The 72,089-nt window shown below is 37.3% G+C and overlaps 1 protein-coding gene and 1 non-coding gene across 2 annotated transcripts; both read right to left on the bottom strand.

Annotated features, from left to right (window-relative positions):
• Positions 1-29,825: 29,825 nt before the first annotated feature.
• Positions 29,826-29,932, bottom strand: LOC128290831 (small nucleolar RNA R71). Its single transcript, XR_008280616.1, has one exon. It is a non-coding gene; the product is annotated as a small nucleolar RNA R71 (small nucleolar RNA).
• Positions 29,933-56,191: 26,259 nt separating this feature from the next.
• Positions 56,192-61,051, bottom strand: LOC108452829 (uncharacterized). Its single transcript, XM_017750612.2, has 4 exons — positions 60,877-61,051; positions 58,947-60,671; positions 57,446-58,461; positions 56,192-56,748 (listed from the first exon to the last, which is right to left on the bottom strand). The coding sequence occupies exons 2-4, from the start codon at positions 60,450-60,452 to the stop codon at positions 56,610-56,612; spliced, it is 2,661 nt and encodes an 886-aa protein (XP_017606101.1). The 5' UTR covers positions 60,453-60,671; positions 60,877-61,051; the 3' UTR covers positions 56,192-56,609.
• Positions 61,052-72,089: the final 11,038 nt, after the last annotated feature.

The following is a 72,089-nucleotide window of genomic DNA, read 5'->3' as shown; positions in this document are numbered from 1 at the left end:
TCAACTAATTCAAAGCACATACTGAAACATACCTCATTGCTGGAATTTTGTAAGCGTATTAACTGAAATTTTACAGCAATATTGCTCATTCCCGAATCACGTACCTTCGAATTTTATCCGGATATAGCAACTCGCTCAAAAGCCTTGGGACATAGCCCTGTTATAATAGCTCGCACAAATGCCTTGGGACTTAACCCGGATTTGGGAACTCTCACAAATGCCTTGGATCTTAGTCGGATATGGTCACTTAGCACAAAGCCTTCTGGACTTAGCGGGACATCATTCAATAATCATGCACATTTAACACTAAATCATGACACATTCAGATTTCATTTTCATTAGCAAAACTCAAACACAAGACACTTATCACACTTGCAATTTCGCTCAATATCCACACACAAAGAGAATGATTTCGATTTGCTTAAAACATGATCTAATCAAATCATAATTTAAGCTCTATTACTCAAGAACTTACCTCGGATGTTGTCGAATGATTCCGATGGCTATTCGACCACTTTTTCCTTCCCTTTATCGGATTTAGCTCCCCTTTGCTCTTGAGCTTAATTTAACAAATAAATTAATTTAATCATTTGAGCATCGAAAGAGGAATTCAAGGTACTTAGCCCACATATTTTCATTAGACATTAAAGTCACATATGTACGAAAATCATGAATCAAACTCAACACATTAGTTAGTACTCTCCTTAGCCGAATTTTCCAAGCCAAGAATAGGCATCAATATGCTTGCCTCTAACCGAATGCATGCACACCAATCCCCCTCATGTGGCCGAATATGCATGTCCATGTTGAGGCCAATTATACACTTAATACCACACATAAATGGCATACATTTTACTAACTAACGCATTCCATATTGTAACTCAATATGCATCAATCATTTACTTCATAACCAAAACATCATCATATGAAAATATATACCTTGAGATAGTTTACATGCCATACCAATACATCATGTGCAAACACATATATATATATATATATATGCTAGAGCCGAATCTCAAAGTTGATTATAACTAAACATGAACATAAATCCAAAACACAAATCTTACCTACCATGCAATAAGCATAAATTATACTTATGGATGTACCATGGCCGAATACATCACAACACCATACCATTTCAATTTTGGTCATGGTTAAACAAAGAACTTAATGTCTCACTTAAAAATGCTAAAAAGAAAGTCCAAGAGCCATCAATCCACCATCACATGTATCATTAGCAAGCTTCATATTTAACATGCAATGGCATTAACACAAAATCCACCTTGGCCGAATACCACCCCCATGACATAGCAAGGATTTGAACCATGGGCTAATTAGAACTCAAGCTAGCAACTAAAAACATGCATAAATCTCATGGCACAACCTCAACATACCTTAATCTAGATACAAGTATGGCCAAACCTCCTCCTAATCCTCTTCCAAACCAAGCATGAAGCAAAAACCCCTTCCTTCTTCCTTAGAATTTTCAGCTCAAAGAAATGAAAAAAAGGATGAACAACAATTTTTTTTCTCTTTTCTTCAATTCACTGCAATGGGGGTAACACACATTCTTTCTTTTTTTTTTCTTCCCTTTCATTATTCAATTCCCATGCTCATTATTTTATTTTTTTCTTACATACACCATTGTCACAACATGTTTCATGACATGTTTTGCCCATAATCCCTTGTCATGGCCGACCACTAGCTATTAGGGGGGGAAATTTGACATGCAAGTCCTCCCTTTTGATTACATGCACTATTAGGTCCTTATAGATTAGCCTATCACATTTCAAAAGTTTCACACAAGTCCTAATAACTGAATTCACATGCAATCGACTAAATCGAAGCTTGAAATTTTCACACATTCATAAATACATATTCTAGACAATAAATATTACGTTCAAACATTTCGGTGACTCGGTTTAGCAGTCCCGAAACCACTTCCCGACTAGGGTCAATTTTGGGCTGTCACAACTCTCCCCCACACAAGAAATTTTCGTCCCCGAAAATCTTACCGGTAAATAGGTTTGGGTATCGGTCTTTTATAGAGTTTTCGGGTTCCCAAGTAGCTTCTTCCATCCCGTGTTTGAGCCATAACACTTTTACTAACGGAACCCTTTTGTTTCGCAACTCCTTCACTTCACGAGCTAGGATACGAATCGGTTCTTCTTCATAACTCATATCGGCTTGAATTTCAACCTCTGATGGACTAATTACGTGCGGCGGATCAAATCTATAATGTCGAAGCATCGAAACATGAAAGACGTCGTGAATCTTTTCAAGTTCAGGGGGCAAATTCAAACGATACGCAACTGGACCGACTCGTTCGGATATCTCATATGGCCCGATGAATCTCGGACTCAATTTGCCTTACGGCCAAATCGAGTATCTTTTCCAAGGCGAAACTTTAAGAAACACTTTATCTCCCACGATACTCAATGTCTTTTCGTTTCAGATCCGCGTCGACTTCGACGATCGGAGGCTATCTTGATTTTCACGGATTACTTTTACTTTCTGTTCAGCATTTTTAATCAAATCCACTCCGAAAATTTTGCTTTCACCAAGCTCGGTCCAAAACAATGGTGTACGGCATTTACTCCCGTACAAGGCCTCGTAAGGCGCCATCTTAATACTTGATTGAAAACTATTGTTGTAAGTGAATTCAATCAAAGGTAAATACCGCTCCCATGAACCATCGAACTCTAGGATGCAACATCTCAACATATCCTCAAGTATCTAAATTATCCGCCGGATTGACCATCGGTTTGGGGGTGAAAGGCGATCTTTGAAATGCAACTTGGTACCCAAAGCTTCTTGCAATTTCTTCCAAAATCGCGAGGTGAATCTCGGATCTCTATCCGACACAATGTAAATCGGTACCGTGTAATCTCACAATCGAGAAACGCACAATTCAGCTAGTTTATCCAATGAAAATCCAGACGACGGGATAAAGTGAGTGACTTAGTCGGTCTATCAACAACAACCCAAATCGCATCCTTCTTACTTGTCGACAATGGCGGTCCGGACACAAAGTCCATTGTGACTCGATCCCATTTCCACTCGGGTATCGTGATCGGTCAAGTAACCTCAAGGCACTTGATGTTCCGCTTTCACTTGTTGACATATTAAACATCTCAAACAAAGTTGGAGATGTCTCGCTTCATACCATGCCACCAAAACCGACGTTTCAAATCGTTGTACATCTTCATTACTCCCGGGTGAATTGACATTCGGCTACAATGGGCTTCGTTCAGAATCATCGAAATGAGTTCCGAATTCCTTGGAACACACAGACGACTTCTGAACCTCAAACAATCATCATCATCAATTTGAAACTCCGATTCCTTGTTCGGAACACACTCAGCCCGTTTTGCAACCAACTCATCATCGACTTTCTGAGCTTCACGAATTTGATGAATCAATAATGGTTTGGCCTTTAATTCGGCTACTAACACATTGTCGGGTAGAATAGACAAGTGTACATTCATCGCTCGTAAAGCAAACAGTGATTTCCGGCTTAAGGCGTTCGCAACCACATTAGCCTTTCCCGAGTGATAATCAATGACAAGCTCATAATCTTTTAACAACTCGAGCCAACGTCTTTGTCGCAGATTCAAGTCTCTTTGAGTCATCAAATATTTGAGACTTTTGTGATCCGAAAATACATGGCATTTCTCCCCAAATAGGTAGTGTCGCCATATTTTCAAAGCGAATACGATGGCAGCTAGTTCGAGATCATGGGTCGGATAATTTTTCTCATGTGGCTTTAATTGTCTCGACGCATAGGCCACAACTCGACCTTCTTGCATCAATACGCAACCCAACCCAAGTAGGGAGGCGCCACTATAGATGACAAACTCTTTGCCCGATTCGGCCGCACTAAAATTAAAGCTTCCGTCAAATAAGTTTTCATTGCTCAAAACTTTTTCGACATTTTTCCGTCCATTCAACTTAACATCTTTTGAAGTAGCTTCGTCATGGGTGTGGTTATCATCAAGAAACCTTTCACAAACCGTCGGTAGTAAAGCAAGTCCCAAAAAGCTCGAACCTCAAGAATATTTCTGAGGCTTCCGTTAAGTATGGTTGAAATTTTGCTCGGGTCGACTCGAATACCCGATGCAGATACCACATGACCCAAGAAGCTAACCTCCTTAACCGTAACTCACACTTGCTGAACTTAGCATATAACCGCTATGCCGTAAAATTTGCAACACTAATCTCGGTGTTCAAGATGTTCGATCTCATCTCTTGAATAGACCAAGATGTCATCGATGAACACAACTACGAACCGGTCTAAATCTCGTCTCAAGATCCGATTCATCAAATCCATAAATACCGTAGGGCATTAGTGAGCCCAAGACGGCATCACTAAGAACTCGTAGTGACCGTACTCGCTCGAAAGCGTTTTGGGTATGTCCGAATCTCGAATCCAGAATCGATAATAACCCGATCTCAAATCTATCTTTGAAAACACCGAGGCTCCCTTTAGTTGATCAAACAAATCATCAATACGCTGAACGGATATTTATTCTTTATCGTCACTTTATTCACCGACGATAGTCAATACACAACCTCATGGTTCCGTCCTTCTTTTCACAAACAATACTTTGTGCACCCCAAGGTAAGAAACTTGGTCGAGCGAAACCTCTATCCGTCAATTCTTGCAACCGAGCTTTCAACTCCTTTAACTCGGTTGGTGCCATACGATCACGGCTATCGAAATTGGCGTAGTCCCGTGTACAAGCTCAATACCAAACTCTATCTCCCAAACAGTGGCAAACCGGTAATTCTTCGGGAAAAACATCCGGTATTCGCAAACCACCCAAGCCAGACTCGGGTTTTATTTCTAACTCCTTATCATCAAGTACATACGCAAGGTATGCTTCGCACCCTTTCTTACATATTTCGGGCCAACGTTGATGATATTACAAATGGCAACCTCTTTAAGTCCGTAGACTCAACTCGGATCATCTCGTTATTTGCACCTCAAATCCATAGTCTTGCTTTTGCAACTCACAACCGCATCATGCACGGTCAACCAATCCAAACCAAGAATAACATCAAATTCATCGAACGGCAAAAGCATCAAGTCCGCCGGAAAATAGGAACCTCGAATTACTAGGGGGCATTTCTTACACACTTTGTCAACAAGCACGTAACGACCCAAGGGATTTGACACCCGAATTACGAACTCAGTAGACTCAATAGGTAAAGTCTTACTGGATGCTAAGGTTTTGCATATATAAGAATGAGTAGAACCAGGGTCAATCAAAGCAATCACATTAGTATCAAAGAGAGTGAAAGTACCCGTAATAACATCTGGCGAGGAAGCATCCTCGCGTGCGTGTATTGCATAAGCCCTAGCAGGAGCGCGAGCCTCGGATCTGGTCGTAGCATCTCTAGATCCTCTCTGACCACCACTAGCATTGCCTATATTTCTAGATGGTCTACCCCAGCAAGTGGTAGCGCCTGGCTTCCCACTCGATTTACATTCTGCTCAAGCAACCTCGGGCAATCTTTAATGAAGTGGTCAACTGATCCGCACTTGTAACAGAGCGGTCATGGAATCTACAACTTCCGTAATGCCATTTCCACAATGTCGACACTTCGCTCGTCTTGACGTTCATTCCCAACTGGCGGCCAAAGTGCCTCGTGTACCCATTGTGGGGTCGGTCACGATCTCGCCTAAAAGGCCCGAAGTGCCTCTAGACTGGCCCACATCATCACGAAATTTCTTCGATGCTTGTTGAAGAGACTTTCCCGAGGATCTTTTACGAAACTCTCCAGTTCCCACATCAACTTTTTGTTTTTCTGTTCTAAGCTCTTCGGCTTTACAAGCTCGCTCGACAAGTACTACGAACTCTCGTATTTCAAGAATGCCAACGAACATTTTAATATCTTCATTCAGCCCATCCTCGAAGCATTTACACATGATAGCCTCGGACGAAATACATTCCCGAGCGTATATACTAAGTTTAACAAATTTTCGCTCGTAATTAGTGACTGACATAGAACCTTGCTTAAGCTCAAGAAATTCCTTCCGTTTTTTATCAACAAATCTCTGACTGATATACTTTTTCCAAACTCGGTTTGGAAAAAATCCCAAGTTACTTGCTCTCGGCACAATGAAGTCGAGTACTCCACCAATAGTAGGCGTAATCGCGTAGCAAGGAGATAGTACACTTTAGGCATTCATCGGTGTACAAGATAGCTCATCGAGTACCGGATAGTGTTGTCCAACCAAAATTCAGCTTGCTCGGTATCGCCGCTATCCGTAGCTTTAAATTCAAGAGCCCCATGTTTTGATTCTATCAACTGGGGCTTATTCGACCTTATTTGGTCGGATTACGGAGGCATTGTAGGTGCGAAATTTGTGTTTGTAGGGAATGGAGGTTGTGGAACAACAGATTAGTTCGAATGTATTGGTTGAACCAATCATTCATCACGCTATAGAAAGCTTGTCTAGCTTCATCATTTGGATTACTAGCATTAGGTTGAGAGTCCGCCGGGCTGTCCCTTGTGCGGAGCAGCGCTACACTCTCAAGATCATCACTACCGCTTCGGTCGGGATCGAATCCATTAATATAAATAAACACATTTGAAATTGTCGAAATCACCACACTATCAAATAATCACATAAAATGGCATGTATAGCTAGACCCAAACGCATTACGGTAGTCCTAGAATCGACTAAACCGTAGCTCGATACCAATAAAATTGTAACACCCGTGCACCGAGTCCGCTGCGGAATCGAACACAAGGTGCACAGACTTAACTTAATTATTTTCACAGTCCATTTAGAAATTTCGAGACAAGTTGTTAATGCATCACTGTCGCCTTAAAAATCATATCTTGAGTTTCAAAGCTCAAAAATCAGTTTTGTAATTTTTCCCTGAAACTATACTCATATGTCCATCTACATATTTTTTTCTAGAATTTTTGGTGGGGCCAATTAGTAAATTTTATTAGTTAAAGTCTCCCCTATTACAGGGATCGACTACACTGACCTTCACACATCACGACTTGAATATCTCCCTGTACAGGGCTTCAATACTGATACTGTTTGCTTATATAGAAACTAGACTCAAATAGGAATCTATAAATATATGGAATGACTCCAAATTATCTCTGGTTAATTTACAATGAATTTCCAAAGTCGGAACAGGGATTCCAGAAACCGTTCTGGCCCTGTTCCACGAAAACCTAAATATCTCTTAACATATAACTCATATGACCGTTTCGTTTCTTCCATATGAAATTATATTAATCAAGGTTCATTTACATAATTTATTCACTATTTAATTCCATCCCTACTATTTTTAGTGATTTTTCACATCCACATCACTACTGCTGTTAGCATCTTCCTTGGAGGTAGACTTTACCTATTTCATAATTTCCATGATTCAATTAGCCCTTTTTGCATACATGGCACAAAGAATGATCATGATTAACCATTCCAATGGCTAATCGTTTCCAAACATTTCCATACCTCTTAATGAACAACATACAAAATGATTATGATACCATGCCAAAGTGTATATAAGCCATTTTCGCATGGCTATCCAAATTTATACAAAATCAATGGGCTCTATGACCAACAAACAAAAGAGTAGTCCTATACATGCCATTTCAAAGTTCAACCAAAATTTGTACCAAAAGGGGGCTTTGATAGTGTAGGAGACTTCGACTTCCAAAAATCCCAAGTCCGATAGCTGACGAGCCAAAATCTATAAAACAGAGAGCAAAGAAACGGAGTAAGCAATTTATGCTTAGTAAGTTTTGAGCAAGGGATTCCAGCACAACAAAAGCATAGCATTCATATAGCTAACGGATAATTTCATATGCACACATTCTCAATATCATACTTACTTCACATTACCAACCCTTATGTTCATACACAAAGATCAACTTAGCTAAAGGCGGTAGCTCGCTTATCAACCGGCGAATACTTATTTGTAAGGGCTCAACTAATTCAAAGCACATACTGAAACATACCTCATTATCGAATTTTGCAAGCGTATTAACTGAAATTTTACAGCAATATTGCTCATTCCCGAATCACGTACCTTCGGATTTTATCCGGATATAGCGACTTCGCTCAAAAGCCTTGGGACATAGCCGGTTATAATAGCTCGCACAAATGCCTTCGGACTTAACCCGGATTTGGGAACTCGCACAAATGCCTTCGGATCTTAGTCCGGATATGGTCACTTAGCACAAAGCCTTCGGACTTAGCCCGAACATCATTCGAATAATCATGCACATTTAACACTAAATCATGACACATTCGTATTTCATTTTCATTAGCAAAACTCAAACACAAGACACTTATCACACTTGCAATTTCGCTCAATATCCACACACAAAGAGCATGATTTCGATTTGCTTAAAACATGATCTAATCAAATCATAATTTAAGCTCTATTACTCAAGAACTTACCTCGGATGTTGTCGAATGATTCCGATGGCTATTCGACCACTTTTTCCTTCCCTTTATCGGATTTAGCTCCCCTTTGCTCTTGAGCTTAATTTAACAAATAAATTGATTTAATCATTTGAGCATCGAAAGAGGAATTCAAGGTACTTAGCCCACATATTTTCATTAGACATTAAAGTCACATATGTACGAAATCATGAATCAAACTCAACACATTAGTTAGTACTCTCCTTAGCGAATTTTCCAAGCCAAGAATAGGCATCAATATGCTTGCCTCTAACCGAATGCATGCACACCAATCCCCCTCATGTGGCCGAATATGCATGTCCATGTTGAGGCCAATTATACACTTAATACCACACATAAACGGCATACATTTTACTAACTAACGCATTCCATATTGTAACTCAATATGCATCAATCATTTGCTTCATAACCAAAACATCATCATATGAAAATATATACCTTGAGATAGTTTATATGTCATACCAATACATCATGTGCAAACATATATATATATATATATATATGCTAGAGCCGAATCTCAAAGTTGATTATAACTAAACATGAACATAAATCCAAAACACAAATCTTACCTACCATGCAATAAGCATAAATTATACTTATGGATGTACCATGGCCGAATACATCACAACACCATACCATTTCAATTTTGGTCGTGGTTAAACAAAGAACTTAATGTCTCACTCAAAAATGCTAAAAAGAAAGTCCAAGAGCCATCAATCCACCATCACATGTATCATTAGCAAGCTTCATATTTAACATGAAATGGCATTAACACAAAATCCACCTTGGCCGAATACCACCCCTATGACATAGCAAGGATTTGAACCATGGGCTAATTAGAACTCAAGCTAGCAACTAAAAACATGCATAAATCTCATGGCACAACCTCAACATACCTTAATCTAGATACAAGTATGGCCAAACCTCCTCCTAATCCTCTTCCAAACCAAGCATGAAGCAAAAACCCCTTCCTTCTTCCTTAGAATTTTCAGCTCAAAGAAATGAAAAAAAAGGATGAACAACAATTTTTTTTTCTCTCTTTTCTTCAACTCACGGCAATGGGGGTAAACACACATTCTTTCTTTTTTTTTTCTTCCCTTTCATTATTCAATTCCCATGCTCATTATTTTATTTTTTTCTTACATACACCATTGTCACAACATGTTTCATGGCATGTTTTGCCCATAATCCCTTGTCATGGCCGGCCACTAGCTATTGGGGGGGGAAATTTGACATGCAAGTCCTCCCTTTTGATTACATGCACTATTAGGTCCTTATAGATTAGCCTATCACATTTCAAAAGTGTCACACAAGTCCTAATAACTGAATTCAAATGCAATCGACTAAATCGAAGCTTGAAATTTTCACACATTCATAAATACATATTCTAGACAATAAATATTACGTTCAAACATTTCGGTGACTCGGTTTAGCGCTCCCGAAACCACTTCCCGACTAGGGTCAATTTTGGGCTGTCACATAACTGTTTAAACTATTTTGTATATAGTAAATGTCTTCTAATCAAGCCCAAGATGAGTCCGAGGGAGCCGAGAGCCATGCTCCAGCTTCTGTACAATGAGCTATATCTAGTATTGGTAAAGGCTTATGTATAAAGGCTGGGAAGAGGCCCGAGTTGCCTTCTTTGATATGATGGATGAATGGTTTGGGGATTACCTGAGGAATTGCCCCAACATACCAAGGCCTCCCCCACCCCCTAACCAACCTAATAAAGATGTGCCATGAGGTATGTCACCGGTAAGAATCGGTAAGGCCCCCGTAGATAAACTTAGAAAGTATGGGGCTGAGGAATTTAGAGCCAAAATTGAGGATGATGTTGAAAGAGCCAAGTTCTGGCTTGAAAATACTGCACGGGTGTTAGATGAATTGTTGTGCACACCCGAGGAGTGCTTGAAGTGTGCTGTGTCCCTTCTGAAAGATATTGCATACTATTGATGGAAGACCGTATCCTCGGTAGTGCCAAAGGAAACTATCACTTGGGATTTCTTCCAAGCGGAGTTTAGGAAGAAATACATTAGCCAAAGATTTTTAGACTCGAAGTGAAAGGAGTTCCTGGAACTCAAACAAGGGAACAAGACCATAGTGGAATACAAGAGAGAATTCGTAAGGCTAAGTCAATATGCAACGGAATGGGTCTAAACTGAGTCAGAAATGTGTAAACGCTTTGAGAAATGTCTGAATGAGGAAATCAAGTTGTTGATTGAAATCCTTGAAATACGGGAGTTTGCTGCATTGACTGATCAAGTGAAGAAGGCCAAGGAGTTAATAATGAAAGAAAGCAAGCAAAGAGAGAGGCTCGAGTTACGAGCAAGAGGTCTAGCGGTAAAACACTCTCGTTTTCCACGAAGAAAGCAAGGAGCCAATATGAACGCTCCACTTCATCAGTAGGATATTGGGGTAAAGCGAGAGGCTCTAAACGACAAAGTCAGAAGTCTTCCTCCCCGATGGTAACTAGTGTGGGGAGTGTAGATGATCAAAAGCTGAAGTGTAAGAGTTGCAACAAATTTCACTTCGGAGAGTGCCAAATGAAAAGTGGTGCGTGTTTCAGATGTGGTTCTCTTGACTACTTTCTTAAAGACTGCTCAGAGCGAGCAAAAAAGGAAATGGAGGTAGCCCCAAAGTTGAGTGCTCTCATTCCATGAGGTAGACCTCTGAGATACCCTGAGAGTGCTAGTGGCAGTCGAGTTACGACTAAAGACACTAAAAAGCCAGAGGTTCGAGCCCCGGTGAGAACGTACACGATACGTGCTTGAGAGGAAGCCTCTACTCCTAATGTTATTATGGGTACTTTTTCTCTTTTTAATACAAGTATTATTGCTTTAATTGACCCGGGGTCGACACATTCCTATATGCAACACCCCGTACCCAAGTCCGTTACCGGAGTCGAACACAAGGTGCACACAGACTTAACTTAATTATTTTCACAGTCCATAAAAAAGTTTCCAGACAATTTCCAGACAAGCTGGTTACTGCATCACTGTCGCCTTAAAAATCATATCTTGAGTTTCAAAACTCGAAAATCAGTTTCGTAATTTTTCCCTGAAACTAGACTCATATTTCCATCTACATATTTTTTTCTAGAATTTTTGGTTGGTCCAATTAATACAGTTTATTAGTTAAAGTCTCCCATGTTACAGGGGTCGACTACACTGACCTTCGCGCGTTACAACTTGAATATCTCCCTGTACAGGGCTTCAATACTGATTTCGTTTGTTTCTATAGAAACTATACTCAAAGAGGAATCTATAAATATATGGCATGACTCCTAATTATCTCTGTTTAATTTACAATGAATTTCCAAAGTCGGAACAGGGAATCCAGAAACCGTTCTGGCCCTGTCCCACGAAAACCTAAATATCTCTTAACGTATAACTCATATGACCGTTTCGTTTCTTCCATATGAAAGTAGATTCATCAAGGTTCATTTACATAATTTAATCACTATTTAATTCCATTCCTACTATTTTTAGTGATTTTTCACATCCACACCACTGCTGCTGTCAGCATCTGTTTTCAAGGTAAACTTTACCTATTTCGTGGTTTCCATGGACCAACTAGAGTTTTGTCACACATAGGTCCACATATGATCATATTTAGCCATTCCAAGGGCTGATCATTTCCCAACACTTCCATTCCAATCCATAGTCACATCATGAAACCATATATATATACATAAACACAAATGGTCTAATGCCATACTCCACTTCTATGCGCCATTTTCGCATGGATGTACACACATACATCACAAAAAGTACTCGAAAAACAACAAAGGGTAGACCTATACATGCCATTTCAAAGTTCAACCAAAATTTGTACCAAAAGGGGGCTTTGATAGTGTGGGAGACTTTGACTTCCAAAAATCCCGAGTCCGATAGCTGACGAGCCAAAATCTATAAAACAAAGAACAAAGAAACGGAGTAAGCAATTTATGCTTAGTAAGTTTTGAGCAAGGGATTCCAGCACAACAAAAGCATAGCATTCATATAGCTAAACGGATAATTTCATATGCACACATTCTCAATATCATACTTACTTCACATTACCAACCCTTATGTTCATACACAAAAGATCAACTTAGCCAAAGGCCGGTAGCTCGTTTATCAACTGAGCGAATACTTACTTGTAAGGGTTCAACTAATTCAAGGACATACGAACATACCTCGTTGCTGGAATTTTTGCAAGCGTATTAACTGAAATTTTACAGCAAGATTGCTCATTCCCGAATCACGCACCTTGAATTTAACCGGATATAGCGACTCGCCGATTGTCTTCGGACATAGCCCGTTATAGTGATTCGCACAATTGCCTTTCGAATTAGCCCGGATTTAGTAACTCGCACAAATGCCTTCGGACTTAACCCGGTTTTGGTAACTCGCACAAATGCCTTCGGACTTAACCCGATTTTGGTAACTCGCACAAATGCCTTCGAATTGACCCGGATTTAGTCACTTAGCACAAAAGCCTTGGGACTTAGCCCGGATACCATTCAATAACCAAGCACATATATCAACAAATCAATACGCATTCTTATTACATTCTCATTACCAAAGCTCAAACACAAGACACTTATCATATTTACAATTTCGGCTCAATATCCACACACAAAGAGCATGATTTCGATTTGCTTAAAACATGATCTAATCAAATCATAATTTAAGCTCTATTACTCAAGAACTTACCTCGGATGTTGTCGAACGATTTCGAAGGCTATTCGACCACTTTTTCCTTCCCTTTATCGGATTTAGCTCCCCTTTGCTCTTGAGCTTAATTTAACAAATAAGTTGATTTAATCATTTGAGCATCGAAAGAGGAATTCAAGGTACTTAGCCCACATATTTTCATTAGACATTAAAGTCACATATGTACGTATATCATGAATCAAGCTCAACACATTAGTTAGTACTCTCCTTAGCCGAATTTTCTAAGTCAAGATAAAGCCTTCAACATGCTTACTTATGGCCGAACAACACATCAACCTATGTACTCAATCATGTGGCCCAATATGCATGTTGATGTTGAGGCCAATTACATGTTTAATACCACACATGAATGGCATAGATTTTACTAACTAATGCATTACATATTGTAGCTCAATACACATCTATCATTTACTCCATAACCGAAACATCATCATATGTAAATATATACCTTGAGATAGTATATATGTCATACCAATACATCATGTGCAAACATATATACATGTAGGTGCAAGGGCCGAATCTCAAGTTGCTTATAACCAAATATAAACATATATCCAAAGCTCAAATCTTACCTACCATGCAATATGCATAAATCATGCTTATGGATATACCATGGCCGAATACACCACAACACCATACCATTTCAATTTTGGTCATGGTTAAACAAAGAACTTAATGTCTCGCTCAAAAATGCTAAAAGAAAATCCAAGAGTCCTCAATCCACCATCACATGTATCATTATCAAGCTTCATATTTAACATGCAATGGCATTAACACAAAATCCACCTTGGCCGAATACCACCCCATGACATAGCAAGGATTTGAGCCATGGCTAATAAGAACATCAAGCTAGCAAGTAAAGACATGCATGAATCTCATGGCACAACTTCAAACATACCTTAATCTTGATACAAGTATGGCCAAACCTCCTCCTAATCCTCTTCCAAACCAAGCATGAAGCAAAAACCCCTCCTTCTTCCTTAGAATTTTCGGCCAAGAGAGAATGAAAAGGATGAACAAATTTTTTGGTTTTTCTTTCTTACCTTCACGGCAATGGGGAGGGGGAGAAGCCTTCACACACATTTTTTTTTTCATTTTTTTTTATTACCCATGCACCTTATTTTATTTATTCCAACATAATGCACCAACAAAACATGTCTCTGACATGTTTTGCCCATCCTTCTTTGTCATGGCCGGCCACCACTTATAAAAAGAGGGGTATTTGACATGCAAAACCATTGTTTTGCATGCATGATTCAATTAGTCATCACACATTTCCCCATCCTACTTTCAAAGTTTACTACTAGGTCCTTTTTAGTGAAATTCACATTTATAACCCTAAATCAAAACATCAAAAATGTCACACACAATTTAACACATCTTATAGACATCAAAATGAATATTAAATTATTTTTATGCCTCGGTTTTGTGGTCCCGAAACCACATTCCGACTAGGGTCATTTTAAGGCTGTCACAACTCTCCCCCACTTAAGAAATTTTCGTCCCCGAAAATCTTACCGGTAAATAGGTTTGGGTATCGCTCTTTCATAGAGTTCTCGGGTTCCCAAGTAGCTTCTTCTATCCCGTGTTTGAGCCATAACACTTTCACTAGCGGAACCCTCCTATTTCGTAACTCTTTCACTTCACGTGCTAGGATACGAATTGGTTCTTCCTCATAACTCATATTGGCTTGAATTTCAACCTCTGATGGACTAATTACGTGCGACGGATCAGATCTATAACGTCGAAGCATCGAAACATGAAAGACGTCGTGAATCTTTTCGAGTTCGGGGCAAAATTAAACGACACGAATCGACCAACTCGCTCAAGATTTCAGACGGCCCAATAAATCTGGCTCAACTTGCCCTTACGGCCAAATCGAGTATCTTTTTCCAAGGCGAAACTTTAAGAAACACTTTATCTCCCACCGATACTCAATGTCTTTTCGCTTCAGATCCGCATACGACTTTCGACGACCGGAGGCTATCTTCGATTTTCACGGATTACTTTTACTTTCTGCTCAAAGATCTTTAATCAAATCCACTCCAAAATTTTGCTTTCACCGAGCTCGGTCCAAAAAAATGGTGTACGGCATTTACGCCTCGCATAAGGCCTCGTAAGGCGCCATCTTAATGCTTGATTGAAAACTATTGTTGTAAGCGAATTCAATCAAAGGTAAATACCGTTCCCATAAACCACCGAACTCGAGGATGCAACATCTCAACATATCCTCAAGTATCTAAATTATCCGCTTGGATTGACCATCGGTTTGGGGGTGAAAAGCGGTCTTGAAATGCAACTTGGTACCCAAAGCTTCTTGCAATTTCTTCCAAAATCGCGAGGTGAATCTCGGATCTCTATCCGACACAATGTAAATCGGTACCCGTGTAATCTCACAACCGAGAAGCATACAATTCAGCTAGTTTATCCAATGAAAATCAGACGCGACGGGATAAAGTGAGCCGACTTAGTCACCTATCAACAACAACCCAAATCGCATCCTTCTTACTTGTCGACAATGGCGGTCCGGACACAAAGTCCATTGTGACTCGATCCCATTTCCACTCGGGTATCGTGATCGGTCAAGTAACCTCAAGGCACTTGATGTTCCGCTTTCACTTGTTGACATATTAAACATCTTGAAACAAAGTCGGAGATGTCTCGTTTCATACCATACCACCAAAATCGACGTTTCAAATCGTTGTACATCTTCGTACTCCCCGGGTGAATTGACATTCGGCTACAATGGGCTTCGCTCGTAATCATCGAAATGAGTTTCGAATTCCTTGGAACACACAGACGACTTCTGAACCTCAAACAATCATCATCATCAATTTGAAACTCCGATTCCTTGTTCGGAACACACTCAGCCCGTTTTGCAACCAACTCATCGTCAACTTTCTGAGCTTCACGAATTTGATGAGTCAATAATGGTTTGGCCTTTAATTCGGCTATTAACACATTGTCGGGTAGAATAGACAAGTGTACATTCATCACTCGTAAAGCAAAAAGTGATTTTCGCTTAAGGCGCCCGCAACCACATTAGCCTTTCCCGGTGATAATCAATGACAAGCTCATAATCTTTTAACAACTCGAGCCAACGCCTTTGTCGCAGATTCAAGTCTCTTTGAGTCATCAAATATTTGAGACTTTTGTGATCCGAAAATACATGGCACTTCTCCCCAAATAGGTAGTGTCGCCATATTTTCAAAGCGAATACGATGGCGCTAGTTCGAGATCATTGGTCGGATAATTTTTCTCATGTGGCTTTAATTGTCTCGACGATAGGCCACAACTCGACCTTCTTGCATCAATACGCAACCCAACCCAAGTAGGGAGGCGCCACTATAGATGACAAACTCTTTGCCCGATTCGGCCGCACTAAAATTAGAGCTTCCACAAATAAGTTTTCAGTTGATCAAAACTTTTCGACATTTTTCCGTCCATTCAACTTAACATCTTTTTGAAGTAGCCGTCATAGGTGTGGCTATCATCGAGAATCCTTTTACAAACCGTCGGTAGTAATCGGCAAGTCCCAAAAGCTCGAACCTCAAGAATATTTCTGAGGCTTCCAGCTAAGTATGGCTGAAATTTTGCTCGGTCAACTCGAATACCGTCGCAGATACCACATGACCCAAGAAGCTAACCTCTCTAACCGTAACTCACACTTCATCGAACTTAGCATATAACCGCTTATCCCGTAAAATTTGCAACACTAATCTCGGTGTTCAAGATGTTCGGTCACATCTCTTGAATAGACCAAGATGTCATCAATGAACACAACTACTAACTGGTCCAAAACATCGCTCAAGATCCAATTCATCAAATCCATAAATACCGCAGGGCATTAGTGAGCCCGAACGGCATCACTAAGAACTTGTAGTGACCGTACTCGCTCGAAAGCGGTTTGGGTACATCCGAATCTCGAATCCAAGAATCGATAATAACCCGAACAGTACAAGCTCAATACCAAACTCTATCTCCCAAACAGTGGCAAACCGGTAATTCTTGGGAAAAACATCCGGTATTCACAAACCACCGCATGATTCGGTTTTATTTCTAACTCCTTATCATCAAGTACATACGCAAGGTATGCTTCGCACCCTTTCTTACATGTTTCGGGCCAACATTGCGATATTACACCGGCAACCCCTTTAAGTCCGTAGACTCAACTCGGATTATCTCGTTATTTGCGCACCTCAAATCAATAGTCTTGCTTTTGCAATTCACAATCGCATCGTGCATGGTCAACCAATCCAGACCAAGGATAACATCAAATTCATCGAACGGCAAAAGCATCAAGTCCGCCGGAAAACAGGAACCTCGAATTACTAAGGGACTTTTGTTACACACTTTGTCTACAAGCACGTAACGACCCAAGGGATTTGACACCCGAATTACGAGCTCAGTAGACTCAATAGGTAAAGTCTTATTGGATGCTAGGGTTTCGCATATATAAGAATGAGTAGAACCAGGGTCAATCAAAGCAATCACATTAGTATCAAAGAGAGTGAAAGTACCCGTAATAACATCTGGCGAGGAAGCATCCTCGCGTGCGCGTATTGCATAAGCCCTAGCAGGAGCAAGAGCCTCGGATCTGGTCTTAGCATCTCTAGATCCTCTCTGACCACCACTAACATTGCCCATATTTCTAGATAGTCTACCTCGAGCAGTGGTAGCACCCGGTTTCCCACTCTGATCTACATTCTGTTCAGACAACCTCGGGCAATCTTTAATGAAGTGGTCAACTGATCCGCACTTGTAACAGGAGCGGTCACGGAATCTACAACTTCCAGAATGCCATTTGCCACAATGCTGACACTCCGTTCTGTCTCGACGTTCATTCCCAACACTGGTGACCGAAGTGCCTCGAGGATCTTTTACGAAACTCTCCAGTTCCCACATCAACTTTTTGTTTTTCTTTTCTAAGCTCTTCGGCTTTACAAGCTCGCTCGACAAGTACTACGAACTCTCGTATTTCAAGAATGCCAACGAACATTTTTATATCTTCATTCAGCCCATCCTCAAATCGTTTACACATGATAGCCTCGGACGAAATACATTCCCGAGCGTATCTACTAAGTCTAACAAATTTTCGCCAGAATCAAGAATCACATAGAACCTTGCTTAAGCTCAAGAAATTCCTTCGCTTTTTATCAACAAATCTCGATCGATATACTTTTTTCAAACTCGCTTGGAAAAACTCCCAAGTTACTTGCTCTCGGGCACAATGTAAGTCGAGTACTCCACCAATAGTAGGCGTAATCGCGTAGCAAGGAGATAGTACACTTTAGGCATTCATCGGTGTACAAGATAGCTCATCGAGGACCCGGATAGTGTTGTCCAACCAAAATTCAAAGCTTGCTCGGCATCGCCGCTATCCGTAGCTTTAAATTCAGAGCCCCATGTTTTCGGATTCATCAACTAGGGCTTATTTGACCTTATTTGGTCGGGCACGGAGGCATTGTAGGTGCGGGGGTTGTGTTTGTTGGGAATGGAGGTTGTGGAACAGCCGTATTAGTTTGAATGTATTGGTTGAACCAATCATTCATCACGCTATAGAAAGCTTGTCTAGCTTCATCATTTGGATTACTAGCATTAGGTTGAGAGTCCGCCGTGTTGTCCCTTGTAAAGGGAGCAAGCGCTACACTCTCAAGATCATCAGCTACCGCTCGGTCGGGATCGGAATCCATTACTATAAATAAACACATTTGAAATTGTCAAAAATCACCACACTATCAAATAATCACATAAAATGGCATGTATAGCTAGACCCAAACGCATTACGGTAGTCCTAGAATCGACTAAACCGTAGCTCGATACCAATAAAATTGTAACACCCGTGCACTCGAGTCCGCACGAGTCGAACACAAGGTGCACAGACTTAATTATTTTCACAATCCATAAAAAATTTCAGACAATTTCTGCATAAGTCGGTTATCGCATCACTGTCGCCTTAAAAATCATATCTTGAGTTTCAAAGCTTGAAAATAAGTTTCGTAATTTTTCCCTGAAACTAGACTCATATTTCCATCTAAATCTTTTTTTTTAGAATTTTTGGTCAGGCCAATTAATACAGTTTATTAGTTAAAGTCTCCCATGTTACAGGGGTCGACTACACTGATTCCGTTCGTTTCTATAGAAATAGACTCAAAGAGGAATCTATACATATATTGCATGACTCCTAATTATCTCCGGTTAATTAACAATGAATTTCAAAGTCGAACAGGAATCCGAAACCGCTCGCCCCTGTCCCACTAAAACCTAAATATCTCTTAACGATAACTCATATGACCGTTTTGTTTCTTCCATATGAAAGTAGATTCATCAAGGTTCATTTACATAATTTAATAACTATTTAATTCCATTCCTGCTATTTTTAGTGATTTTCACATCCACACCATTCTGTCTTGTCAAGATCTGTTTTCAAGGTAAACTTTACCTATTTCGTGGTTTCCATGGACCAACTAGAGTTTTGTCACACATAGGTCCACATATGATCATATTTAGCCATTCCAAGGGCTGATCATTGCCCAACACTTCCATTCCAATCCATAGTCACATCATGAAACCATATATATATACATAAACACAAATGGTCTAATGCCATACTCCACTTCTATGCGCCATTTTCGCATGGTCGTACACACATACATCACAAAAAGTACTCAAAAACAACAAAGGGTAGTCCTATACATGCCATTTCAAAGTTCAACCAAAATTTGTACCAAAAGGGACTTTGATAGTGTGGGAGACTTTGACTTCCAAAATCCCGAGTCCGATGGTGACGAGCCAAAATCTATAAAACAGAGAACAAACAAACGGAGTAAGCAATTTATGCTTAGTAAGTTTTGAGCAAGGATTCCAAGACAACAAAAGCATAGCATTCATATAGCTAAACGGATAATTTCATATGCACACATTCTCAATATCATACTTACTTCACATTACCAACCCTTATATTCACACACAAAAGATCAACTTAGCTAAAGGCCTAGTAGCTCGTTTATCAACTCGAGCGAATACTTACTTGTAAGGGTTCAACTAATTCAAGCACATACGAACATACCTCGTTCTGGAATTTTTGCAAGCGTATTAACGAAATTTTACAGAAGATTGCTCATTCCCGAATCACGTACCTTCGAAATTTAACCGGATATAGCGACTCGCTCGATTGTCTTCGGGACATAGCCCGGTTATAGTGATTCGCACAATTGCCTTCGGGAATTAGCCCGGATTTAGTAACTCGCACAAATGCCTTCGGGACTTAACCCGGTTTTGGTAACTCGCACAAATGCTTTCGGGACTTAACCCGCTTTTGGTAACTCGCACAAATGCCTTCGGGAATTGACCCGGATTTAGTCACTTAGCACAAAAGCCTTCGGGACTTAGCCCGGATACCATTCGAATAACCAAGCACATATATCAACAAATAAATACGCATTCTTATTACATTCTCATTACCAAAGCTCAAACACAAGACACTTATCATATTTACAATTTCGGCTCAATATCCACACACAAAGAGCATGATTTCGATGTGCTTAAAACATGATCTAATCAAATCATAATTTAAGCTCTATTACTCAAGAACTTACCTCGGATGTTGTCGAACGATTTCGACGGCTATTCGACCACTTTTTCCTTCCCTTTATCGGATTTAGCTCCCCTTTGCTCTTGAGCTTAATTTAACAAATAAGTTGATTTAATCATTTGAGCATCGAAAGAGGAATTCAAGGTACTTAGCCCACATATTTTCATTAGACATTAAAGTCACATATGTACGGATATCATGAATCAAGCTCAACACATTAGTTAGTACTCTCCTTAGTCAATTTTCTAAGTCAAGATAAAGCCTTCAACATGCTTACTTATGGCCGAACAACACATCAACCTATGTACTCAATCATGTGGCCCAATATGCATGTTGATGTTGAGGCCAATTACATGTTTAATACCACACATGAATGGCATAGATTTTACTAACTAATGCATTACATATTGTAGCTCAATACACATCTATCATTTACTCCATAACCGAAACATCATCATATGTAAATATATACCTTGAGATAGTATATATGTCATACCAATACATCATGTGCAAACATATATACATGTAGGTGCAAGGGCCGAATCTCAAGTTGCTTATAACCAAATATAAACATATATCCAAAGCTCAAATCTTACCTACCATGCAATATGCATAAATCATGCTTATGGATATACCATGGCCGAATACACCACAACACCATACCGTTTCAATTTTGGTCATGGTTAAACAAAGAACTTAATGTCTCGCTCAAAAATGCTAAAAGAAAATCCAAGAGTCCTCAATCCACCATCACATGTATCATTATCAAGCTTCATATTTAACATGCAATGGCATTAACACAAAATCCACCTTGGCCAAATACCACCCCATGACATAGCAAGGATTTGAACCATGGCTAATAAGAACATCAAGCTAGCAACTAAAAACATGCATGAATCTCATGGCACAACTTCAAACATACCTTAATCTTGATACAAGTATGGCCAAACCTCCTCCTAATCCTCTTCCAAACCAAGCATGAAGCAAAAACCCCTCCTTCTTCCTTAGAATTTTCGGCCAAGAGAGAATGAAAAGGATGAACAAATTTTTTTGTTTTTCTTTCTTACCTTCACGGCAATGGGGAGGGAGAGAAGCCTTCACACACATTTTTTTTTTCATTTTTTTATTACCCATGCACCTTATTTTATTTATTCCAACATATGCACCAACAAAACATGTCTATGACATGTTTTGCCCATCCTTCTTTGTCATGGCCGCCACCACTTATAAAAAGAGGGGTATTTGACATGCAAAACCATTGTTTTGCATGCATGATTCAATTAGTCATCACACATTTCCCCATCCTACTTTCAAAGTTTACTACTAGGTCCTTTTTAGTGAAATTCACATTTATAACCCTAAATCAAAACATCAAAAATGTCACACACAATTTAACACATATTATAGACATCAAAATGAATATTAAATTATTTTTATGCCTCGGTTTTGTGGTCTCGAAACCACATTTCGACTAGGGTCGTTTTAAGGCTATCACACTATATTTGCATGAGATTGGTGTCTAGTATGAGCATACCCTTTGAACCTACGGAATTTATTATTAGAGTGTCGAACCCACTAGGCAAATCAATTCTAGTTGATAAAGTCTGTAAGAATTATCCTCTGACGATTCAGGGTCATTGTTTTCTAGTTAACCTTATGTTATTACCATTTGATGTAATACTTGGTATGGATTGGTTAGCCCTTCATGGTGTAATTGTAAATTGTAGTAGTAAGTATATTAAATTAAAATGCCCGGATGGTGAGATTCTACAGGTTGATTCAAGAGAATTGGGTTCGCCACCGGTTGTAATCACGGCAATGGTTGCTCAGAGATATAAGAGGAAAGGGTATGAAGCCTACCTTGTATTTGTATTGAACACTAAGGAAACAGAATTGAAGATTGAGTCTGTGCCGATAGTATGTAAGTATCCAGATGTGTTCCCGGAAGAATTACCTGGATTACCACCTAAAAGGGAGATAGAGTTTGGTATTGATTTGGTGCCAGGGACAACTCCCATTTCTATTGCTCCGTACAGAATGGCACCAACTGAACTGAAGAAAAGGTTAAAGTGATACGTGACTATTTAAAGGCAACATGATAAGAAAGGAAATTGAATTTCAAGTTGGAGATAGAGTATTCTTGAAAGTATCTCTGTGGAAAAAGGTGTTGAGATTTGGTCGGAAAGGTAAACTGAGTCCGCGATTTATCGGACCGTACGAGATCACCAAAAGAGTTGAACCGCTAGCCTATCGTTTGGCATTGCCACCCGAACTGGAAAAGATTCATGATGTGTTCCATGCATCCATGCTAAGGCGATATCGATCAGACCCCTCTCATGTGATTTCGCCGACTGAGGTTTAAATTCGACCGGACATGACTTTGAAGAGGAACCGATTGAGATTTTAGCCTGTGAGATTAAACGGTTAAGGATTAAAGGTGTGGCTTTAGTAAAAGTTTTGTAACAGCCCGATTTAGGGCCTAGTCAGAGCAGTGGTTTCGGGACCACAAATTCAAAGTTTAGAAAATTATTTTATTATAATTATGAGATTATAGCATGATTATAATAGTGCATGAAAAATTTGATGCGTCAATTTTAACGTTTGTGAGCCCAATTGCGAAAAAGGACTAAATCGCATAAAAAGAAAAAGTTGCATTTTAGTGACCAAATGTGCTAAATAGCTAGATAAATAAATTTTAGGACCTTTAAAGGGAAATTAGACCCTTTTTAAGAGGGTTGGCTGGCCATGAGACATAGAGGGGACAAATTTTTAGAGTAGGTAGAATTTGGTAGCTATTTTGACCAAAAAAAGAAGTAAAATAGAAAAAGGTTGTCAATTTCTTTTCTTCTCATCTCTTTCCACTGAAATTTTTAGCCATGAAAGGGGGTTTGAAAGCTTAAATTTTTCATCAACTTATTCCTCTCACAAGTAAGTGATTTTAATAAGTTTTCTTCAAGATTTTTATATTTTTGAAACCCTTGAAGCATGAGCTTTCAAATGAGGGTAATATCTTGCAAAACGGTCAAGAGTTTAGGATTTTTCCATGGATGTGATTGTGATAGACGCTAAGTTTTCATGGAGGAATATAAGTCCTAGTTGTGTTATAAGCAACTTTTGAAAAATGTGTTAGCTTGAAAACACCTAAAGGAACTATTTTGCATAAATTGCAAAATAGGTAATAAGTGTATGAAATAGTGAGAATTTGGGGTTGCTATAAGAGTAAAAAGAGTTTATCTAGGCTTGAAATACGAAGAAATTTGATAAAAATTGATTTTCGAGCATAGGGGTAAAATGGTCATTTTGCCAAGGCCTAAGGGCAAAATGGTCATTTTACCAAAGATGTGAAATTATGAATGCCTAATTGCAATTAATGACTAGATGAGTACATTTTTGCTATTATAGATCAAGACTTACAAAAATCGAGCCTAGACCGAGGCAAAGCCAAGTAATCCGATTAAGCCGTCTAGTCAAGTACTTTTTGTAAATCGAGGTAAGTTGTATGTAGATAATACAACTCTATTGTTAAATGCATGTATTCGATTGTTATTGATTTTGATATAGTATAAATTTCTAGATTTTGAACTGAGTATGCATATTTATGATTGAGAAAGTAGAAAGATCCAGTGAGAACCCCAGGAAACAAACCGGATGTTCATGCCATAACATGGGGTTATGTGAGAGCCAGTGTAAGACCATGTCTGGGACATGGCATCGACATTGAGACGAGGGCTAGTGTAAGACGTGTCTGGGACATGCATCAGCGACATTACGATAGCATGTGTAAGACCATGTCCTGGACATGGCATCGATGTAGAGATGAGTGCCAGTGTAAGACGTGTCTGGGACATACATCGACCTCATTGATGGTAGCCAGTGTAAGACATGTCTGGGACATGCATCAGCACTTATACATTAGAGCTAGTGTAAGACCATGTCTGGGACATGGCATCGGCCTCGATGAAGATAGCTAGTGTAAGGCCATGCCTGGGACATGGCATCAGCAACTTAACCCATGTTTGAGGCTTATAAAATATCCGATAGTATTCCAAAAGGTTCAACTTTAAGAGTTAAGAAAGAGATTTAATAAGAAAAGTATGATAATGTTTTGAGTGTTACAAGTACCTATTTTGGTACACATGTGTAATGATCTCAATTAGAAAATGTGACTTAAGTGGACGGTAATGAGTAAGTCAAGTTATTCTTACCTTTGAGCTATGAGCATGATGATAAATGGTGAAACTGTTGTTGTATATTTATTTATATGCAACTTACTAAGCTTTAAGCTTACTTTCTTCCCTTTCTCTTTTCTTTCAGTACTGCCAAATTTCTCAAGGATCCCTTGAAGTCAGAGATATCGGTCACACTATCAGTCATAATACTCGGTATAGTTGGATTTATATTTTTTATTATGGCATATATAGGGCTAGACTAGGAAGTTGTATTATTGAGAAATTGTTTATGTATATTGACTTAAGATAAAAGCCCTTCATTTTGTATTAAGCCTAGATAATTGCTATTATTTATTTTGGTAAATGTATATGATGTTCCTTCCATGAATGAATTGATGTCTTTCGGGATGGAATTAGTATGTTTTAATGATCTTGTGTAGGTTGTGGAAAATGGCTTGGAATATAGCCTAGTTTGTCCACACAGGCAAAAGACACGGGCATGTGTCTAGGCCGTGTATGACAGACGGCTCACCCCCATGGGTGTGTGTTATGGTCGTGCATCCCCTGCACTTAAACTTTTAAGTCAGTATTGTCTACGGGTAGGCCACATGGGCGTATGCCATAGCCGTGTCTATAAGTTAGTTTTGTCCACGGGTAGGCCACACGGGCGTGTGTTATGGCCATGCCTTAAAGTCAGTGTTGCACACGGGCTAAGGGCATGGGCATGTCTCGAGTCACACGAGCATGTGGAACCCTAAGGCAGGAACTTTTCCAAGTTTTTCTTAAGTTCTCAATTTAAACTTAAATCATCATGAATGTATGTTTTGGGTCTCGTAAGTCCTATTAAGGGACAGATTGAGTATGAAATTAAAAGTTTTAAATTGATCAAAATTTTATGGCCCAATTTTATATGCGTATGCTTGAGTTAAGTCTGGTGACACCTCGAACCCTGTTCCGTCGTCGGATATGGGCAAAGAGTGTTACAAGTTTTATGGCATCGACATGGTGTAGAAGAGGCTACATGGGAGCCGGAAGAAACAATGAGAAGCTAGTATCCGAATTTGTTTTCTAGTAAGACTTTCGAGGACGAAAGTCCCTAAGGGGAGAGAAATGTAACATCCCGAAATAGGGCCTAGTGGGAATAGTGGTTTCGGGACCACAAATCTGACATCAAAATATTTATTTTATGATTATTGTGAGGCCTAGAATATGAGAATATGCATGTGTTAAAATTTCATGAAGAAATTCTTTGAGTAAGTTGTCCAATTGGAAATTAGGGACTAAATTGAATAAATTGCAAAACTTGGATTCTAGAAGCAATTTGTATGAAATTCCTTTATATTATAAATTAGAAGATCTTGGAGAGTAATTTTCCCAATTTTTAAGTTTTTGGACCAAAATGGCTTGCATGGATGAAATTTTAAAGAAAGGGCTTAAGGGTATTTTGGTCATTTGGCATTTTAATGAAATAAAATGGGAAAAAGAAAGCAAAAATTAGCCATCTTCTTCCCCATAGCTGCCGAAATTCCTAGAGCTCTATAAGCTAGGGTTTTCAACATTTCAAGCTCAATAGTAAGTGCTCCCAAACCCCGTTTTTAATGCTCTTTGTATTTTTGAGATTTCGATAGCTTGCTCTCTCCATTTCTACCCATATTTCATGCTAGGTTTTACGTTTAAAAATTTACCCATGCATGAGTTACTTTTATTTTGATGGATTATGGGAAAATATTAAGGTTGGATGTGTGTTAAACATCTTTTCTTAGGTGATTTTCATGAAAAACCCTTAAAGAGACCTTTTTGCAAAAAAATTGTAAAATGTGTGGTAGAAATATGAAAATAATGGAAAATTTGGACTGCCATAAGAGAGAAAAATGTTTCGCTAGGCTTGGGTAAGATAGAAATTAAATGTGTTTTAGTATACGAGCCTAAGGAGTAAATCGTAAAAATGTAAAATGTTTGGGGCAAAACAGTCATTTGGACTGAGGTTGGAGTTTAGGCTTGAAATGTACAATGTGGAGTGTTAATGATTTAATTTTGTTGTTATAGACTCCGAGGAACAAATTTCCGAGGTCGATCGAGAAAAACGAAGGGTTTCGGAATAGCCAAAACACAGAACCGAAACGATTACCAAGTAAGTTCGAATGACTTAAAGTAAACTTATAATATGCATAATTGAATGATTTATAAATGTATGATAGTTGCATTTATTGATGACATGAAATGCATCCTTATTAATGACATGTTGATAAATGTCCCGATTGAGGTTAAAAAGGGAATTCGATGTATAAACCGTAAGTGACATATGAATTGAGATCCTGCATGTGTTGCAGTAAGGATTTAGCCTGGACGGGCAATCCGTGATCTCAAGTATAGAAAGGATCTAGCCCGGACGGGTGTTCCTTGAATGATCAAGCCTCCCGAAGAATACATGTGCATTAAGGATTTAGCCCGACATCACCTTATGAGTTTGTAAAATGGGGGATTTAGCCTGGACTGGTAATCCCGCCATAAAATGTGAGGTTCGCGGGAGTGCATATCTGAAATGATCATTTGTATGAATTGACGGTTAATGGATACTCCATCGAGATTTCCTAGAAAATCAACGGGATTATAATGAGATATATGCGTAAAATGAGATACTGAATGATGAGCTTATCTATGGTAAGTTACACGATGCTTTGTTATGTGGCTAACTCATTGGTTGAGTGCATGTGATAGGGAACCATTTCATACTTGTTGATTTCCTTATCTATTATGGATGTATGCTAATTACTAGGTAAGTTTACTTTTCAGTTATTCGAGCTTACTAAGCATGTAAATTAATAAACCGTAATTTATACATATTTTTACCCCATGTTTAATGCATTTTATGGATGATTTCCTATTAGAATTGGTGAATTCAATGCTCCTAATGCTTTAATTTCAAGTTTTTTACTTAGGAGAGCATAGGAGAGCAAAAGGAATGAGAAACGGGCCAAAACCGGAGAAAATGGGCCAAAGTACAAAATCAACACGGCCTGGACCTCCTCACACGGGCAAACCACTCGGCCATGTCAATTTAGCAGGCTCGAGCACGGCCTGAAGTAATCGTACACAGGCGTATTGCACGAGCATGTCCCTACCGAGCCCAAGTTGAGTCCAATTCAGAAAAGGCTAATTTTGAGGGCTCTTAGGCATTCCAAAGCCTCTAAATACGCCCTAGATGAGGAAGATAAGGGGGGCACAGAATAGGGAGTAAGGAATTACTCCAAGAAAGCCAATTGATCCATCTCAAAAGTCGAATTCACCATCAAGACTGAAGATCTCTCCTGAATTCCCCTTTCAGGAGTTTTGGGTTTTCTTTATGTTTTGTATTCTTTATTATTCTGAGATGTTTTCTTATTTAGTTATGAACTAAAACCCCTAAATACTTAAGGGGAATGAAACCTAAGATGAATCTTGTTATTATTTTCTGAATTGTATGATAAATATTTAACTTGTTCTTAATTATGTATTCTTAATTCTTGTTTTGATATCCCAGGATACTGATTCAAGATAAGCTCTTTTTCAGAGGAGGAATAGACCCTGTCTAAGAGAACATTTGTCATAATTAAGTGGAGTTAATTACGCGCCTAGACATAGGGTGATAAGATTTTTTTGGATTAGGGTGAAACCTAATAAGGGGATCCATAGATTGAGTTAATGCAACCCTATGGTGTTAATTAGAGAAAGGTCACAATTATTCAATCTAGGGATTAGACGTTATTAGTCTTGAATAGGGATAATAACATAACTTAGGGATCTCTACGGAACAAGTTAAATGAATAAATCGTCCGATTCAGAGCTAGAATAACAAGTACAGTTTAGGTGGATTTTTCCTTAGGTATTGTCTTAATTCAATCGATTTTCCCAAAAGCAATTCTCCAATTCCATTCTCTGTGAATTCTTAGTTTAGATAATTAGTTAGTTAAAACAAAAACCTATTTATTCTTAAGCTAGATAATAAAAGGACAGTCATTACTAGTACTTTTAGTTCCTTTGGGTTCGACAATCCGGCCTTGCTAAAACTATACTACTGTTCGATAGGTACACTTGCCTACATCGCAATAATAGTTAGTTTCAAGAATGATTAATTATAAATATTTAAAACCTATCATGAAATAACACGATCAAGTTTTTGGCACCCCTGCCGGGGAACTAAAATATTAGGAACACTTAATTTTTATTACTTTAGCCATTTATTTTTCTTGCAATCTAATTTTATTTTTAATTTCATTCTAATTTACTAATTTTCTTTTTCTTTCTTCTGACAGGTTTTTATAGTTTATAATTAGAAGAAACCCGTCAGGACCACTACTTTTTGACAAATAAATCGATCGCACAGTCCGCAAAAACCAAAGAGAAATAAGGCGAAGCCTAAGATACACAGAGAACGAGCAAGAAGACGATACTCAACCCCCAACCGAAGAGATGGCTGAAAACAAAGACAACCAGCTACCTCTTGCAATTGTGGCTAATCAAAATCCTGCTCCACGCACTATGTATGATTATGCTAAACCTTCTTTAATAGGAATTGAAACAAGCATAGTTAGATCTGCTGTAGCTGAAAATACTTTTGAACTAAAACCTAACATTATTCAAATGATACAGCAATTTGTTCAGTTTGATGGTTTGCAGGATGAAGATCCCAACGCTCACTTAGCAAACTTTTTGGAACTATGCGATACATTTAAAATTAATGGCGTTTCTGACGATGCCATTCGTCTTCGGTTATTCCCTTTCTCATTGAGGAACAAAGCTAAACAGTGGTTGAACTCATTACCACGAGGGTCAATTACTACTTGGGAACAAATGACAGAAAATTTTTACTAAAATATTTTTCCCCAGCTAAAACGACTAAATTACGTAATGATATCTCTTCCTTTGTGTAGATGGATTTAGAAACACTCTACGATGCATAAGAGAGATACAAGGACCTTTTGAGAAGGTGCCCTCACCATGGGTTACCGCTTTGGCTTCAGGTTCAAACATTCCATAATGGCATGAATCCTTCGACTCGGCAAATGGTTGACGCAGTTGCTGCCGGAACCATCAATAATAAAACACCTGAAAATGCTTATGAGTTTATAGAGGAGATGTCACTGAATAATTATCAATGGCAAGTCATGAGAATAAAGCCAATGAAAATAGCCGATGTTTATAACGTTGGTTCGGTCACCATGCTCTCTAATCAGGTAGAACTCTTGAATAAGAAAATTGATGGTTTTCTTAGTTCTTCACTGGTTCACCCAGTAATGCAGTGCGAAGCAAGTGAAGCTGGAACAAGCCCTTCGGAATACAAACCTTATGGCCACAACATCAATAACGAGCAATTAAATTACATAGGTAATAATCCTCGACCTCAAAACAATCCATATAGTAACACTTATAATGCAGGTTGGAGGAACCACCCAAATTTCTCATGGGTAGGCCAAGGAAACCAGAGACCACCTCCGGGCTACCAACAGCCACCCTATCAACAGGAAAAGAAGCCGAACCTTAAAGAGATGCTCACAAAGTTTATCTTGGTGTCAAAAACCCGTTTCCAGAACACCGAGACAACACTTAAAAATCAACAAGCGTCGATCCAAGGGCTCGAAACTTTGATAGGCCAGCTTTCCAAACTAATCTCTGAACGAACACAAGGGAGCTTGCCAAGTACTACTGAACCTAACTGAAGGTAATAGCTCAACCCGATTAACATTCAAGATGAAGAAGGATTTGTTGAGCCTGAGCCAGAACTGAGGCAAGAAACTGTGGTAAGCAAAGGTCAAGGTGAGGTAGATCACAATAAAAACAAATCGGTGAATGTCGAATATAAACCTCGCGTGCCATACCCCAACGCGACAAGGAAAGACCGTTCAGATGAACAATTTGGTAAATTCCTTAAACTCTTAAAAAATTACATATTAACTTACCGTTTATTGAAGCTCTATCACAGATGTCAAACGCAATGAAATTTTTAAAGGAGCTTTTAGCAAATAAGCGGAAGATGAACGAGGCATCGCATGTGGAGCTAAATGCAGTTTGCTCAGCTATTCTCTAGAATAAACTACCTAACAATGTAACGCCCCAATTTTCGGGAATTCTGTAAAAGTTGTAAATTTTAAAATTCTATGTTCTGTTTGTTATGTATAGGATTAGTCATGTTGGTGGGCTTTTAGAAGGCCCAAGCTTAGGATAAAACCCGGTAGTTTTAATTAAATTTAATTCTATAAGAGAAAGGGGTTCTGATAAATTGGACTTTTAGGAATTATTTGTGAAAAATGGATCACAAGGAAGCATGTGGTAAAGTGGCTAAGTGACGCCACTGGGAATGCTATAAGTGGCGTGTGGATGATTGGGAGGACCCAGGTTCAAGTCACAATGACAGCAAATTAAGTGATTAATTTTTATGTACAGGAAAGGGAAGTAGTGGAACTGAAATAAAAGTCTGTCGGGAAGAGTTTAAGATGGTAAGGGATTAAATAAGGATAGAGATAAGGAGGAAATCTAGGAGCTGATTGGGGTGAGTTGTGTTGGCGAATTTTGGACTCTTGAGGAGCAAGAGGTGGCCGCCAAGGGTTTCTTTAGGGGTAAATTTGCTAGGTTAAAGTGCCAAGATAAATTCGGCAATAGGGAGGAGTTGTGCCGCTTGTCGCTTTTCTCACCTTCTCCCTTTAGCCATTTTGGTTTCTTCTTATTCTCTTTCTCCATAGCCAACCTTTCAAACCTCTTGTCCATCTCCACCCTACTCTACATCACTTTCCTCCATTAATTTTCTTAGACTAAAGCCGAACCTCAAATCTCAAAATCCCGAAAGCTATATTCTTGTGTCGTTTTTCCAAAGCCATATTCCTCAATATGTTTTCCTTTTTAACCAACATTCCTCTCCTCTAAACCCCCAAAGATCGTCGACAACATTACCTGTGGTTATAGCCTCAAATCATTATTTTCTATATCACCTAGAAAAGCCAAACTACTATAGAGTTAGAGACTTGTAGCTGAAACTTCAAAGCTTTTAGATTCAAGTTTTTCATCATTTAAAGGTTGAATCTGCATCAGATCTACGTGGAAAGCAGGAAGGAATAAGTGGTAAGTGCTCATCACTCCAAATCTAGTCTTATTTTTTCAAGTTAAGAAAAAGTCGAAGTCCCTAAATCTAGGGAGGCTATCGATTTGGGCATAGGGCATAAAGGGTCTTTAACCGATGAATTATTTTGATGATTAGTGTCTTCTCAAGGGTTGGATCAAAGGCTTGGATCTTTGGAGCGATCAGACTTGGATCTAGCCATCGGATTTCGGCAAGAAGGTAAAGTTTTAAAGGCTTTTAGGGACAGAGTCGAATATGGGTAAGTAATTATGGAGATTAGTGTTGTGATTTGCAATCTAAGAATTGTAGCAACGTAATTGTAGGCAGTTCGTGTGTGGATCTTGTCAGCAAGTCGTCACAAATCAAGTGTGTAACTGACACCCTTTCATAGGCTAGATCGGCAAAAGCCGAAAAGTCGAAATACCAAAAAACTGGTATTTTGGGCGCTTGCGAGTGTGCGAATGCTCGTTAGACGTATGGGTAATTATTACTGGTAATCGGAAGTGATAAAACTGCAGTACGCGCGATTTCGTGCGTTTTGATATTTTGGGCTTAATGGGCCAAAACTAGGTTAATGGGCTAACGAGCCCAATTCGGTAAGAACGCTCGGTAAGTGTTTCTGGCTTAACGTAATAGCTACGATATGCATGAAAACCTTAGAAATAGTTAGATTTGCTAGAATACCCCTATGTATGCAAAATTACCATTATACCTCTATGTATGCTAAATGACCTTTATACCCTTAGGGTTAATTTTGTCTGAAAAGCATGATGAATTAAATCTGTATGATGTATGCCATGAATGTATATCTGTTGCATGGGGACATGGGTTATATTATGGAGGAAGCGCCCGGTGGCTATGCCACAAATTATATGTTCGTGGCCCCGCCACATATATCTGATTCCGTGGCACCGCCACAAAATATCTCAGATCCGTGATTCTCACATTTTCAGATCCGCACCATGCCGCATATTTCGTGGCGTGTAGCGGTTGGGTGGGTCGAGTAGTCTCCCACATGGTGAAAGGATGGTATGGGGTATATGTGGTTGGATATGGTTGGGTTTCGCATAAGCATGATATATCTGCTCAGTCTGCTCGGGCCTACGGGCTTTATTCTAATATCTGCTCGGGCCGAGGCCAACTTATTCGTCTCTCGTGGTTTGAACCGATTTAGGCTATGGTTGGGTTGAATTACACATCGAGTTTTCCAAAACTCACCCTTATTTTCATCCTCGCAGTAATCCTCAACCATAGTGGGCTTGGAGTCGTGAGGATTTGGACTAGCCACATGTTTCTACGAACTTGGTTTCTTTCTGGTGAACTGGACGTCCTTTTAATTTCATCTATGGTTTTGGGTTTTAATTGTAATAAGGCCTTTTAATTATTTTTTATGGTTTTAATTACTTTTATTATTTTATTTTACTATGATGAAGAAAACTATGATGACTAAGGAAAATGGGTTAGCTTTAGGACGCGTTTTCAAAAACATTAAGGATTTCAAAATAACACGATTACAAGTAAGACTTCCGCTAAGCAAACGTTTTCAAACTTAATCATTTTCTTAAGATAGACATAACCGCACGGTTTTCTCAAAATTGTATGAGTCGTTAAGGTGTGGCAATGGTGGTGTGCATGTTCAGGATTGGATCCGAAGGAGCTTGGTACTTAATCATCCGACGGACTCACCTCCTCTTCTTCCGGTTTTCCTCTTGGTGCATGCCTTCTATTCACCTTAACACGCTTTCAAAAGTATCTTTACAACCCCAACTAAGTTTTCCAAACTAAGTAAAACGGAACGTTTTGAACGCATCGATGTGGCGCATCGGATCCGGTCATAACGTCTAGGCTGGGTTTGGGGTGTTACATTTAGTGGAATCAGAGCCAGGTTGCAACAACTCAGCTGTGGAATGGGTTTACAAAAACAAAAATTTTAAAAAAAAAATATCTGGACATCTGAAGGTGGCATTCCGAATCTCCGGCCCAAGCCTGTAAGTATTCTGAATTTTCCTGAATATATTCTGAATTATCTGTCTATACTGAAACTTTACTAGAATACTCTAGATAGGATGCTACTGAAACCCTAGAAAAGCTTTCTAAAAGACTGAAACTGTAACTAGACGTCGATTCTACGAAAACCATCTCTGAATTACTGTCTGAATCATAAAACATCTGTAATAAACATTGAAATGATATTCATGCATAAAATTCGTAATCAGATTATACGATATGAGTACGCGAGCAGCTCGAGGTAGAGGCCGTGGACGAGGCCAAGGAAGAGCTCGAGCGGGATCTTCGTCTTCAGGACATATGCCAGCAGCAGAAGCACCGGTACCTTCGGCAACGGAAGTGGAATCTCATGATCATGGTGCCGGGGATGACGCCCTGTCGCAGGCAATGCTTCGAGTTCTGGAAAGGGTTACCAGGGCAAGTTCAAGCAACGGAATTTGAGGATCAATTTTTGAATGACTCCGGGCTAACGGAGCGGGGATCTTTAGGGGTGTATCTGGTGTAGCCCCGAATGTGGCGTAATATTGGTTGGATGCCACGAACAATTATGGATGACTTGGACCGCTCTGGTGCGGTGAAGGTAAAATGTCGTTGTTGCGAGATGAGGCTTATCGCTGGTGGCTCATCGTGAAGGATGGAACCCCGGTGATAGGGTTACTCGGGAGTCATTTAAGACGCCTTTAAAGGAAAGTACGTCGGGGCAAGTTATGTGGACGCTCAGAGGAAAGAATTCTGAATCTGGTCCAAGGAGGCAAAACATTGTTGAGTACAAGGTGAATTTCGAGGTGAGTAGGTATTGTGGGAATAGTTGCTACGAGTATGAGCGCATCGTTCGCTTTGAGGATAGACTCGAGATGACCTTAAGGTGCTGATTGCTCCGCAGAGGGAGCGTGACTTCGCGATTCGGTGGAAAAAGCTAAGATCGCCGAGGAGGTAAAGCGATCGAGAGGCGTAATCGTGAAAAGATCGAACCGCTTTCAGAGGGATTCGGACCTTCGGTGGAGCAAACAAGAATGCCAAAAGGAGAGAGTGGAGGAGCCGATTCGAGCCGTTCCGATGAATGTGGTTAGACCGCCAATCTGTGGGGACTGTGGTAAGGTACACCGGGTGAGTGTAGGAAACGTTCGATGCTTGTTTCCGGCGTGAGATCTATGGAGCCTGAGTTAAGGATCATCCACGAGAGCCGATCAGCTCAAAGTTGTTGTCTGAGGGTTGTTCAACCCATGAGATGTGGACCACAACCATCGAGAGGACGTGGACAAGGTAGGGGCGGAAATGGGAATGGAAATAGTCGAGGTTGAGGAGCGCCTAGCAGGGGAGCCGGAAATACTGAGGCTCGACAGCCAGCGTTGGTGTATGCAGCTCGTCGTTGAGAGGAGGGCGACGCACTTGATGTCATAACTGGTACGTTATTAGTTTCTAATATGCCGTATACTGCCTTAGTGGATATTGGATCTACTCATTCTTATGTTGCGTGTGCCATATCTGGGTCTTTGGGAGTGCATTCTGAGAAGATAGTGAGTGGGGTATCTGTGCTAAGTCCCTTGGGTCAATCGGTTAGGGTAGACAAGCTATATAAGGATGTACCCTTAGAAACTCAAGGTAGGATTTTTCCTGGCGATCTAATGGAGTTGCCGTTTAGAGAGTTTGATCTCATTCTAGGAATGGACTCGCTTCTTAAGCATAAGGCAACTCTGGATTGTGCTGATAAGCGAATGGTGCTAAGGACCACAGAAGGGGATGAGGTTATGGTAATAGGTGAGCGAAGGGACTATTTGTCTAATGTAATATCGGCATTGAGGGCAGAAAACTGGATTTGAAAAGGGTGTGAGGCCTATTTGGCATTTGTAAGTCAAACAGATGTAGAGGGGCTGACAGTGGATAAGGTTAGAACTGTAAAAGAGTTCCAAGATGTCTTTCCAGAGGAGCTTCTGGGATTGCCTCCAAATCGGGAAGTCGAATTTGGAATCGACCTGTTTCCTGGGACAGCACCAATGTCCATTGCACCATATAGGATGGCACCAAAGGAGTTAGTGGAGTTAAAGGAGCAAATTCAAGAATTGTTGGATAGGGGCTTTATTAGGCCAAGCAAACGTTTTCAAACTTAATCATTTTCTTAAGATAGACATAACCAGACGGTTTTCTCAAAATTATACGAGTCGTTAAGGTGTGGCAATGGTGGTGTGCATGTCTAGGATTGGATCCGAAGGGAGCTTGGTACTTAAGCAGTCCGACGGACTCACCTCCTCTTCTTCCCGGTTTCCTACCATTGTACGCCTTCTATTCACCTTAACTCGCTTTAAAAGTATCTTTACAACCCCAACTAAGTTTTCCAAACTAAGTAAAACGGAACGTTTTGAACGCATCGATGTGGCGCACCGGATCCGGTCATAACGTCTAGGCCGGGTTTGGGGTGTTACAAACAAACTTAAAGATCCAAGGAGTTTTACAATTCCTTGCTTAATTGGCAGTGTAGATGTTAATAATGCATTAGCTGATTTGGGGGCTAGTATTAACGTCATGCTTTATAAAATGTTCAACAATTAGGTCTCAAGAAACCCAAACAGACTAGGATAAGCATTCAATTAGCAGATAAAACTATAAGATTTCCTAGGGATACTATTGAAGATGTGCTAGTTAAAATCGATAAATTTATATTTCCCGTTGACTTCATTGTTCTAGACATAGAGGAGGATAGCAACACTCCTTTAATTCTAGGAAACCCTTTTTAGCAACTGTTAAAACAATTATTGATCCTGGCACAGGTGAACTCACACTCCGTGTGGGAGACGAAACAATCACCCTTCAATCTCGCAATTTTGGCAACACAATGGAAATTGAAGGTGATTGTCTAAACCATTCTACTAAAATTAACAATATGGTGCAACCTACTTCGCAAGAAATGAGTCTGAAGGAAGCACATGAGTCATTCTCAAGCAATAGTAGAGGACCCATTCATAAAGATCGAAAGCTACAAATCGAGGAGCTAGATGAATGGTGGACGCATAAACTGAGAACACCTGACAAAATTAATCTACGACAGAACAAGCTCAATCCCTTTCCAAATCAACTTAAGGTTGGAGATAGAGTCTTATTAGATGCCACAGATCCCCACATTGTCGTTACCACATAGAATGAAAAAATCCCTCTTATGGTACTCAGCATTTTCCCATTCGGTACGGTCAAGGTGAGTTATCCCAAGTTCGACACTTTTAAGGTAAACAACACCCGTTTAAAACCTTATTTTAATGAGATTAATAGCAGGAATGAGGAGTATAAACTCCTCAAACCACCATGATCATTCAACGGAGAGGTAAGTCAAGCTTAGACTATAAATAAGCATTTCTTGGGAGGCAACCCAAGCACTAACTGTATTAACTTCTATAGAATTTAGTCTCCAACATCTAACTTACTAACGGAGTGCTTGAATACAGGTTTTCTACAGGGACACGGCCAAGAGCACAGGCGTGCTTAGGGCCGTGTGAAAATAGGACAATAATTTTTCCAAACAAGGGCTACGGTAAAATGCCACGGCCGTGTGACATGGCCGTGGTCGAACTTGCCAAAACAATACGGGGGTGAGACACGCCCGTGTGGAAGAACTGTGGGTGAACCTGTTAAAACAGCACGGGCGGGCGACACGCCAGTGTCTAGCACCCGTGTTCGAACCTGTTAGATTGACACGGGCATGGGTCTAAATACACGGGCGTGGGAGAAGCGAACAACGTCAGACAAGGGCGTGCGACACGGTCGTGTGCACCCACACGTCCAAGGAACACGGGCGTGTACTAAATGTCAGACGCCCCCAAATTCAAAATTCGTGAATCACACGGGCTAAAATTGGGGAACACGGGCGTGTTACCTGGCCGTGTGCCCCAAAATCTATAAATACCCTGCACTATTCACTGTCTTCCCCACTCAAAAAACCTTAACCCTAGCTACTGCAATTCCACACGGCCTCCTTGCCACGTCGGTGTGCCGCCTCTAACTCTATTTTTTACACCAATTCTCCTCTTTCTAGCATTTATTCAATCTTTCTCGTTTATTCTTACTAATTTCTAAGGCTATTTATCATAATAATATGAAATTTTTCATGTTTCTTTCTTATTTTTATCATACAAATGTTATATCTAGAATAGTTATTATCTTTTTCATGTTAAAATTCTTACTCATTATATGATTTCTCTACTTTATTTGATTAGTTAGAAGTAAATATTCATGATTAGATCAATATATATACTCATGCCTTTAGTGTTAACATTTTTCATCCGTCACACATATTGCATTCCATGAAATTCGTTGCCATTTTTATGCCATACAATTGATTGCTTTGATTAACTTTTTAGTCTTAGTAGTTACTGAAATTATGATTGTTATTTACAAATTATCTTCATTTTACTTTGATCATTCCTCAAAATGAATTAATGGTTTTTGATCGCAGGTACCAAGTCGTCTTCACGAGGAAAGAAAATCACCGTACCTACTTCGAAAAAGAGGAAGGAAGCATCATCTTCCGCGAGACCAACCACAAAAATTCGTCACCTCTCCTACAGTTCCCCCGAGGGCCTCAAGAAGAGCTTTTCCAAATACTTCGGGCTCGACCTTTAATTGCGGGCCACTGTATCGACTGGGCTACCGTAGAACAAGTTCAATTGGCTGATACGATTCGGGCCCTCCTGACCACCGACCCTTCGGAGCTATTCTTTGGGATCATCGAACCAACATACCTTAAGCTCACGAGGAACTATGCTTAACGTTATATCTTCAGATCGTAATGACGAATTATGATGATCGCGACATGGTCCAGTTTCGCCTAAGCTGGTTAGTCTTCCAGCTAAGCGTCCCGGAGTTAGGTGTTGCACTAGGCTTATATACGGAGGAGTTCAAGGAGGAGAATGAACTACATGCTCTCACTCGCCACATACATTTCTCTCTCTAGAAGTGCTAGCACACTTTGGCCCCTGGTGCAGCCTCCTACAATCCTAACCGCTCCAAGGCATCAGTTCTCCCACCATCCCTGAGGTACCTACATGCCATTTTGGCTCACACGATTACAGGGATGCGAGAGAGCACTGGCGTCGTCAACACTCAAAACGCCTACTTCTTATGGTGTATGTCGCACAGGCACGTCATCGACCTTGCCTATTTTATCGCCCTCGTGATTCAGCACTAGACGAAGCGACATAGGAAATGGGTCATCTCTATTGGCCCTTATGTTACTCGATTGGCTCGACACTTTGGGCTCCTCAACACTGCGGCCCAGGAATCATCCCTTACCCTCATCGGCCAAATGTTTCCACAAGGCATCTCGAGCATGCTTAGCATGAGGATGATTGAGAGGCGCCAAGGAACCTACCCTCCCCAATATCTTTTCACCCAATCTACCAAGGAGGAAGCCTACGAGGACATTCTTGATGATGTCCCACCACAGTACGAGGACCCACCGACTCAGCCACCACCACCCTCTCATCCAGTTCATGCAGCGGCTTCATATGCTGACATCTCTGAGCGCCTCACTCGATTCGAGCATCAGTGTTTTCAATGATTTGACAACATTGATGCTACTCTATAGCAGATTTGTCAGCACCTCCACATCTCATCGCTAGACCCACCTCGCAAACCATCTAGCGATGAAGATGTTCAAAAACATTTATTTATTATTTAATGTTTTTAATTTTTATTAAAACTACTTTTTATTTTTATTATTAGATTTTAGAATTTTATTTTTAATTATCAATTTTGGTTATTTCTTTATGAGTAATTATTCTTCCTAATATCCCCTAAAAAGTTCCTGATTTTATCACAGTTATATAGAGCTCTTAAGCTCATCATCGCATAGGAACTAACGACTCCACCGGGAAAGGTTCTTCACGACTGCCATGTCCTAATTGACCACGACCATAGCTACCACTAGATATAATATTCTTTTGGCACAGGACTTATGGACTAATGAACCTCTACGACCGCCGAAGTATCCTCCTCCACTCTCGAACCGATTACTCTCCAAAACTCCAGTTCCAGGAATTCATCATACAGGAAGTTTCACTTCTCTCCCTATCTTATTTTTTATACTCTAATATCTATCTTTGTACATTGAGGGCAATGTATATCTTAAGTGTGGGGGGTATTTATTTCATTATCAGAAAAATCCCTGAATGTCTACCTTGTTCCCTTGAAAAGCTTTCATATCATATTTAGGATAAATTTTGATTGATTTTTTTTGTTGATATATCTTGAATTAAAACATAATCATTTATGCATTGATTGTTTAAACTTTAAAACATTAGAGAATCAAGCATGATAAGTTGATTTTTAAGAATTTAAAATCTTAGGTTGTTTCCCCAAAGTTTAGGTATTACTTTGAGTTGGAATTCACAAGTTTTAAACATCAAAAAGCCATAATTTTTGTAAGATTTTTGAGCCTTTTGAGCATCTATTAATTCTTTCATGCTCACTTTTATTATTGCTTTGAGTACGTCAGTATTGAACTGTTATTCTAGAACTTGCTTGATTATGCATGTCGAGACCACACCATTTGATTTGATATGTCAAAATGATTAAGGCACTTAGGATTAACACACTCCTGCCATGAAAAGCCCACCTCCACGATCAACCCCTAGTAAACCCCCTTGAGCCTAACAAGCCATTTCTTTTATTACCCTTAATATTAACCCTTAACCCATTATTGTTGAAATCCCCTAAATTAATCCATATTTTTTTCAAGATTTGACTTGAATAAATTACTTAGCTATGTCTTGTTCTTAATAGTTAGTCTATGTTATTTAACTTGTTCTTAAAAATTAAAAAAAAATTATGTATAAACATTAGTAATTCCATATTGTGAGAAGAAGCTCTGTTGTACACAAGTGATATTAACTCTTTTTCTAGTTAGGCAATTTTTCAATTCAATCTCGATTCTAACCCTTTCTTTCAGCTTGTGACCAGACCCCCTAACTAAGCCTCATTACAACCCTCTAAAGACCTTTTTATTGATGTATCATCTTAAATTATAGTGGTGGAGATTTGATTTTTATGCAAGCCTATAGTAATGACTTTTCATTATTGACTATTGAGTGCTTCATTTATTGTCCTTAAACACCTCGAATGATTTGAGTGAATCTTTAGTGAGGATGTGAAACTCTGTGATATTCTGAATCAAAGGTAACTACTTAGATGAGGGGAGACACCTATGTTTGCATGATTAAATACTCAACTTGGAATGTTTGAAACTTTTATGTTCTTTTAGTTGAATTCTCAATGTATGATTACCTATGGATTATTTTGAGATATTATCGATAGAAATTATAAGTTGAGAAGAATTTATTTTGATTATGAGTTGAGAATTTTGCTTGAGGACAGGCAAATGCTTAATTGTGGGGGTATTTGATAAATCGTAATTTATACATATTTTTACCCCATGTTTAACGTATTTTATGGATGATTTCCTATTAGAATTGGTGAATTCGATGCTTCTAATGCTTTAATTTCATGTTTTATACTTAGGAGAGCATAGGCGAGCGAAAGGAACAAGAAATGGGCCAAAATCGGAGAAAATGAGCCAAAGTACGAAATCAACACGGCCTGGACCTCCTCACACGGGCATACCACTCGGCCGTGTCAATTTAGCAGGCTCGAGCATGGCCTGAAGTAATCGCACACAGGCATGTTGCACGGGCATGTCCCTACCGAGCCCAAGTTGAGTCCAATTTAGAAAAGGATAATTTTGAGGGCTCTTAGGCATTCCAAAGCCTCTAAATACACCCTAGAGGAGGTAGAAAAGGGGGGCACAGAATAGGGAGTAAGGAATTACTCCAAAAAAGCCTATTGATCCATCTCAGAGGCCGGATTTACTATCAAGACTGAAGATCTCTCCTGAATTTCCCCTTCAGGAGTTTTGGGTTTTCTTTATGTTTTGTATTCTTTATTATTCTGAGATGTTTTCTTATTTAGTTATGAACTAAAACCCTTAAATACTTAAGGGGAATGAAACCTAAGACGAATCTTGTTATTATTTTCTGAATTGTATGATAAATATTTAACTTGTTCTTAATTATGTTTTCTTAATTCTTGTTTTGATATCCCAGGATACTGATTCAAGATAAGCTCTTATTCAGAGGAGGAATAAACCCTGTCTAAGAGTACATTTTTCATAATTAAGCGGAGTTGATTGTGCGCCTAGACATAGGGTGACAAGATTTTTTCGAATTAGGGTGAAGCCTAATAAGGGGATCCATAGATCGAGTTAATGCAACCCTAGGGTGTTAATTAGAGAAAGGTCTCAATTATTCAATCTAGAGATTAGACGTTATTAGTCTTGAATAGGGATAATAACATAACTTAGGGATCTTTACAGAACAAATTAAATGAATAAATCGTCTGATTCGGAGCCAGAATAACAAGTACAGTCTAGGTGGATTTTTCCTTAGGTATTGTCTTAATTCAATCAATTTTCCCAAAAGCAATTCCCCAATTCCATTCTCTGTGAATTCTTAGTTTAGATAATTAGTTAGTTAAAACAAAAACCTCTTTATTCTTAGGCTAGATAATAAAAAGACAGTCATTACTAGTACTTTTAGTTCCTTTGGGTTCGGCAATCCGGTCTTGCTAAAACTATACTACTGTTTGATAGGTACACTTGCCTACATCGCGATAATGGTTAGTTTCAAGAACGATTAATTATAAATATTTAAAACCTATCACGAAATAACACAATCATAAATGCTTACCCCTTTTTTTTCTTTGTTTTTTAGAGCTCAAGGACTTGTGAGGATTGGAAGACGGTTGGAGAACCAGCACACTATCAAATAGGATAGCTTCAGTATAAAGACATTTCTATTTTGTTCAATGGCATGTATAGGATTTTGAGTATTTTGTTATATGTGTCATTTGATTTACCAAGTAAAGGCATGTAAAGATGTACCTATCTTTTTATATATGGCCATAGGAATTGGCTTATTTTGAAGTAGGTTATGACCTACAGTTCTATATTTGTTTGTTTTTACATATGATAGTTTATCATAGTTGGCAATGAGTCACAAGAACGAGCCAAATTTCGAATGTATTATATTGACATAGAAACCCATAAATACAAAATGGGAATAATAATTCTTGCATGCATGAAACCAATGATATGAGGTTTCCAATGCAATAAGCTTTGCAAAGAGCATTCCTAAGAGTATAATTACGTTTTGCCTGGTATTTGGTAACCATTAAGTATAAGTAGTAAAAAGGGTGACCAAAGGCTTGGAAAATAGCCTATTAGGGTCCACAAGGTCGGGCACACGGGCGTGTGTCTAGGCCGTGTGTGACACACGGCTCACTCCTATGGGTGTGTACTATGGCCGTGTGTCCCCTGCAATTAAAATTCTAAGTCAGTGTTGAACACGAGCAAGCCACACGGGCGTGTGCCTTGGCCATGTTTAAAAGACAGTATTGAACACAGGTAGACCACATGGGCGTGTGCCATGGTCGTGCCTTAAATCCAGTGCTGCACACGGGCTAAAAGCATGGGCGTGTCCCAAGCCACACGGGCGTGTGGAACCTTAGGGCATAAAATTTTCCCAAGTTTTTCTTAAGCTCTCGGTTTAGTCCCAAACCTTTTGTGATGTATGTTTTGGGCTTCGTGAGCCTATTTAAAATATATAAAGTATGTAACCGAGAAGATTCAAGTTAAACAAAATTTTATGGTCCAGTTTTATATGCAATTGCTTGAGTTATGTCCGGTAACACCTCGAACCCAATCCCGGCGTCGGATATGGGCGAGGGGTGTTACACTAGTCGAAATAGTGGTCTTCGGACCACAAATTTAGAGTTGAATATATTTGGTGGGCTTTACCCCCGGAGGTCAGTCTCAGTTAGGTTCTAACAACACCAACGGGATTTGAGATTATGGAGGGTTACCCCAGACCACTCCCTGCTCGAGGAACGTAGTAACTCGACTAAAGGAGAGGCATTTAGATCATGCATGGATGAGAGACCCTTGCTTTATTTTATTATTAGTTTGATGTTATAGTATGATTTTAGGAATGCATGAAAAATTTGGCAAGTTAACTTTGACGTTTGTGAGCTCAATTGCGAAAAAGGACTAAATCGCATAAAGTGCAAAAGTCCTAATTTGATAGCTAAAGATGTTAAATAGCTAGAGAACAAAAATTGGGGGTCTTTAAAGGGCAATTATACCCTTTTACAATAGCTTGATCATCCATGGGAGACAAATTGGAGAGAAGGTCAAAATTTGGTAAAGCTTAGGTCACCAATTTGACTAGTTGTATTTTAATAAAACAAAAAGGAAAAGCTATCTTCTTTTCTATCGTCTTAGCCAAAAATATCAACCGTTTTAAGGGTTTGAAAGCTTCAAAAATTTCAGCAACTTTGAGCCCTTCAAGTAAGTGATTTTTATAGTTTCTCTTAATAATTTTTACATTTTTGAGATCCTAGAAGCATGAGCTTTCAAATAAGGGGTCTATTTTGCAAAATGGTTAAGGGTTTGGAGTTTTAACATGAAAGGATTCGTGATTTTTGCTGAGTTTTTATGGAAGAATATGAGTCTGAATAGTGCAATAGACAACTTTTGTGAAAGGTGTTAGCATGAAAACACCTAAAGGGACTATTTTGCACAAGTTGTAAAATAGTTGATAAATGTGTGAAATATAATGAATTTGGAGTTTCTATAAGATTAAAAATAGTTCATCTAGGCTTGAAATGCAATGAAATTTGATAAAAATCGATTTTCGAGCATAAGGGTAAAATAGTCATTTCTGCCAAAGTCTAGGGGCAAAACGGTCATTTTACCGAAGATGTAAATTTTCATTTGCCTAATTAAATTTAGTGACTAAATGAGTGTATTTTTCTAATATAGATCAAGAATTGTCAAATCTAAACCTAGACTGGGGGAAAGCCAAGCGAATCGATTAAACTGACTAGTCGTATACGTTTTGTAATCCGAGGTAAGTTGTATGTAAATAATACAACTACATTGCTACTACATGTGTTTTAATTGTCGTTGAATAGATATGGCATGAATTGCTTGATTATGGAATTGAGAATGTGTAATGATCATTAAGATAGTAGAATTCCCGTTGGAACCTTAGGAAGTAAATCGGATATTCTTGCCATGACATTTGGGTCATTGGTGTGAGCCAGTGTAAGACCATGTCTGGGACATGGTATCGGCATTGAGATGAGTGCTAGTGTAAGACATGTCTGGGACATGCATTGGCCTCGAGACGTAAGCCAGTGTAAGACATGTTTGGGACATGCATCGGCTACGAGATGTGTCAGTGTATGACCATGTCTGGGACATGGCATTGGCCTCGATAATGATAGCCAATGTGAGGCCATGTCTGGGACATGGCATCGGCAACGTGTTTCAAGCATATGGAATATCCGTTAGTGTTCTGAATAGTTCAACGGCGAGAGTCATGGTTTTAGGTTAATGAAGAAAAGTATAACCTTGTGGTGAGTGGGACAAGTACCTATTTCGTACGTAAGAGATATGAGCTCATTACATAATATGTGACTTGTATGGATGGTAACGAGTAAGTTGTGCTTATGCCCACCCTTGTGTTATGAACATGTTGATCATTGATAAATTGTTGTTGTATAATTATTTATGTACAACTTACTAAGCTTTTATGCTTACTCCCTTTTCTTCCCATTTTTCTTATAGTGCCGCCTAACTAGCCAAAGGATCACCGGAAGTCAGAGATATCAATCACACTATCGACTGAAGCTTTCGGTATAGTTGGATTTATATTTTTTTAATATGGCATGTATAGGGTTTAGACTTTATTATTTTGTGACTTTGAGAATTGGCCAAATTTGTTGGCTTGGGTTGGAAACCCTTCATTTTGTATTAAGCCTTAATTGATGGCTAATATTTGTTTTGAGTTTATAAAAGATACATTTTCATAGTTGAATGAATGTCTATTGTGACTGATCTGGTTGTATGAATTGTGCTTGTGTTGGTATTGGTTGGTATGAGCATGGAACTAGGTATGTAAGGGTGGCATTGAGGCTTGGTAAATAGCCTTCCACACAGGTAAACATACGGGCGTGTGTCTAGGCCGTCTGTGACACACGGTCTACCCCATTTGCGTGTAGTCCGGCTGTGTGTCCCCTGCACATAAAAATTTCAAGTCAGTATGCAGGGTAGAGACACGGCCATGTGCCTCAACCTTGTGGAGGACACGGCTAAGTACACGAGCGTGTGCCATGGCCGTGTGTCATTTTGGGAATGCTGACATCAGAAACAGAATACCTAGGTTTTTGTACACGGGCTAAGACACAGACGTGTCCTAGCCATGTGAGGGGCACGGTCCATCAACACGGGCATGTGTCTGATCGTGTGAAAACCCCTGTAGGTGTGAATTAGAATTTAATTTCACATGGGTAAAAAACACAGGCTTGTTCCCTGTTTTAAAGATAAAAATTTTCATAGCTGGTTTAAGGACCTGGAATGGTCCCGATTAGTTTCCAATGGTCAATTTGGGTCTCGTAGGCCTGTAATAAGAAGATTAAAGTAGAAATTGAAAAAGTTTTAAATTGGACCGAGTCTTTGTGACTCGAGATTGTTTGTGTGCATGAGATCATGTTAGGTAATGCCTTGTACTCTGCCTCGACGTGAGTTACGGATATGGGGTGTTACATCATTCTTTTACAGTGGGATTACTAGTCCAAGCTAAATCCCTCGTAGTATAAACTCATAGAGTAATGTCGAGATTACCAGTCCGGGCTAAATCCCTTACAACGACAAATACTCTAATGAGCTCGGATCTAAATTACCAGTCCAGGCTAAATTCAGATCCTAATCTGGATTACTCGTCTGGGCTAAATCCATTTAAAACACATATTCTTTAGTAGGCCAGATCACATAAGGAACACCAATCCGGGCTAGATCCTTTTTACCGTCAATTCATTTTCAAGAATTCTATCGGATACCCTTTTCATTCAACCAGGATATTTAAATCCTTTATAAATCAATACAATCATGTTTCATGAATTATTATACATTGAGTATCAAAATTTATATCACATTCAAGAATATACATTTAAGTATTTTAAAAGTATTACTTTGAGTTATATGAACTTACTTGGAAGATGTTTTGGATTTGGATTTCAGTTATTCCGAAACCTTTTGTTTTCCACAGTCAACCTCCGGAATTAGTTTCTCGGGGTCTATATAATCAAAATAAATTATTATTCTATCTCATTATTCAATTTTAGCCCAAAATTTCACTCTTGGGCAAAATGACCACTTTACCCCTAAACTTTCACATTTTTACAATTTGGTCCTAATGCTCGTAAAACGAAATGCATGTATTTTCTTGCTTACCAAACCTAGTCAAATCTATTCTAAGTTCATATTAGCCCAAATTTTCCTCTATTTCACATTTCTACCACCCATTTTTTACGTTTTACAAATAGGTCCCTTTTCAGTGTTTTCATGAAAAATCATCTAATAAAAGATGTTATCTAACATCTAACTTTCATAATCCTCCACAAATCAACAAAGAAAAATCATCTCATGCATGGGTCAAATTTCTAACATGAAACCTAGCTTGAAATATGGGTAGAAATGGATAAAGCATGTTACGAGGATATCAAAAATGTAAAAAACGTTAAAAACGAGGCTAGGAGTCACTTACTATCAAGCTTGAAAATGTCAAAACCCTAGCTTATGAAACCCTTGCAAATTTTGGCAGCCACAAGGAAGAAGATGAGTGAATTTTTCTTTGATTTTCTCTCTTTATTTCATTTATTACTAAATGACCAAAATGCCCTTCCTTACTAAACTTTCAAATTTTTCCGTCCATGCCCATTTTTGTCCAAAAACTTAGAATTTGAGAAAATTGCTATTTAAAACCTCCTAATTAATAATCCAAAGCAATTTCATACAAATTGCTTCTAGAATACAAGTTTTACAATTTATTCGATTTGGTCCCTAATTTTAAATTGGACATCTTACACCTAGATTTTCTTTATGAAACTTTCACAAATGCATTCTTTCATGTCCTAGACCTCAAAACAATCATAAATCAAATAATTTTATGTCGGGTTTGTGGTCCCAAAACCACTATTCTAACTAGGCCCTAATTTGGGATGTTACAGATGTTGCATTCTTGAGTTTGAAGGCATGTGGGAACAGTATTTGTCATTGATTGAATTTGCTTATAATAATAGTTTTAAATTGAGCATTAAAATGGCACTGTACGAAGCCTTATATAGTAGAAAATTTAGTACACCTTTGTATTGGACTGAACTCAGTGAGAATAAGATTCACAGGGTGACTTGATAAAAGAGACTGATCAAAAAGTGAAAGTGAAAGTGAAAGTTTGAAAGCAACTTCTGATAGTCAAAAATCACATGCAAATTTGAAACGAAAAGATACTGAATTTGAGATGGGCGATAAAATGTTTTTGGAAGTATCTCCGTGGAAGAAAGTACTTTGGTTCGGCCGTAAAGGCAAATTGAGTCTAAGGTTTATCGGGTTGTATGAGATTATAGCGCGTATCAAACCGGTTTCATATAAATTGTTATTGCCACCTGAGTTAGAAAAGATTCATAATGTGTTTCACGTATCGATGCTTCAACGATACAGATCTGATCCCTCCCGTGTGATTTCTCCATCTGAGATAGAAATCCAGTCTGATATGACCTATGAAGAAGTCGTATCTTGGCACGCGAGGTTAAAGAATTGAGAAATAAGAAAATTCTGTTAGTAAAAGTAATGTGGTATCGACACGGTGTTGAAGAAGCTACGTGGGAGCCCGAAGATGCTATGAGACAGCAATATTCGAATCTGTTCAATGGTAAGATTTTTGGGGACGAAAACCCCTCATGGGGAAGAGTTGTCATAGCCCGATTTAGACCTTAGTCGAAATAGTGGTTTCGAGACCACAAATCTGATTCGAAAAAATATTTTAATATTATTTTCTGTGCTTATAATATGTGAATTGATATCTGTGAAAGTTCCGTATAAAAATTTGATCATTTGTGTGCTTAATTTAGAAAAAGGACCTAATAGTGTAAAATGTAAAAGTGGCTAGCTATTTGTTAAAAGTACTTAAGTGCTATGTCTTATTAAAGGAGATGTCCTTATGATGTTATTAGACCATAACTAAGGTTAATGAACATTAATAACCATCCATTAAGTGATTTTTATATGGTTTAATAAAGGGTAAAATTGGTATTTGATTATTAATTATAAGTTAAATAAAATAAAAGCCATTTGTTCTTCCATTATCATCATCTAGATGAATTTGAAGAAAGAAAATAAAGCTTTCATAGTCATTTAGGTTTCAACACTTTGATAGCTTAATTGAGGTATGTTTTTAGCTCGGTTTTTGATAATTTCTACGTTTTTGTGATCATTGCTTAGTAATCTTTCAAGCCCATGCCTCAATTTCTGAATTTGATTATGATTTTAAGATGGTTCATTGTTGATAATGTGAGTTTTATGAAGTTTAATGATAGAAAATGAAAGACATGTGTTAGATTACTATGTTTTGTATTGAGATTTTGGATAAATTTGAGTATTTTGGACTAAATTGTGAAAATGAGATTTTGAGGGACTAAAATGTGAAATAAATGAAATATGTGGGCTTATATGAGCTAAAGGAAAATTCTGCTAGGCATGTGTGAAATGAAAATTATGCATATTTCGTGATTTTAAGAAATGGGGACTAAAATGTTAAAATGTAAAAATGTGAGGGCTAATTTGTAAAATTCCCCAAATATGTGTTTATGGATTGATTAGAATGAATGTGAGATTGAATAAGTCAAATTTTAATTTATATAGATCAAGAATCAAAGAAAACGGAATTAGATCGGGGAAGTCAAAAGTCGTTGAATAGCCGTTCGTTTCCGTTCATTTTCGTACGAGGTAAGTCGATATACAAATAAATATGTTTGAATTGATTTATTCATGTTTATATGATATTGAATTGTGATGAATGGTTATAGAAGCTGAATATGTGAATTTGAGAAAGTTTCGATAATGTGACGACGTCCGAAAGCCTAGTACTAACCATAGGAATAGTTAGGATACATATGTCATGACATAGGATTTTCAATATGTAATTTCGTGTAATACCACGTCTGGGACGTTGGCATCGATTTGAGATTTACATGTAAGACCATGTCTGGGACATCAGCATCGAATTTGATTTTGTGTAAGACCCTGTCTGGGACAGTGGCATCGATGAGTGAATTATAGTCAAATGAGCTATATGAGACTTATGGATATGTGAACATATTTTTCCATGAGTTACATGAATGAATTGGTTTAGAATTATGTTATGTGATAAGTTTATTTGTATATGGCTTACTAAACTTTTGAAAGCTTACTTTGTGTGTGTTTCCAATTGTTTTTAAATATTGAAGCTACCGGGAGCTTGGAGATCATCGAGGATCATCACCACACTATCGAACTCTATTTTGGTACCTTTTGAAAATGTGAATATTGAAGTATGGCATCTATAGGCTAGAAGTATTTGAATATGTTTTGTGAAGTATATATCATGCCATGTGATATGGCTAGATTAAAGTTGCTATTTAGTTTGGATGTTGATATATAATTTGTGTTAAGAAATGGTATGTTTTGATGTGCATAAATGGCCTAATGAGAAATGGTCAATTTGGTAAGTTAGTTATGTGAATTACATATGGAAATGGTATGAATTTTGATATGACCATGGATGTGAAAATTTGGATAGTGACATGTATGAATGAGTGAGTTTGGTATGTGATTTTGGCATGTTTTGGTTTGGATAATAAGGATGAAATTTATTGGTGATTATATGACATAAGTGATGTATGTTCTGTGATTGAAATTGGTTAAAATTATAGTGCAATTGATGCTTGTAGGTGTGACCCAAAAACGGTGGCAAAATTGGCTTTGCAAAGGGCCTATTTTTTTCCATACGGCCAGAGGCACGGGCATGTGTCTCAGCCGTGTGTGACACACGGTCATATTACACAGCCGTGTGTCCCCTGGGGTAGCCCTACAAATTTAAGTTAGTTTTGAGCATAGGCTAGACACGGGCATGTAGTTGGCCATGTGGCCAAGTCAGTAGCCTCCCTAATTTTCACACGGCCTGGCACACGGGCGTGTCTTGTGGCCATATGGACAAGTCAATATGTATGCCCTGTTTTGTCACGGTTTAGACACACAGGTGTGTCTAAAGTCATGTGAGGGACACGGCTTGTTCACACGAGAGTGTGATCTTTGTAACATAGAAAAATTGTTTAGTTTCGAAAAATTTTGTATGTGTTTTGTTTAGTCCCGACCACTCCTTAATGCATGTTTAAGGTCTCGTTGACCTAAAAAAGGGACTTTATGTTGATGTTTGATTATGATGTTGTGATGTTTGTGAATTTAATTATAAAGTGTTCCTATATGTCTGGTAATACCTCTGAACCCTAGTCCAGCGACGGATATGGGTTAGGGGTGTTACACACCCTAAGTGCCAATACATGGCTGAAGCCATCTCAATCTTATATCTCATATAATGCTCGCTCTCAAGCTATCAACAAGTCTGCTCACACAAGCTGATGGTCAAGACATAACTACATGATGCTGCTCACACAAACTGACGAGAATCCGGAACACATACTGGAAAACTCAGCACCGGTAGAACGTACGGACTAGCACCCAAAACACAATAACTCCTAATGACATGTCATTTGTACCCTAATCTATTCCTAAGGTTCAACCGGGATTTCACACGTAGCCAATTCTTTGATGAACTTTTCCATAAGATCGTATTCACAATTAATTCAATAATAAAGAATTTAAAATACAATTATATTAATACTTATTAACATACAAACTTACCTCGAATTTATACGGAGAGAATCAAACTATCAATCAACTATCTTGTTTTTCCCCCAATCTAATTTCGAACTTCGCTTTTCTTGATCTATATATAATCAATTTAACTTATTAAATTTTGATCTATATATAATCAATTTAACTTATTCAATTTAACCCAAAAATTATATTATGGCAAATTACACTTTTACCCCTAATATTTAATTTTTTACAATTTAGTCCCTAGCTCATAAATATGCAAATTCATGCAATTGAGTCCACACCCATGCTAGCCGAATTTCCTATAGACCCATAGCAGCCCAAAATTTTCATTATTTCACACATTTCACCATGAATTTTACACATTTAACAAATAAATCTCTAATTTGCAATTTCAACCAAAATCACTTAACAAATGTTGTTTATCTAACAACAACTATTCATTTTCTATCATCAAACATCAAAATAAACACATATTCATCAATGGTAAAACCCTAAACCTTTAACGATTTTGCAAATTAGCCCGTGGGCTAGTTAGATTAAGCTACAATGATTTCGAAAACATAGAAATCATTAAAAACCGAGTCAAAATCACTTACATGCACAAGGAAGACTTGGCCGAACCTTGAAACCTCTTCAATGGAGTTTCTAATTTTTATTTTCGGTGGAGGAAGCTTGCTTGGAATATGATATTTGGTTATTTCTTTATTTTACTAAACTTATTTATTCATTCACTTATTTAACCTTTGTTATTAATCATTAAAATTCATTTAATCATGTACATAAATGTCCACTCACATTTCAAATGGTCTAATTACTAAGGACCTCCACTTTACAGTTTCATAGCTATTAGACCCCTTTAACTATTAGAACACAACTTTTTCACTTTATGCGATTTAGTCTTTTTTATCAAATGAGCATTCAAAGGATAAAATTTCTTAACGAAATTTTCATATGACTTTATTAACATGCTGTAGACATTAAAATAATAATAAAATAAATATTTTGACTTCAAATTTGTGGTTTCAAAACTATTATTCTGATTTAACTAAAAACGGGCTGTTACAGGTAAGCTCCCATGACCATAAATCTATAAAAAAAAATACAAGAAAGGGGTTTAATTACCTTGAAAATTTGCTTGCTGAAGCTTAAGCTCCAAAAATAGAGTATTCTCCCTTGTTTTTCTTTTTAGGGACGGTGGAAGAAGATGAATACTCATTTTTCTTCCACTAACTTAGCTTTTACATTAAGGTTATTTGTTAAATAACTTTAATTAATTAGTTTAATTAAGCTTTATTATACTAATATATACATATTAATTAAGCTAGTGGAAACAACCATTAACATCCACTAATTCATGATATTAAATTATTAAATAATCATTTTGGCACTTGAATAATTACTTTTTAAGTCCCCAAGCCTTTTCTTAATTAAAACTCAATAGCGATTGAACATTTACAATTTTGTTCTTGAGCTTTAATTAACTAATTTCTCGGTTAAATTACTAAATCAAACCTTACTATAATTTCATATTTACCCCGTAAATATCTCCATTTTATATTTACAGATTTGATTTACACAAATGGAATTCCAAAATTACATTTTTCAACATCACTGAAATTCAAATTTTTACATTTAGCACCAACAACTTACGTCTCTATAAATGTACTCTTAGCAAAAAATAAGAATATTATTAATGGCCTTTTCAATAATTACAGGCATTTCAATGTTCATAGTGACAAGTTCTTCCATCACTTGCAATTAGCTATCATAACTGTACAAACCTTTTAGCATCGAGCAAAATTCCTTTCAATATAAAATGTAACTTTTGTGATGATAAAGTATTTGCCGCTATAAAAGGGACGAGTACTTTTCGCCGTTGTAATTCGTACTTGGAATGAAACAAATTTCATCACTATGGTTAATATGTCTATCCTGTTACCATAATGGCCTTTTTTTAGCAACATGAAAAATTTTGTCATTAGCTACTCTTTTTTTTTTGGCTTTGGTATGAGTTTGTAGATCTTTTTATCAACCATGATAAAAGAAGAATTTTCTAGCAACGAATAAACTTTTTGTTGCTATAATGAATAGAAAAATTTTAATTTTATCATTAAATTTTGTATTTTAAATTATCAACTTAGATGACATCATTAAAATAAAAGTAATAAATATGAAAATTTTAATTTAGTAGAAGAGAATTTTTATTTTTTTAGTAAACTTTAAAATCAATACCAAAGTAAAAAACAATGCAAAATGGGTAGAATAAATTGAAAACATAATAAGAACAAAAATTTTATGACCTAAAAATGAAGAGAAAAACGAAAAAAAAAGTTAATTTTTAATCGAAATGGTAAAAAATTATAAATAAAATAAAATCTAAATCTAATAATATTTGTACAATTACTCATTATATTTATATTTGATTTTTATGAGTTCGCGTGTATCTACTTCAACTGAACCCAAATTGAAAAGGTTTAAATATGCTAAACATTCATTTATTCTTTTAAAATCTGTATTTTTCTGTTTTAAGTTTTAGATATTGAATCGTTATACTTTTTTTTTTAACTGCCGTTAAAATTGTTGATGTAGTTATTATTAAAAAAAGGCATATTGACTTTTTTAGTTCTTAACATTTACCTTTTTATCAATTTGATTTTTATTCTTTTAAAGTTTATATATAATTTTAAAAATATTTTAAAATTAAAGTTCTTTCACATTTTAAAAAAAATTGTGAAAAAAATAAAAATCTTATAAATTAAAAAATATTTTTTAAATTCATTTCAAATAATTTAAAAATTAAAAATATAAAAATTTCAAAAATTTAAAATGTGTTATTTACTCAATAAATGATAATAAGATCTCTTCAAACTTTGAGTTATTCATTCTGTCCATATGGAATAAAATTTGAACATATTTTTATTTGAAATCAAATTTATTATATATATTTATTTATATAAATTTAATTATAAAATATATAAAATATTACTATAAAATCATTTTTAAATAATAATACATATTCCAACTCGGTTCAAATTAAATTTAATATATTTTTTGTTTAAAATACACTATATTAAAATAACTTTATATAAAAATGGACCCGTTTTGGCAAAATACAAAGGTAATGAATTAATTCTTGAAATTTTTATATAGTGTATTTTGATCAAAAAAATTTACACAATACATATAAATTAAAATGGAATTGATTTAGAATTTGTATCCTTATTTAAAAAGTATTTTACACTAATATTTAACATACTTTATAATTAACTTTAATTAAAATTATTTGTCCTGAGTTAAATTAAAAAATATTTTTTTTCAAATATGATTTAATATGAACTGAATGAATAGCTCACACTTTAGAGAGACTTTATTACTATTAGAGGCATTCATGGACACGGGTAGGTTGAGGCTTAATTTTAAAATAATTTTTAGCTTCAAGTTTATTTCGTCCAAATAAACCATTTGACTATTTATAATAATAATAAATTGTTTTTATTAAGTCCCATTATAACAATTAATATTAATATAAATTTTTATATTTTATTGTTTTAAACAGTAAAATGGGCCAAGTTGAGTCAACCAAAACTTAAAAATATAAACCCAAGCCCGTCTCGAAACAAGTCAAGCTCATCGAGTTGGTTGGGTTACAAAACCATGAACACATATTAATTCGAGTAAATACCATATTTTTTAAAAATTTTGGCAATATTTTTAGAATTAGACCAATGGTCAAACCTGTCCAACCACTATGTCTCAGTTCGACCGTACAAAGCAAATACATTATTAAAAGTGTAAAAATTCAAAAATTCTAATTATCGATTCAATTATAAATTCAACCGTTTTTAGTTTAGTTTAATTAGTCTCTACTGGTTCGTAGGTCAACACATTTTTTACCTCACTAGATTGAACCCCCAACCAGTTCCTGATTCAATCAATCTAATCAACCAATTCGATCCAATTCAAACAACACTAGATTTTAAAATTTTTATATCTATTTAAAATTTTAAAATGATTATCGAAATCATTTTTGTTCTTAAATTTTAAAAAGTTTTTAATTTTTTCATTTTTTTGAATCGTTTAAAAATATTTTTTAATTTATAATATAAAAATATAAATTTAAAATTTTTTTATGTAACTTTAAAAATAAACACCAAATTAATAAACTGTAATCATTAAAAGTTAAAAGTTATTTGACGATTTTCAATTGCTACATCAATTTTCTATAATAATAAAAAAGCCCCTGCTACAACAATGACTTGAACTGCAAAATTAAGTGCGCAGACTGGAAATTTCTCAAATAAAAAATATATGAAAAATTCAATGTCTCAAAATTAAAATATAAAACTAAAATTTTAATTTTAATTTTAAAAGAGTACAAAAAATCAACATATTTAAACCAATTGATAACTCTAAGTTAATAGAGACAGTCATCTCTGGATCTCTCTTCATCAGGATTGTACAAGGATTGTATCCACTTATCAATTTTCTTGAAATTTCTCCTAGTAATTGTGTTCTAAGCATATTCGAACATGAACATGTATACAGAAATATAACCATGTAGATATCACCCAAATAAGAAAAAAATTTATGCCCGTATCAATCACATCTGAGTCCATGTACCATATATTCAAGTCTACCGAACTACCAACATTTTAGATACCGCAAATCTAACTATGACCGACAAAGTAGGATCAAGAGCTGTTATTGTTTCAAAGCATGCATCGAGTCAATCCTCCAATTGGCTATGTGTCACTTTTCTTTTTCTATTTCAATCAAATTACCAAAGTGACTGTACATCTGGTTGGGAAATAAACCGCCAACATGGGGCCTTGAAATAGAAGACTTCCCAACTGGTTGTTCTGAATCTTGCATAGCCCCCCATTCCTTTCTGCCAAAAGAAAACAGTACCCCCCAAACGTTAGATAACCATTGAGTTACAAATGCATTAAACAAACATGGGCACAGAAGCCAATTTTTTTAAGATGGCTTATTCAGCGAATGGATACAAACACTACATTTATACCCTCAACAGTTCAATAATGATAAAAGACAAATTAATACGAGAAATAACTCCAAAGATACCATCATCATCAGCTTCACCACAAGCAAGTTCTCTAACACAGAGTATATAGTAATAACCAGAACACCGTAACTGGAATGATAGTCAACAGCTGCACCATTTAACCTCAATTGGTCACATGCTAAGATTTAAGCCACAGCATTTACTTCCCAGTGACCAAAGAAGCATGCAATATAAACCAAAAGGTAGAAGAAAAGAAATTTGGAAATCTTTGATCGACCCCATTTCTACTGCTGAGATTCAAGAATAATCTGACTTTTATGGAACAGTTCTAATATACAAACTCAACATCAAATCAATGATGTTCATTGCTACAATTCCTAACCCTAAACTCTAAAACACTAATGACTTGCATTGGCACAATCCTACAGTCAATTAGAGCCAACTTAAAATGCCAACAGTGAAGAGATCTCACCCAAATCAATGATTAAACGATTCAACAAATAAAATAGACAAATGTGAAATACTAGCATTTAAGGGTAGGATATAAGTTTGATCGACTCACTTGGGCCAACAGCTTGCAGCAGACGGCTCAAATGGATAGGTGCCTACAGATCCATTGAGACTCCCATAACTCATTTCCTCCAGAGACTTGTTAGGAAAATGGTTATCACTGCCACATAATGGTGGAAAGGATGTATCCTGTAACCATGGGTCGTGATCACTCAGGCCGGGGACAGGACTGAATGTACCACCATTCTGGCCATTACCAAGAAAAACCTTCTGAGAAGATCGTTTACCAGCTAGTATAGGGTCCTCTTTTGCAAACAATGACGCCATAGTTTTCTGAGAAGAAAGGTGCAAAAGGTCATCCTTGTTTGATCTATTATGTTCCAGTGGTAGAAGCCAGCTTGCTGGATCACCCATCAAGCCCAGACCATCCTGACCAAGGGGAGAACTGCTCCACATCTGCCATGTCCTTTTCTCATTTGCATTAGTATCATCCACAGGAGAAGTTTGAAGATCTTGGGCCTTTGGGGTAGCACAACGTGACCTTGACAATGGGGATTCAATAGGTGAGGGCTTGTTAATTTCAGAAGAAGCAGATATATTCTTCAAACCACAAGGCCTTTCCGTTCCCACGTCCATCCCAAACCCAGCACCCAAGTCCAACTGAAAATTATCAAGCGACTCAGAAACAGGCCCAAGCAAGGATACCGGATCAGGAACATAACAGGGGTCTTCAAAAAGCTCTGGCTCTTCTGGTATAATTTCACTTAGCCCTTCAGCAGCACGAGGGAAAATGGGTTCAATAGCTGGTGAGAAACCTAAACTACTGCCAGGGACTCCATTTGTGTACATAGATATAAATGGTGATGGTAGTCCAAAATTGATAGGATTATCAAATGTCTGTATTGTTGAATGACTAGGAAATGGTGGGCTTTGAGCTTCTGGTTTATTCTTCAAAGTCGGTCTACTAATAACATTTGCATTTGAGACTGGAGGAAGAGAAGGTGAACGAGTAAATAACTGTTGCCAAGATTTTTTAGGTGCCGCCCAAAGTTGGGGTTCTGAAAGCACCTGCATTAAACAATTCCATATTTTAGCATTGTATCTTTCTATATAAATTTCTACAATGTGTACCAAAGACCACATAATCTTCAAGAAAACATCAAATTCTACAGAAATAGAACACGCTGATTCCAGGGAAAATATGCAGTATGCCCAACCAAACCAACAAGCCTTGGTCCCAATATCTCCGGGGCTCATATTGAAAACCAAGACATGAAAATATGTGCTGGACCTCAGACATGGAAGAAAGTGACAATGATAATTCAATTATATTGACTAACAAGGAAAGCATGAAATTTTTCATTTAGCACTGGAACTGACTGGTTAATGGTTGCTCTTTATATAGCCATAGTAGTTTACTCTACCTCGTAGTAACTTTGCATTTGGGATAATTTCAAAAGAAAATGCCTGTATTTTCATTATCATACAAAAAGGTAAGAATTGTACTAATTTACTAAAACAACGAACTCAAATAACAGGGTCAAATAACTTACAGAGTGGTTGATTTTAACATTCTTATCATCTCCATCCATACTCAACTTCCCAGCTATTCGTTCAGATGGACAGAAATCTCTCCTATTGGCTGAAGCATGGGCATGGTCTACAGGATTATTAGTTCTGTTTTCTTTTGCAATAGCAGGAATATTGTTATTCTTTCCAAAGAAACTACTTCCCGAAAAAGCTTTAGAGGATGACAAAAATGTACCCCTCATATGGTCAAGGTATCTAGTTCCACCATTTCCCCGGCTAAAATTAATTGCAGGAGTACTTTTAATTCCATGTCCTGTTTCTAGTGCATTTCCCTTGAGATAATCAGACCCAGAACTCAGATGTTCCCGGAAATCAATCTCACACTTCTTATCAGTGTCACGCTTCAGTTCAGTTTCCTTACCAGCTCTCTTTTCAAGCTCTTCTGTATCAGTGTGGCTCTTAGTAAATGCTTTATCTTTATCTTTCCTTCTCTCTTTAGACTTATTTTCTGCTTCCCTTTTTATCTCTTTCTCCTTAGCAGATGGTGATAATTTGCTGCGATCTTTTTCAGCCTCCAGTTTTTCATCCCTCAGTCTCCTCCTTTCTTCCACCAATCTTGCAACCTCCTCTCTTTGCTTTCTCTCTTCTTGCTCCAAAAGCTCCTTTTCTAACCTAGCCTGTCTCTTTTCTTCAGCTTTTCTGCGCGCTTTTTCTCCTCTGCTCTCATGAAAGCTTGTCCCATTCTCACCCCTCTTAGTCAACATGCCCCTGTGGTCTGCTTCAGATGAAGCATCATAATTTGATGAACTAACCCCAAAAATCTTTCTCAGAAGCCACCTCATGCTCAAGAAGGACGTTAACAGTCTGCATGCAAAAATAACAATGCCTGAATAAGATTTCTTCGCCAAACAATCTTCATCTCCTCCAAAGTCACCAGTGCCATTCTTCCAACAATAGCTAGGTTTCCCTGAAACAGACCCAGTGACCCAGTTGCCATTCTCTAGCCAATCCTGCCCACACATCCACCCATTCTCCGACCATCCCTTTCCATTCAAGATTTTCCCACTTTTTCCAACAAGATCCTTAATGATCCCAGAATTTGAAATACCCAGACCAGGTGGACCTGGCAAGTCCAAAACAGGTCTCTTTGAAATATGGCCACAATAAGAGCACATAAACCGACCACCACTAGGTTTCTGATCCCTATATGGAGTCAGACAGTTCCGACACCTTCGTGTTGCAGTTTTACGAAGCTTCTGCAATTCTATAGCCTCAAACCTCTTCCTCTCCCTGAGGCGTGCATTCCTTCTAACCCTCCAAGCAGATAGCCGGGGCATCAAAATCTCATACCAAAATAGAGTTGCCAAAAGCACAAAAACGCAAGCCAGCCTTGGGGACGTGATCTCAAATCGAAAATCAGGTGGCAATAGCTGAGAAAGAGCCCATAAACCTATGAGAGGTATAACTAACCAAGGCAGCATCGTAGCAACCCGGCGAGACCACTTCTGAATCACACACAGTATACACATTATCCTCTAACCCAAACCTATCTTCCCCGTTTCGAAAATCAGTGGCTAAAAAAAAACCCTAAAATCAACCCTCCCAATCACGCAATTTCCTCCATAAAGAGAAGGTCCCAAAATCGGACAATCAACCCAGGAAATCTCGTTCCAAATCGAAATATATATATCAAAGCAGCAATCCTTCAAGAACCCTAAGCAGCATTTACAATCGCGAATCCTTCAAAACTAGAAATGAAAAAAAAAAGAAAAAAACTAACGTGGAATTAATATTTGAATTTTTAATAAATCAAATACATAGAAGAATACATTCAACTAAAGCCCTAGAAATGGATGGATTCAGTTTTTTTTTTTCTCTCTCTCTTATGTTATTTTCCCGAAAAGTTTCTTTCTAAATGCTGAAAGGCAAGCGTGAGGGATTCGCGGAACTTACAGACTCAGAGTCCATTTCGGAGCCGAATCGGGTTGGAGCGGTATGTGAAAATAGATAAGAGAGATGTGCAGAAGAAAATAAAGGAACCGTATTATTACTGCAAACGATAATTAATTTTTAACACGCAATCTCTCTTAACCGGTTTTTTTGGGCCGCCTATTTCTTAAACCGCTTCGTTGAAATGGTCCATTTAATATAATAAATATTAAAAATTAATTGTTAGAATTTTTTATTTGTATAAGTTTGTATTTTTAAGGTAAAAGTATCGCAGAGGGTTATGTAATAGGAGTTGAATTATATTTTGTTCTTTTTACATTAAATTAAAATGTAAATTGGTCTTTTTTGTAAAAAAATTTATCTACTTATATTGTTAAAATTTGATGTGATTGACGGAATAACTAGATAGAGATTTGTGATGTGCTATGTATATCTTTTGTTGATAGATAGAGACCAATTTTTAACAATTGAAATGAATAACTTTTTTAACAAAAAGACTAATTTGCTCTTTAATCTAATGTATAAGAGCTAATTTGTCCATTATTTAGTAGAGGGTAAAATGTAATTTGACTCCTAGTACAGAAACTTCTATAATAATTTTACCATTTTGTTAAAATGTGCCAAAACCTCTTAATTCTTTATTAATCTCTATATTTTTAGATTTCAAATTTTAAATTTAATAGTTAACATAAAGTTTTTAATTTGTTTTAAAATAAAAATATTATTTTAATTATCATGTAATTAAAATTGATAATATAATAAATTGAATATTTTTAAAATATTTTAATAATATTAACAATTAAATTTATGAAAAATACACAGAGTAATTATATATTTTAACCTAATTTTTTTATCATCCGCCTCCGATTATGCCGACCTTCTTGCCCTTTCTAAAAATTTTGGCACCTTATAATATAAGAAAATTGTGTTTGTCTATTTTCCAACATGTTTATCCTTTTAATTGAAGATTATTATTTTTACTAAATTATAACACATTTGACACGGATGAGTGCGGACCAGGAAATTTAACCCACAATTTTTTTAAAAATTTTCTTTATTTTTTATTTTTTCAACCATTTTTTCTAAGAAATATTTTTAATACTTTAAGAGAGTGTTAATAATCAATATGAAAAATTTATTCAAACTTTACCCATTAAAAATGTTTTTTATCGAAAAATTTCTAGGTAAAAATTATTTTGAGTTTATTTACTGAAAATAAATTTATGAAAATATAAAGAACACCTAAAACGCTCAAGAAACTGATACTAAATTATATAGATGAGTGCAAAATAAGATTATAAGTTTGTCCAAGTTGCGAATTTGACTTAGGCTGACACAACCCTAGACACAACCAAATCTAAGTCAAATCTAAGAATTTTAAAACTAAAGGGAGCAATTAAAATTGATAATTAAGATAGAAAAACAATTAAATAAATCAATAATTAAATATGAACAACATAGAATAAAGGAGAAAATAAAATGGATAGATGGATTGATTGAAGATGGCGTGTAGAAGTCTTAAAGAGCCTTGGAAACCCGATGAATTCACAACATCCTTCAAACGACTCTAATTTTCCCTCTAAGAAAGAGAACTTGGCGAGAAAAAAACTTGAAAATAATCCTTACAATCTAAAAATATTGTTAATTTTTTTCTAAAAGAAAACTCGGGAGAAATTATTAAAGAGAAATTTTTTTAACTCAAAGTGAATAATGAATGAATTGATTGTGTACAATGAAGAGGCTTTTATAAAGGTTAGCTAAGTAAATCCAGATAAAACTATTAAGTATACTGAAATTCTGATTAACTTAAACAATAAGTAGTTTTAAACTAAACTTTCTTATTAAGCTTTAAACTTGTAACCCAATATGATTTAAACTTAAATAAAAAGCCTGAAACTTGTAATTTTCGTAATAATTTTGTCTAGAAATTATGTTCACACAGCCTTCACTAAAATAGTCATAACCTTAGCTCCTAAATTTGAAATCGAGTGATTCAAAGTGAGTTTCGAAACTAAGAGATAACTCTTCAAACACTATACAGACATCTAAGCCCATAAATGTCTAGATCCCATTCAAAAATTCGTCACAAATTGACTAATATTTTCTACTTGAAAATTGACAGTTTAGTTGATTTGACTTTAATAAATTTCATATATTCCGTGCAAGTTTCATTCCCTCTTTTAAAAATGAATTGACTTTAACGAATTGACTTTAAACATAAGGTTTAAAACTAATAATAATAACAATACATATAAAATATATACGAAATTAAAATAAAATTAGTTTAAATGGTAAGTAAAAGAAAATTTACATTATAGAAAAATAGGTCTTTAGCGGCATTTTTTAAAGCTTTTTAAGCTTTTAAAAACACAAAATATATAGTGGTGCATAGGAAAAGTTGTAACAACTCGATTTTTAATAGTACCGAAAATGATGGTTTCGAACCCTATTCTCGATGATTGAGTCAATAAATATTATTTATTAATATTTATGAGTCAATTATAGGAATATGTTGAATTTTAATCTAAAAATTTTAGTGATTGGATGATTAATTAGGGCACAAAAACTAAATCGTAAAAAACGTAAAAGTTAATTACTATTCATTTTTATTAACTAAAAGCTTACTTAATATTATTCAAGAGTCTAAGTCGCAATTAACAACTTTAAATTGTAATAGACGGTTAATGCCTTATAATTAATAATTTATATTTTTTTAATGTTAAAATTAAGTTAAAATATATTAAAACATAAAACAAAGTTAATGGCCATTTTTCATTAATCTTTTCCCCCCTTCACCGTCGTTTCTCCATTGAAGAGAAAGCCAAAGCTTTGGGCCAACTTATTCTTCAAAATTGGTAAGTACTTTTTAATTTATTTTTTTTTGGTAATTTTTATATTTTTAGAATCTCGGAAGTATAATTTAATTAGTCTTGAGATTAATTTGTAAAAGCTTTAAATTTTTAAAAGGTTATCTGTAACGCCCCAATTTTCGGGAATTCTGTGAATGTTGACAAAATTTCATGCTTTGATTTTGTCATTTGTGAGTGAAATTATGAAATAGGACCTATGTGAAAATGTTTGAAAATGTTATAGGCTAAATTGAAGTGGCCAAATAAATAGGAGTGCAAAATAGGAGGATTTGCATGATAAACCTCCCATTTTACATGAAGTGGCCAACCATCATGTTGTTGTAGACAAAATGTACACTTGATATCCATAATTTATGGTACAAATTGATACAAATTGATAATAGGTTAGGTAAATGTTCCATGATAATGGGTTAGGTAAATGTTTCATGATAATAGGTTAGGTTAGGTAAATGTTCCATGATAATGGGTTAGGTAAAGGTTTCATGATAATGGGTTAGGTAAATGTTTCATGATAAGAATATCATGTCTTTTGTATTAAAGAATTAAATGGATGAAATATGAAGTTTTATTAAAAGAAAAAGGGGTGAAAAGAACAAAGTTTTGTCCATCTTTGTTCATCATAGCTGAAAGTTAGAGAAGAGAAAGGAGAGGAGAAAGCTCTTGAGTATTCGGTCATTAGGAGGAGGAAAATTGAAGGTAAGTTCTTGGTACCTTGCTTCTATTTTGAGGTTCATGAGTTCTTCTTGATTCTACCTTAACTCTTGAAGTATATTTTGATTTTTAGTTGTGTTGTGAGCATTTAGTCATGAATTAAAATGAAGGAAATGGTTGTTGTTTCATGTTCTTTTGATGAAAAATGGAAGATAGGTGAAGTTGAGCCAAACAAATGAACATGCATGTGCCTTAGATGCTAAAGGAAAAATCGGCTAACATGTTGTGCTTTAAAATGATGAAATGGAGATTATACTTAAGTAAAATCATAGATATGTGATGATTGATTGGTGATATACATGTTTAAATAACATGCATGCAAGTTAGGTGTGAAAGAGTGATTTGGTAATAAATCTGCTTGGGACAGCAGCAATAACGTGACTTTGGAAAATTACCATAAATTGTGGGAGATGAATTAGAAGCTGAATAAATTATGTAATTAAAGATTATTGAGTCTAGTTTCTAATGAAATAAACAAGAACATATTTTGAATTCTGTACAATGAGAAATTTGATTCGTAATGAAGAGTGGTCAGATTAGTCAAACAGTGAAACATGGGAAACTTTGAGAAAAATCTGGTATTTATTGGATAAACCAAAATTCTGAAAATTTTATGGATAGAAGATATATGAGTCTATTTTCAGGAAAATTAACGGAACTTGATTTGGAGTTTCGTAGCTCCAGTTATAAATGATTTAGTGACTGTTGCTCAGGAAGACAGCTTGCAGTGAAATTATGATTATGTGGTAAACATTGACAAAAATTTGTTAATGGGTTGCTTATTGATTTCTTATAAGCTTACTATGATCTGTAGGTGTGGTTGGCGAATATTGTAAGGGATTAATCGTAGTTCAGATTTGAATAGTTAGATTAACGTGTTAGTAATCCAATTGTAGGCGGTTCGTGTGTGGATCTAAATCAAGATATCGTCGCAAAGCAGTGTGTAACTAACACCCTCTTTCTTAGTCTAGATCGGCAAAAGCGAAAAGTCGAAATGCCGAAAACTAGTATTTTGTAGATTTGCGAGTGTGCGAATGCTCGTGAGGTAAATCGATTAATGTTTTGGTAAGCTGCAATGTTTGACCGCAAAGTGCATGATTTTTACGCCTCGATATTTTTGGGCTTAATGGGCCAAAATTGGAATGATGGGCCAACGGCCCAATTCGTAAGAACCCTCGATGCGTGATTGTGTTAGTACGTGAAAAGTAGGAATATGCATGAAAACCCTAAAATAGATAAATTATGAAATACCTTTAAAAGTGGAAAATTTACAATTTTACCCTAGTAGATAAATTCTTGAAATACCCCTAGGTTAAATTGACCTAAATGCATGTTTGATGTTGTTATTTATTGCATGCCATGTTGTTATTATCGATGCATGGAATGGGATATTGACGAGGAAGTACTGAAAGTGGCTTGTCCACGTCTTGGAGGCTTTGCCTCAATTTAGTGTTAAGCGAGCAAGCAAGGTCAAGAATGTGGAGTGTTGGGTGGGTGGGTTGAGCTATTCCCACATGGAGTGTATGGCTGGTACGGTGGAGTGTAGTGGTTGGTGGGTTGAGTAGTCTCCCAAATGGGCTTGCATATGTTCTTGATGTTGCATGTATTTTGAAATGGGCCTATGGGCCATATCGTTATCTGAATAAGGGCTAAGGCCCGCTTTATTGTAATCTGAAAAGGGCTTTGGCCCAAGATCATTATTACCCAAATGGGCTTGCATATGTTATTGATGTTGCATGTATTTTGAAATGGGCCTATGGACCATCTTGTTATCTGAATAAGGGCTAAGGCCCGCTTTATTGTAATCTGAAAAGGGCTCGCCCAAGACCACTCATTACTGAATGGGCTTAGGCCCAATGGGCTTGACCGACTTGGACTTTGAATGGGTTTTCCTTACACTTGAGTTTCCCAAACTCACCCTTTTATTTTCATCCACGCAGAAATCCCCAACCATAGTGGGCTTGGAGCTGTGAGGGAATTGGAGTGGCCACCCGCTCGAAAGTTTGATTTTCTTCGTGAACTGGACATCCTTTTAATTACGTTTGAGGTTTTGGGCTTTTAAATGTCATAAGGCCGCTTATTTATTTTTGATGGTTTTAATATGTATTACTAAGATAGGTATTACTTATTTTAACTGTTGAAACTGGATAGCTTTAGGCGCGTTTTCAAAAACAACAGTTGATTTCAAAATAACACGACAACAAGCAAAGCTTCCGCAATGAAAGTATTTTCCAAAATTAATCACTTTTCCTAAAAATGACTTAATCAAATCGGTTTCCTAGAAATATCCATGACGTTAAGGTGTGGCAATGGCAGTATGCATGTCTAGGATTGGATCCGAAGGGAGCTTGGTACTTAAGCAGTCCGATGGTCTCACCACCTCTTTTCCGGTTTCCTACCTGGTGCACAGCTTCCATTCACTTTAACCCTTAATGAATTAATCTTTTGAACATTAAGTACGATTTTCTAGACTTAGAATGGATTTTTTTTAACATTTTTGATGTGGCATGCCGGATCCGGCCATAACTTCTGGGCCGGGTTTGGGGTGTTACATTTAGTGGTATCAGAGCCTAGTTACAACAACTCGGCTGTGGAATGGGTTTACAAAATTTAGATCTTCAAAAAAATTTATAAAGATTGTGAAAAATACGATTTTCAAAATTTAGATCTTTAGAAGGTGGCATTCCGAATCTCCGGCTCAAGCCTGTAAGTATTACTCTGAACTCTTCTGAATATTTTTCTAAATTATCTGTCATCATGAAACCCTACTAGGACACTCTAGATAGGATGATACTGAAACCATAGGAAAATCTGATAAGAGATTGAAACTGTAGCTAGACTTCGATTCTGCGAAAACAAACTCTCAACTACTATCTGATTCTTAAAACATTTGTAATAAACATTGGAATATTAATTGATGCATAAAAATTCGTAATCAAGATAATACGATATGAGTACAAGAGGCCGTGGACGTAGCCGAGTAAGTGCTCGAGCGAGATCTTCGTCTTCGAGACATATGCCTACGGTGGATGCACCGGTACCACCGATAATAGAGGTAGAGTCTCATGATCGCGGTGCCGGGGATGATGATCTATCGCAGGCAATGCTTCGAGTTCTGGAAAGGGTTACCGGGACAAGTTTGGGCAATGAAATTCGAGGATCGATTTCTGAATGACTCGCTAACGAGTGGAGATCGTTAAGGCGTGTCGGTATAGCCCGAATGTGGCGGAATATTGGTTGGAGGCCATGAAGCGGATTATGGACAACTTGGACCGCTTCGAGGAGATTGTGAGTGGGGTATCTGTACTAAGTCCTTTAGGTCACTTTCGGTTAGGGTAGACAAACCGTATAGGGATATACCCTTAGAAACTCAAGGTAAGATTTTCCTGGAGATCGATGGAGTTACCGTTCGGAGAGTTTGATCTCATTTTGGGAATAGACGGCTTGTTAAGCATAAAGCGACTCGGATTGTCTTGCTAAACGAATGGTGTTAAGGACCACAAAGGATGAGGAGGTTATGGTGATAGGTGAGCGAAGGGATTATTTGTCCAATATGGTGTCAGCATTAAGAGCCGAAAAGTAGATTCGGAAAGGTTGTGAGGTCTATTTGGCATTTGTAAGTCAGTTAGAAGAGGAGGGGCTGACAGTGGATAAGGTTAGGACCGTAAAGGAGTTCCAAGATGTTTTTCCGGAGGAGCTTCCAGGATTGCCTCCGAACCGAGAAGTTGAGTTTGGAATAGATTTGTTGCCTGGAACGGCGCCCGTGTCCATCGCACCGTATAGGATGGCATCGAAGGAGTTAGTGGAGTTAAAGGCTCAAATTCAAGAGTTGTTGGATAGGGACTTTATTAGGCCAAGCGTGTCTCCATGGGGAGCACCGGTGCTATTCGTGAAAAAGAAGGATGGTACGATGCGGATGTGCATTGATTATCTCTAGTTGAACAAACTGACGATTAAAAATAAGTATCCACTGCCAAGGATTGACGATCTATTCGACCAGCTTAGATGAGCTTCTGTATTTTCCAAGATCGACCTTCGATCTGGATATCATCAGTTAAGGGTCAAGGAGGCAGATATCCAAAAGATGACATTCAGGACTCGATAGGTCATTACGAGTTTCTGGTTATGCCATTTGGACTAATGAACGCTCCTGCAGCGTTTATGGATCTGATGAATCGTGTGTTCCAACCATTTTTAGATCAGTTCATAGTCGCCTTTATTGACGATATCCTGGTATATTCTAAAACTGAAACGAAACATGATGAGCATCTCCGTGTAGTGCTATAAGTATTAAGGGAGAAGGAACTCTTTGCGAAGTTCAGCAAGTGTGAATTTTGGTTGAGGGAGGTAACCTTCTTAGGACATGTGGTCTCACGAGGGATTAAGGTGGACCTCGAAAAATTGAAGCGATTTTGGAGTGGAAGCCGCCTAGGTCAGTGTCAGAAATACGGAGTTTTCTAGGACTGGCAGGATATTACAGAAGGTTTGTGGAAGGTTTTTCTGTGATGACAGCAGCTTTGACAAAACTCATAAGGAAATGAGTACTGTTTGTATGGACTAAGAAGCAGCAGGAAGCTTTTGAGAAGTTGAAGAAAGTTCTGACTGAAGCACCTGAGTTGATTCAGCAGGAGTTTGGGAAGGATTTTAGTGTGTACAGTGACGCATCACACGTGGGTTTGGGCTGCGTGTTAATGCAAGAGGGTAAGGTGGTTGCATATGCATCACGATAGCTTAAGCCTCATGAGGGAAACTATTTGACTCATGATTTAGAGTTGGCAGCAGTGATATTTGCACTTAAGATTTGGAGACATTACTTGTACGGAGAAAGGTGTATTATATACACTGACCATAAGAGTCTTAAGTATTTGTTGACTCAGAAGGAGCTGAACCTTAGGCAAAGGAGATGGATTGAGTTGCTTAAGGATTATGACTGTTCGATCGAGTATCACCCAAGCAATGCTAATGTGGTAGCCGATGCTCTAAGTCGTAGAGCTGTATCTGATCTGAGAGCAATGTTGCTCGTCTGAGTCTGTATGATGATGGAAGTCTGTTGGCTGAGTTGCAAGTGAGCCCAACCTGGTTGGATCAGATTAAGGAAAAACAGTTGAACGATGAGTCTTTGGTCGCTCGTTTTCAACAAGTTAAGGAAGGGGAAACTTCTGAGTTTGGGAGCCAGAAGAGACGATGCAACAGCAATACCCTCATCTGTTTGGATTAGGTAAATTTCGAGGACGAAATTTCTTTAAGGAGGGTAGAGTTGTAACGCCCCAATTTTCGGGAATTCTGTGAATGTTGACAAAATTTCATGCTTTGATTTTGTCATTTGTGAGTGAAATTATGAAATAGGACCTATGTGAAAATGTTTGAAAATGCTATAGGCTAAATTGAAGTGGCCAAATAAATAGGAGTGCAAAATAGGAGGATTTGCATGATAAACCTCCCATTTTACATGAAGTGGCCAACCATCATGTTGTTGTAGACAAAATGTACACTTGATATCCATAATTTATGGTACAAATTGATACAAATTGATAATAGGTTAGGTAAATGTTCCATGATAATGGGTTAGGTAAATGTTTCATGATAATAGGTTAGGTTAGGTAAATGTTCCATGATAATGGGTTAGGTAAAGGTTTCATGATAATGGGTTAGGTAAATGTTTCATGATAAGAATATCATGTCTTTTGTATTAAAGAATTAAATGGATGAAATATGAAGTTTTATTAAAAGAAAAGGGTGAAAAGAACAAAGTTTTGTCCATCTTTGTTCATCATAGCTGAAAGTTAGAGAAGAGAAAGGAGAGGAGAAAGCTCTTGAGTATTCGGTCATTAGGAGGAGGAAAATTGAAGGTAAGTTCTTGGTACCTTGCTTCTATTTTGAGGTTCATGAGTTCTTCTTGATTCTACCTTAACTCTTGAAGTATATTTTGATTTTTAGTTGTGTTGTGAGCATTTAGTCATGAATTAAAATGAAGGAAATGGTTGTTGTTTCATGTTCTTTTGATGAAAAATGGAAGATAGGTGAAGTTGAGCCAAACAAATGAACATGCATGTGCCTTAGATGCTAAAGGAAAAATCGGCTAACATGTTGTGCTTTAAAATGATGAAATGGAGATTATACTTAAGTAAAATCATAGATATGTGATGATTGATTGGTGATATACATGTTTAAATAACATGCATGCAAGTTAGGTGTGAAAGAGTGATTTGGTAATAAATCTGCTTGGGACAGCAGCAATAACGTGACTTTGGAAAATTACCATAAATTGTGGGAGATGAATTAGAAGCTGAATAAATTATGTAATTAAAGCTTATTGAGTCTAGTTTCTAATGAAATAAACAAGAACATATTTTGAATTCTGTACAATGAGAAATTTGATTCGTAATGAAGAGTGGTCAGATTAGTCAAATAGTGAAACATGGGAAACTTTGAGAAAAATCTGGTATTTATTGGATAAACCAAAATTCTGAAAATTTTATGGATAGAAGATATATGAGTCTATTTTCAGGAAAATTAACGGAACTTGATTTGGAGTTTCGTAGCTCCAGTTATAAATGATTTAGTGACTGTTGCTCAGGAAGACAGCTTGCAGTGAAATTATGATTATGTGGTAAACATTGACAAAAATTTGTTAATGGGTTGCTTATTGATTTCTTATAAGCTTACTATGATCCGTAGGTGTGGTTGGCGAATATTGTAAGGGATTAATCGTAGTTCGTATTTGAATAGTTAGATTAACGTGTTAGTAATCCAATTGTAGGCGGTTCGTGTGTGGATCTCGTCAGCATATCGTCGCAAACAGGTGTGTAACTAACACCCTCTTTCTTAGTCTAGATCGGCAAAAGCCGAAAAGCCGAAATGCCGAAAACTAGTATTTTGTAGATTTGCGAAGTGTGCGAATGCTCGTGAGGTAAATCGATTAATGTTTTGGTAAGTGCAATGTTTGACTGCAAAGTGCATGATTTTTACGCCTCGATATTTTTGGGCTTAATGGGCCAAAATTGGAATGATGGGCCAACAGCCCAATCGGTAAGAACCCTCGATGACGTGATTGTGTTAGTACGTGAAAAGTAGGAATATGCATGAAAAACCCTAAAATAGATAAATTATGAAATACCTTTAAAAGTGGAAAATTTACAATTTTACCCTAGTAGATAAATTACCAAATACCCCTAGGGTTAAATTGACCTAAATGCATGTTTGATGTTGTTATTTATGCATGCCATGTTGTTATTATCGATGCATGGGACTGGGATATTGACGAGGAAGTATTGAAAGTGGCTTGTCCACGTCTTGGAGGCTTTGCCTCAATTTAGTGTTAATCGAGCAGCAAGGCAAGAATCGTGGAGTGTTAATTTGGGTGGGTTGAGCTATTCCCCACATGGAGTGTATGGCTGGTACGGGTGGAGTGTAGTGGTTGGTGGGTTGAGTAGTCTCCCAAATGGGCTTGCATATGTTTACTGATGTTGCATGTATTTTGAAATGGGCCTATGGGCCATACTGTTATCTGAATAAGGGGCTAAGGCCCAGTTTATTGTAATCTGAAAAGGGCTTTGGCCCAGTATCACTGTTACCCAAATGGGCTTGCATATGTTATTGATGTTGCATGTATTTTGAAATGGGCCTATGGACCAT

The sequence above is a fragment of the Gossypium arboreum genome, chromosome 3 (genome assembly GCF_025698485.1).
Source record: "Gossypium arboreum isolate Shixiya-1 chromosome 3, ASM2569848v2, whole genome shotgun sequence".
In the NCBI taxonomy this organism is placed as follows: domain Eukaryota; kingdom Viridiplantae; phylum Streptophyta; class Magnoliopsida; order Malvales; family Malvaceae; genus Gossypium; species Gossypium arboreum.
Note: the sequence above shows the minus strand (reverse complement) of the source record. Positions and strands in the feature narration are given on the sequence as shown.

Coding starts and splice junctions, on each gene's coding strand:
- LOC108452829 (XM_017750612.2), bottom strand. CDS start 60,452: ATGTGTATACTGTGTGTGATTCAGAAGTGGTCTCGCCGGGTTGCTACG. Junction 58,462..58,946: donor ATGTTAAAATCAACCACTCT/GTAAGTTATTTG, acceptor TGTTTAATGCAG/GTGCTTTCAGAACCCCAACT. Junction 56,749..57,445: donor GCTGCAAGCTGTTGGCCCAA/GTGAGTCGATCA, acceptor TTCTTTTGGCAG/AAAGGAATGGGGGGCTATGC.